Below are 72,089 nucleotides of genomic sequence, written 5' to 3'. Positions count from 1 at the left end.
TTCCTCATGATTTTAGGACATTGTTTAGATAAAAGAGAGTTTTGGGGAGGTGATTTGGGTGACCCAATAGGGTTCCCAAAGGACACTTGAAAGAAATCACCCTTTAAAAATGGTATCCTTAAGCTCTCCATTTAATTTTTAATTTGCTTTTTTGTGTGAGTGAGTGCAGTTTTCTAAAGTATGAAATAAGGATTTGAGCTCTTTTTATTAAAAAAATAAAAATAAAATTCAAGTATCTCACTCTGAATCACGATGAAATAGATTTTTAAATCTTATCCAGGTTCGAATGTGGCACCATAAAATTATATGGTCACAGATATCATTATCTAATTTCGAGTTGAAAATTGTTCATACAAATCAATCTGAATTCCTTAACCATATTTTATCTTTAATAATTATCACATGTTTTCTATGAAAAAATATATATATAAAGATCGCCTACCAAATCAACTACTAAAAATTAATTAAGTAATGTTTTATTTAAGTCTGCGTTTAAGTTTTCTTTTTCTTTTTTAACTATGTTGTTCCATTGCACAATCCCAAAATTTCCTCTATATTTTTTTTTTATACTCAAAAACTTTGAAATAGTAATTTTCTAAGAATTTCACTATAGGGAAATTATTAAAAAAAAAAAACTTGATATTGATTTGTGGGATAAATTGATCATAATTTTCAATATTTTGGAAAATGAAATTTGGATGATCATCATGTATTGTAAGGAAATTTGAGACATGAGGGGACTGAAAACTTTGAAAATAAAAATGAAGATGATGATTAAGTCAAGTTAAATCATTTATAAGAAGAAAAATATCACTTTTGACCCAAAAAAGATTAAAAAAAAAAAAGCATTTGGTTTTGAGATTTCTCATCAAAGAATGTAATTGATTTGGAAAAATTGCTTTTTGAACAAAGGAATTTGACTCTCCACCAACTTCCAAAAGCCAAAAAAAAAAAAAAAAAGTGATTTTTTTTTTTCACATAGAGTTAAGAGAATCATGGAAACATCTTTCCCTTAAAATCAGCATTAACTCTTGCAATTTTTTTGGACTAATCCCTCCCTAAAACTATGAAACTCTCATTTTGTATTATTAATTACAATTTTCAATGAAAGATTTCCTCTAATCCCAAGGATAATCACTTTTTAAAGTTTAATCTTATCTTACCTTTACCATTTACAACTATCTAAACTTTGGGACCCAAATGAAATCTAATATCAATTGTTTTCAAAAAGTGGTGTCAAATTGTTTTCTATTGGAAACAAAAATTTATTTTTGTATGAGATTCAATGAATGTAAATTTTAACATTAATTTGTACTTTCATTTTGTTTATGCAAAGAATTGCACAACGTTGTTAAACGGACCAAGTTCGAACTCGATCTCCGGCTTGACCTGAACTCAAGAGTGAACCTGTACAAGAGGACAAACTCTCTGACGCTCAAGTCAGTATAGGTGGGACTCAATATTAAGTTCGAGGTGAGATTCGATACTTGAGCATGAAATGAGGTCCTCTATTTATAGGTGGTGGATCCGACAGTACTCGCGATCGGCGGTTACCTTTGTCTTTTTTCATGTCGAACCTGTTGGGTTTGAGCAGATCGAACTCGTCCAAGTCGAACCGGGACTTTTTACACTTAGCCTCGTCAATGGGCGAACCCAATCTCCTCGGCAGGTTCGAGGTGGACCTGGGATACTTTATTCCTTGAATCACCAATGAGCGTCTACGTGTCCCAGGTATTTTTACCCTAAACACATTGAATTAAACTTAATTAAACTTGTGTAAGTGTTTAATTAACCTATTAAACTAATTAAGTTTATTTTGTAACCATTTATGACTAGTTATGAACATTATTTTCAGCTGAAGGAGACTATTTTTATGGATATTCTTGTTTTAGATTGTGTATTATATTATTTTAATCGAGTTCTTTTTTTTAATTATTTATTATTATTATTTTGAGTAAGAAAGAAAATAATTAACAGCAAATATCTAAACATTTGAAGAAAATTCACATTCGAAATTTTCCTCGAGTTTATGTAATTTTTTTACCTACTTGATTTTATAGCTAGATTAAGGTATTTTTCTTATTATTGAGTTTGGGTATTTTTATGTTATTTATATACAAGTTAGTGAGAAATTTTCTATGTTAGTTTTGAAAAAGATACTAAAATCACTGCATTAAATTTAACAAAATAATAAGTTTTAGATTAAAATTCATCCACATAGCTGGGCTAAGTATAGGAGTAAAAAAAAATCAATACAACATAAATATTTAAATCATATCATACTTTAAAAAAACCAAATTAATAATTATATATATGAAAAAATTAAAAAGACAATAATATCGTCAACCAGAGCATAGCTCAACGGGTTAAGGTACATATGTTCAATCATGAGATTGAGACTTCGAATTCCCACCCCACATATTCTAATCCAAATAAAAAATGTCGAAGATTAACATGTTGGAAGAACTCCAACTTACGAGTCCGTCATAAAAAATAAAGAACTTGAAGAGGAGGTATATATATATATATATATATATATATATATATATATTCCTCTTTTTTGTTTTTTCTCTATATTGAAGCATTAGTGTCACTAAACACTAAAATTTATAGATGAAATGATAAAGTGATATCATAATATAATTTATTAACTTAATTGGAAATGTTCTATATCTTAATTTGGTGAAATAGTGATGCTCACCTATAAAATTTACCTACTTTACAAGATCCGGCCTGTACTAACTTACTAAAATAATAGGTTGCTCTCATAGAAATACACTGATTAAGAAACGTTACTTCTAATAAGTAATAACTAAACGTCTCATAAAAAAAATATCGTCTACATATAAATCATCTTTTAACATTTAGTCACTATTTGAGCATGAAATTATTACTTAAACGGGTCATGAATTTCAATGGAGAAAAGACATGCAAAAGAAATGTGAGCACTTCGACGTTCAAGTCAATAGAGACCTGAGTTGATTAATCTCGAAGACACTTGAGATTCATTTGTACCTGTAAGTAAGTCTACTGTTAGTATTTATAGGCAGCAGCTCAGAGTCAGGTATTAACCGTCTGCGATATTCTCTCCCAAGATCATGACACTCCTGAAGGATGATATTGAGTATTAACTATCTTCAATATCTTCTCTCCATGTTGTAGCACACTCCAAAATATCACAGAGTGAGAAGTGGAGTGGTGGAGAGCAGACATCATGAACGCCTTCGAACTTTCAGCGATATCAGAATGACGATGTCATATTCAGACTTCCTTGAAGATCAAATCCAAATTTGCAACACGTGACAGTAATTTGGTTGAAAACTTTTAATGGAACATGAGAGATGAAATTGTAGCTTTTAAAAGATTGTGGATAAAATTAAGGAGTGACACAAACATTAAGGATAAAAAATTATATATTTACCCGAACCAATAATGTATAATTTTAAAATTATAACAATAGTTTCTACACCACTATTGGTATAATTAATTAATAAACATTTGAAGCTAGCTATAACATATCTTAACGGTTTAATAATAATACTAAACCTAAAGTCAAAAATAAATAAATAAAAGGGTCAAACTTTATATTATATAAAATAAATAAAAAAAATCTACCATTTAAGAAACCTAATTTCTAAATCTTGGAGATAGTTATTAAATTAATTTTCTAAATGAAACTTCCACTTTGATTTTAATTAAAGCCATACCTCAAAAAGGTATTCAAAAGTTGTAAGCATTCTTCATTAATTTGATGGGTAATGTTGACTTTTTCTAAATTGCATTCAATTTCATTATTGCAAACAAAATCCACTGTTTGGTTTACATAATAATTAAGACCATCCCTCAAAAAGATATCCCAAGTCTTTTTATTATAAAAGGACAGAAAAGTCTCTTTAAGAAGTTTCAAAAAGTTTTTTTTCTCTATTTTTTTTTTCAAATAACATGTAGTTTTCTAAAATTAAACAACTCATTTTAGAAAAGTATTTTACTCTATTTTTAATGATCTAATTATATCTTCATTAATAAGTGCTTTTACGTACATGAGATTTTGTTTTTTTTTCTTTTCCTTTTAGATTCTAAATTGCAGTAATAGAAACTAAATATTTCAAAGAAGATACTGAAAAAGAAATTAGGAAATTATTTTATGTGTGTGTTTTTTTTACTATACTATATATAAATGTTGAAGAATGTGGTAATATTTTAGTTTCTTGTAAATTCTTTATAATAATTTTAATTCTTTAATATTTGTCAATGTAATGATTTGTCTCTCAAGTTAATTTACTTTAATTATTGTGATTGTCATTTCGAAGAAAAAATGTCAATCGGTTAGGTTTCGTAAACTATAAAGTTAAAAAATAATTCGTCGAAATGGTTTGAATTTATTTTTTCAATTTCAATCAATTTTGGCTATAAAAGTTAGGTCAAACCAGTCCATTTACACCTCACATCTAAAATGGTAGATTATTATGAGCCTATTTGATTAGGACATGTTTAGTAATATTTTCGTATGTGGTTTTAGTTTTTCATTTTTAATAAAGAAAAATAGAATTATAGAACTCCCAGCACCCATGGATGCAGGAATGATAAAATAAAATTTTATTGGAAACGGGAACAAAATGAACAATAAACGTTTTCAAAATTTCTATATTATTTTGAAAATGTTTCTAAAAAAAATGAGAAATAAAAACATAAATAGTTGTAAAGACTAAAAAACATAAATAGTTGTAAAGGTTTAGATTTCTTAATAAAACTAAAAACGAAAAAGTACTTTAACGTTCTTGTTTCTTATATTTTCTGGTTTTTCGTTCCCTCTTTTTCAAAATAAAAAAAAATACTTGATAGTTGTTTCTTATAGTTATTGACCCCTAGATAATAAAAAAAATAATTTTTTAATTAAATATCAAAATTTCTTATGTTATATTTAATACTTGATAGTTATTGTGTATTTTATATGTAAAGAGCATAAAAATACCAACAATTACCAAAAATTAATGTTTCATACAAATTAGAAACCAGAAACAGCCTAATTAATGTTCTTTTTTCTATGTAGTGCAAGAGACTTTATTATATTCTTTAAATACAAGAATTAAATCAATTACCACAATAAATAAATGGTAATAAATTAAAAAACAAAGACTAAAATGTTTTAAAGCCAACTTAGAACGACTACAAATAAAATTTGACTTATATTTATATAATTTTTATTAAAAAAAATTATAAAGACCTAATAATGTTTGGTAATGGGTGTAGCTGTGCAGGTGCAACCAATTGTAAGATAGGATTTTTCCATATAATTAAATCAAAACGACACTATGCATATAAATAAATATAAATAATTAATCAACGTAAGGAATAGGGTTAAATTAATTATTGTATATATTATATAGATTTTATAAGATATGATTTGGCTTTGAGATCTTTTGGGAATATTTACCAATAATTTATACAAGATTGGAACAACTTATTACTTTTTAAAAAATAAAATTAAAATGGGTTTATTTTTTCCCTTTTATAATAAGGTTTTGAGATTTGTAATGGAATAATCATTCACAACTCTCTAAAGTGAGGTGTCAACATATATATATATATATATATATATTTATTCCATTTTCCAAAGCTTGGTATCTCAATTTCTCTCTCTTTGATTAATTAGATGCATTCAATTTGGCATAAAACTTCAAAGTCGTCCCAACCAATTTTGAAATTACTTTGAAGAATCTTATAATCCCCTCAACTAAAACCTCCGGAGGAGAAATTATTCAACGTGACTAGTACAGTATGATATGACTGTTATTTTCATAATCGTGGAATATGTGAAAGACAGAAAATTAATAATTACGACGGGAGTACTAGTTATATTATCATGGTAAATTCTAATAACTTTTTCATATTATAGGTGGTTTTTTTTCTTTCTAATTTTAATTATTTATTATTTATTTATTATCATACAGGCATACGTGGTTTGAAAAGAAAAGAAAAAATTTGGACTTCCTCAATTGATTTCTAAAATTAAATTCAAGATGAATTTATATTAATCTAAGTATAATTTAATAAATATAATATAAGATATCTATTACCATTACTTATATTAAATATAAGTAACACTTCAAAAATTAAAACAATTGCTTCAAAAACAAAATATTCTAACTAGTTATAATATTAGATGATAATTTTGCAAGTAAAAATCATAAAATAAGAAACCAGCTAGTTTTTGTTTCCAAAATTTTGTAATAGGTGTGAGAATTTTAAAAAAAAAATGAGGCAACAATAAGAACATTATGAAAACACACATATTTCCAAAAACTGAAAACAAGACAAGAAAAACAAAAGCATCACCACAGGTTGTTTAATATTTAAATCAGATATATTTTCTCAATATTATGAAGGTTTACAAATTATAGAGATAATAAGTTACTTTTTCTAGCTAGCAATTAACTAGTTCAGTTCATTTTTCATGTCAACCGAACATAATTCGATTGGTTAAGACATATATCTTCGACTAAAAAATTAAAGGTTTGAATCTTTCACGTCAGTTCATTAATGAACTAAAAAACGAAAAAAAAACTAATTATTTCTTAATTGATGAGTTGGTTCAACAAACTATTTACACTATTGCCATATCTAGAATTAGTTATGCCTTTTATAAGGTTTTTATTTAATTATGCATTAAAGTTGTAATGTCAATAGAAATGTCGAAAGTTTTAAGAGGGTTTAATAAATATAGATAAAATATCAATGTCAATAAATATATATATTTTTTAAATTATAGAAAATGTCATAATAAATAAGCATTTCACACTTTTTAAAATAATTTTAATTAGTGATATCATGTTAATATTTCTTTTTATATTTTATTGAGTTTTTTGTAATACTATGTAAATGTCGATTTACTTCTCATACCGATGTTGAACTCATTAACATACGAAAATGTCGGAAACGAATGTAAATGTGAATGTTTGGTCGAAAATTTAATACCCTAGTTGAGATTAACCTTAGAAATTAAATTTGCAATTCAACTACTTGTATTGTATTTAAAGATTTTTTTTAATTTTCCACTAGTTTCCTTTTTAGGTTTCTACACTTGTCAATAAATTTAATTAAATTAATTTTTTAAGAAAACAATGAAAATGTCAACCACTTATTTAATTATCCTTTGAATGTGTGTGAAAATAATTTTCCACCCTAAAAAAATAAAAAAATAAAAATATATAACAAGTGAATATTTAAAATTATGAATTGACTTTTTGCCCATTCTCTTCCCAATCGAATTTCATTAGGGGTTCGACTACTAAACAGATTTGGTTCACATGCAAAAATCTCATAAAATAAATTTTGTTTCTATACGACTTTATTTGAAGGGCCCGTTTAATAAAATGTTTTTGTTTTTTTTTCCTTTTTATTTATGGCAGGGGAACATTTTTAAAATCTCTTTTTTCTCTACTTTTAAAAATTATACTTAATATATATAGACATACACAAATTTTAAACTTTAAATTTGATCGATATTTTTAAAATCTATATAAAAACTATATAACAAAGCAAAGGAAAGACATGAGTAAAAGTAATATTTCTAAGTTTAATTTTTCAACAAGGCCGTAGTTTTCAATTTTTTTTCTTTTAAATTAGCTAAAATTTTTAAAAGAAGTTTAACTTTTAAAAAATGTAAATGAACTTTAAATGAGTTCAAAATTTCAAATCTTAGTCACTTATCTAAGATTTAAATTGTGATGAATTTCTCGACAACCAAATCGTGTGGATAACTTGGTCCAAAAACACTCATATATATCAAAAGAAATTCAGAAGATCTCAACCATATAAACAAATCAACTTAAAGTTATCACTCAAAATTCAGATTTATCAATCAATGATCAACTGATTTGACGAAGACGAACGACAACTATTGGTTTCGATCTCTAGCATCAATAGCTTCAGCGAACACCTGCACACAGAAAACTGTACGCCAGTTTAACACCAAGTCCAACACACTCTGATGCCTAAATTAGCAAAGAGTTTCAGAAAGTAACATGAGTATAGAGTTGTCTGAGCATACCTCACACTATCCCATCCCTCCTCTTTATTATAAAGGGAATCTCATTGAGTTGGTTCGGGTGGACCGACTCAACTAGGTTTGAGTCAACCCAGATCTGGTCTAGTTGGGTTGTCCATCTTTGATGGTTCGACTCAAACAGTTCAACACATGTCGCTTTCTAACTCCGATTCATGAAAATTTGAAGGAGTAATTTCACCCCGGCTCATCGTTTTTTCTTTTCTCCAAACAAAGGAGATTATATTACACAATTCAAAATGAAATTGATGATAAAAATGGAAACTTTTTTTGAAAAATAAAAAGGTGGGAGAGAGAGGGAGAGGACCATATATGAAAAAGAAAAAGAAAGCCCCAAGACAGGGAAAAATTGGGACCATATATGTTTGCTAAAAAGGCAATGCCAATCAGTACTATGCCCTTTCAAATTGTCTGTGCCAAACCCCATGTGCTTGCCTTTTACATTGCCTCTTCACTAAAGTTTTGAATTTTCAATATCTTCACTTACATTACATCATAACAAAGCCAACCTTTTTTTCTTCTTTTTCTTTTTTAGTTTTTCCTTTAAAATCATCTCTTTCAAAGAGAATCATATAGGGTTCTGAGAGACCCTATCTCTCACTTTTTGTCTCATAATTTTTCTTTTTCAATTAATTTGTTTCCCTATTTTTCAAATTTTGTGAAATTTATAATTTATTTCTTCGTCATTTTCTCATGACTTTCAAACCCTAATGATAATTAGAATAAGAATGAATCAAATCATATATAGTTTATGATGATTTATGGAAGTATCGTATATGTCTTGGTTGATAACCTTTACATTTTTATATTTTTAAGATTAAACTTGTTTAATTTGTTCATAGCCAACATGAGTTTAGCTCAGTAATTGACACATGTCTCTGATAAAGAGGTAATAAAAAAAAGTTTCAAACAGCAATTTTGGATAGATAATTATGCCTCTCATTTAATAAAATTCATCCTTTGTCTACCATTTTTTATTTGAACCAGCAATTTTGGATAGATAATTATGTTTTTTAAGATTAAACTTGTTTATGCATATCATTAGTACGAGGTCTTTTGGACGAAACTAAAAGTAAAGTAACGAAGGTTATGCCCAAAACGAACAATATCGTACTATTGTGAAGATACTTGAGATACTAGGAGTACCGTACATTGTCCCTTAATAAAATGATTTAAAATGGTAAATTAACCCAAATAAATCGAGGCATAGAAGATTAGTTGGGATGTATAGTTGGATATTGATGATGAATTGGGGGGAAAATGCAGGAAAATTGAAAGATTGGTGGGGACAATGAGTGATGATGAAAAAATGAAAGTTAGAACATGCAAAGGTTCCCAAGAGGTGGACAAAACCTGTTAGAATCTTAGCATTGCAGGGTTGTGATCTTGGGATCTTGTCCAAGATTTCCAAGTGCTTTCCTATACCAATGCCCCAACTATATACAAACACTCCCGATCATGTTTGATCATCGTTTTGTTTTTTCCAAATTAATTTGGTGTCGAATGATATTAGAAACGGTCACGATACTTGAATTTATTGTTTTTTAGGGAAAAAAAACCGTAGATTGAAATGAGTTTTTTTCATTGAGTTGTTATTTTGATCAATATTTTGGATACAGCTCAGTGCATAAAACTGCTATTAGCATTCCAAAGATCATGATTCGATCTTTCACTTAGCACTTGTTGAGCTCAAGAAAAACAAAATTTAATAACTTTTTTGTTAATTATAAAGTTGGTCCTTGAACTATCATAATTTTGTGTCTACTTAATCCCTGAACTTTAAATTTTCAATTACGTTCCTGAACTTTAACGATTGTGTCTCAACTTTTAAAGGGTTTCAATTATCTCTTACTCTTCAATTTTGTGTCTAATAAATAAGTACTGCTAACTCCATCTTAAACATGTGTATTACACACTAACTATATTCGTTCTAGATCATATAGCCTGACATGGCACTAGAAGTGTGCCCAAACTATTGCTAATTGCAAATTTATCCACTTGGCAGAGTGAAAATCAATTTTTCTTTAAAAGCCCTAAACACACTTCATTAGCTCTCATATGTTGCCTGTAATTAGTCAATTTTTAGCACACTTTAGTCTGTCATGTTCGTCACACAATCCCTAATTTAACTAACTAATCAAGTTAACAACAACAAAAATTCTATCAGAAGCAAAATTAAGACTTTAGACATGTAATTGAAACTTTATAAACTTGAGAGGTCAAATAAGTATAACCCTCTCATAGACCTATTCAAAGGCTAAAATAACAAAACTCTAAAAATTCAGACACCAAATTTACCATCTAATTAACCTAATGTTTTTTCGAGCTTTGTATTGGTCCCGTGTATATTAATTTTACCATTCATTTAAGTTTAAGATTTATCTTTTCTAGTGCATACAAAAGTGAATTAATTTGAAACTATTGCATCCTTTTAAAATAAAAATTCTTTTTTCTTTTTATGAAAATAAAAGGAATAGAGAAAGGGTTAAGGGGCATGGTGGTCCATGGAGGGGAGCAGCAGGAGATCAGCCATCACGTTCAGAAAAATGCAATAGAATCGCGGGAGTGGGGTCCTCAATGGAGAGGATTTTTTTTTTCTTTTTTAATTTAAAATGTATATTTAAAGAATAGATATAAATATTATTTTTTTTTCATCTGATTTTGAAATTTCATTTTCATCCTTGTAATTTCAACTTTGATTCATTTTAATTCTGGTACTTTAAAATTTATCATTTTTATTTTTATTTATAAAATTTTAACACATCGATATAAATTAATGATTGCATTTCAAAAAATTTAGTGAGTAGAATATTATGCTAAACTCTTAATCGAAGACAAACGAGATAGGAATAAAAAACAAGGGACTAAAATGATCATACAGAGACCAAAACTAACGAAAAATTGAACAGTGACGAAAATGAATCAAAACCTAAAAATCAAAATCGAAAATGCAAGGACGAGAATAAGGGGTGAGGATTAAGTGTGAGAGGGTGTAGAGTAAGAAATAAAAGGGAAGAGGGGGTGTGTGTCGGGGAATCTTTTGTATTAAATATAGAAACAAATGGCTACCATTGCATTTCTTTTCCCCATAATTCTATGTGCCCACTAACTTTGTTTCCCCTTTTTCTCTCTCTATCTCTAACCCAAATCTTTTCCTTTCTTTCTCGTGTTGAATCAACCCGAGCATCGTTCTGCTTCAAATCGGACATGAATATAGTTCAATTAATTAAGACATATATCTTAGATAAAAATGTGGTAGGTTTAAATTCTCACCTTTGTACGTTGTTATACTTAAAAGTAAATCTTCTATCTTACCATTGTAATACTATATTTTGGAGGGAGAAAGAAATTTGTATAGGATAAATTTTTTGTTTATTCATGGAATGTTTGAAAAAAAATTAAAAAGGAAAATATGGTTTTTTTCGCTATGTGATGATAATTTTGTTTAGTTTTTTTAAATAATATTTTTACATACCTTTTTTTGTTTTTTTTTTTACACAATTGTTATAAATCTTTTGAAATTTTTTATGAACTTTAGAAATAAAATAGGTATTCGGAGTTTTTTTCAATTGTCTAATATTTCAAAATTATTTTTGGAAAATTGATTACATAACCTAGAAATTGTGAATGGACAGACACATTTTTTAGACATAAAAGATATATGCATCAATGACATAAAATACATATATATTTTTTAAATAGAGTATAATTTTTGAAATTTTACATAAATAACATAATTCAAATTATAATGTAATATAAATACACTTTTTTTTTTAATATCACACTTGATAATTTTTAGGTCTAGTAAAGTTTCTCAATAAAAAAACAAAAAAAAAATTCAATTTGTAAAGATAATGTTAATGTAATAACATTTTCTCTTTTGTCTATAATATATTCTTAAAATCTGGTTTCTTTTTTTAAGCCTAGTTAGAATTTTAAAGTTTCAACAAACCTGCTTCTTTTTTTTTTTTTTTAAATGTTTAAGATTTGGATAGTGTTTGAAATTAAACATTTAAATAAAGAAATTATTAGTGAATAAACTTATTCTTCTTATTAAGAAAAAAAAAAATAAAACCGCTATCAAATAAGGCTCTAACTTTTTAAATTTTTTCAGGATTTTAAAAATATTTTTATGAAAAATCTAGATTACAAAATATCGAGAAAAAAAACTAGTAATAAATAATATTTTCAAAAACAGAAAACTAAACTGAATTTAATAAAAATATTTTGAAATTTCAACTCATTCAAAACTAAAATTTATGATCAAAGTTATTAATATTTCAAGCTTTCTTTTGGAGTATTAGTCTATTACACGTGCATTAGTTTTATTTTATTCATATTCATAATAAGTTTCACCTTTTTTTTAAATATAATAAGTTTCACATTAATTTATGCAAATGTGAACTAAAAATAAATTTTCAAATTACGTTATTAATTACTAAAAAGAATGAAAAATAATTATTAGAAGTAATAAAACCCAATAAAATTATTCTGGAGAATAAATGTTTTGATAATAGCTCAATTAATTTTGTATGATAAATTAAAATAATGAACTGCATAGTGAAATAAACTTATGAATTTTACTTGACAGATATAGTCTATTAGGAATAAACAAAGTTTAATTAAGTTTTTCCAAAAACTAACTAAATAATCTAATATAAAAAAACCTAATTAAATAATCAGATTAAAATATTTTATTCATTTTAAATATTTTAAATAAGCTTTAAACTTTTAGTACAAAACGTTTGTTTAAAAATTATCTTAATTCTATAGGTATCTAAAAATCTTAATGCTACCCCAAAAATTATTAAATTTTATTGAAACTCTAAAATAATATTTATATATATGAACTAAAATTAAAAAGGTCCATTTTTGTTATATCATTTTCATCCTTATACTTCCAATTATTCTATTTTTGGTCTCTAAACTTTATATAAAAGATCATTTTTAGTCTATGCCATAAATTCATTATATATTATTTAACAAAAACCTAATATAGACACATCTTTGTTTATTTATCTGAAAAATAAATGTTTACATGAACAAACATTTAAAATCAAACAATTAATGAAAAATAAACTACAAGTGTTAAAAAAACAAAATTAATGAATAAAAATAACATTTCAAATGTGGACTAAAATAGAATATACCAACATTTAAGAACTAAAATTGAATAAATATATCAGTTTAAAAATTAAAACTAAATTAAAATATATATATATATATATATATATATATATATTAAATGCCCGTAACCTATGCTAGTTTCCATTCAATAAATCAAAAGTAGCATGTTCTATTTAATTTATAAAAGCTTCTTCCATAAAATAATTAAAATTTTTGGTTTATTTCATTAATATTAATATTTTATAGATATGCATATTTTAGTTGATAGATATTTGATATGTCAATTAATGTTATTGAGGCTCATAAATTAGTTAGATCTTTAATTTTAGATTCTAGTGGTCCAAACAAAATTTGTGAAAGATATGACACACATATTTAGATCTCATTTAATAATAATTTTATTTTTTAGTTTCATATTTTTAATAATTAAATTTGTTTACCAGCCTTTTACATAACTTTCAGTTTGAATTTAATATTTATACTATCTTTTTGTTATATTTAAAAATATATATTTATTTTATGCTATTTAATATTTAGGTAAATGCCTTTTTTATTATATTTATATTGCAAGGTCTTTACCTATAATTTTCTATTTTTTATTAGATAAGAAAAAAAGTTAATTTTATTCATTGATGTAAAATTAATATCTCACAACTTTTCTAAAATACAACATAATTTTAACTTTTCTGAGTATACTTTTACATCACATTTAAGTTAGACTTAGATTGAATTTATCCTAAAATTTTAAATTCTATGCTATATTTGAAAATATATATTTATTTTATGTCATTTATATAACTATCCCTTAAGTAAAACACATTAAGAAAGTCTCACAGATGAATTTGAAAAAAATTTAGAATATATATTAAATTTATGGTTTGGATTAAAAATTTTCAATTTTTTTAAACTCATGTGAGTGTCGAGATTAGCTGGCATGCAACTTGGCTGATCTCACGAGTCAAATACCCAACCTTTTACCTTTTTACTAATTAGTCCACCTCTATTATAGGTCTAAATCTATTTATATTATATACTAATCTAGGTCTGAATCTAACTTTGTCCCAATCAAGTTCACTTTATTTTACCCGTAAAACTTTAATAAAAAAAATTGTTTTTCCATATTATAGTCTTTTGAAGTTTCAAAATATTTATATTTTAGTCTCTAAAGTTTGAAAAATATCATTTTTCTTCTCACCATTATTCTCTCTCTAATATTCATGCCAACATCAAATTGGGAGACACCCATTATTTGAAAATTAACGACAAAGTAATGACAAGAATCACTACTTCAAAAAACAAAACAAAGCAAAACAAGAACCAAAATAATTATCTTGTTAAAAATTCATGGACTAAGAGAGACATTTTTTAAGTTTAGAAAAATCTAGAATAAACCTAAAAATTCACAAGACTAAAGCAAACATATTAAATCAAAATGGAATTTAAACCTTTTTTTTTGGTGTTGGGCGGTGTGAAACGACCTTTCACATGATAGGAGAAGAAGAGAGATTGTAGAAGCTTTGAGGTGTAACACCTCATACCTTAAAATTGATAAATCATACGCAGAACCTTACCCAAACTCTGATATTAACAAGGTCGGGATGAGGTATCAAATGAAACTACTCTCAACCACTCACCCACTATCAGATATCTCGTGCCTAGTACCTCACGTTCATGCTTAGTGACCTTTGATTGAGTCACACTCATCAAGGCATATAAATACATGAACAAATTCTATTATGCACATACGCAAATTCAATTGCTCGTCCTAGGAACTTACGTCGGATTTCATTGACTTGAGTGTCGTAGTTCTTTTCTTTTTTTTTGTGCAAGTCTTCTTTGCACTTCTTGAATCCACATCCTTTAATTCATCAAGCAGTCGAGTTTTACACTTAAACTTATTGATGAAAGGTTAAACTTTGGTTCGAAGCATCAACATTACGAATACCTCAATTTTATTATTCATCCTTAGTGTTCTAGAAGACAACACATTGCTTTGAAAACATTTTCCAAACAACTTACAAATTAGTCAAAATGTTTCATTCTATATGAAAGACCATATTAGTCCCAAAAGATGAAGAAAAACAAAATCAAAATCAAAATAAAGTTTCAAATCAAAATAAAGATTTTAGATCACAAGATCACTCAAATTGAATCCACTCTAATTTCAATCCATTCAAATTACCTTTTTGACAAAGACATTCATGGAAAGCATATCTTTGAAAAAAGAGAATCAAATGAAATTGCCTACTCTTTTACCACCACCACCACCACTTCCCCACCTCCTCAAAGATCATGGTAATTTTTCTCTTTTTTTTCTTTTTTTTTTTTGGTAAACCACTTTATTATTTCTTTTACCCACTTTTTTTTCCAACCAAAAAAAAACCCTCATTTCTGACATCAATTGTATCTCTTTAGAGGATTTGGGTGGGCCCCACACTCTCCCCTTTCTCTTTCCTTCCTTTCCTTTTCAATTCATAACTTTATACTTTCATAAAAAAAAAAAAAAAAGGGAAATTTCCCATCTTTATCAATTTATATTCCCTTCAAATGTCAATGGCAATCTTTTTTTTTTTTTTTTAAATCAATCCCAACCCACCTTCCTGTAAAATCTTATACTCAAGAAAGAAAGAGGAAAAAAAAACTTTTTTTAGAAAAAAAAAATTAACTATTTTCTTTCACCATTTAATTGTCAATGTTTCGTTAACTCTCTTTTTTACAAGATTTAATTTTAAACAGAAAGAAATCTAAATTACAAATCCATTAGAAAAAGTACTTGTTATTAATTCGTAACAATGTTTCATTACTCTCTTTTTGACAAGATTTAATTTTAAACATGGAAAGAAACCTAAATTACAAACCCATTAAAAGAAGTACTTGTTATTAATTGGTAAAAATGTTTCATTAACTCTCTTTTTGACAAGATTTAATTTTAAGAAATCTAACTTACAAACACATTAAAAAAAGTAATTGTTGTGATTAACCCTCCAACTATTTTTAGATTATGAATAATATTAATTTTGATGTTTGTAATTTTGAGAATCTATTCTTTCTCATAATAATATTCCCTAACTAGCTATATCGGAGATTACTAATGTTTATATTCTAGTCGACCAAAATTATGTTTCTTTATTGTAAGTAATAGCACGAATTAAAAACGAATTCTTAAGCTGACTCAACGGTTAAAATAGAGCAACATTGTTAAGGGTTCGAATCTCTCCCCTACATTAATGATGCTATATTGTTTTGAAAACAAAAGAATCTTAGGCTTTGAAAAATTAAACTTTGGGAAGATTTTTCTTCAATATTATAAGGAAAAATGGGTTTTTTTTTTTTTTTTTTTTTTTTTTTTGCTTGCCTTGTAATTCAAAGTATATCATCTTGGAAAAATATTGCAAGATTTGGTGAGGAAATCTGGTCGGATCTTGCTTTGTGGGATGTGGATTTTGGTGGGTCTTTGTTTGCAGTACAAAGCTATTCATCTCTTCTCTTCTCCTCTCCCTCTCCCTTTTTCCCTTCAGCTCCTCCCAATTTCCATTTCCATTTCCATTTCCATTTCTCTCAAAATTCTTCACCTTCTTCTTCTTCCTCTCTGTTATGGGATCTTCTGTTGCTGCAATGGGTATGGTTTCTGAATCCAAATTCCATGTTCTCGCTGTCGATGATAGCCTCATCGATCGGAAATTGATCGAGCGGCTTCTCAAAACCTCCTCATATCAAGGTACAAACCAGAGCAGGCGAATCGAAATGGAAAAGAATCGTTTCGGTTTCTGGGATTTTGGTTGCATTTTGGTAATTGTTTGCTTGTTTTTTTATGGCAGTCACTACGGTTGATTCTGGGAGCAAGGCTTTGGAGTTTCTGGGGTTGCGAGGAGATGACCCGGGAAACAACTCGATTCCTTCTGTTTTCCCTAATAATCACCATCAGGTTCGTTTCATCTTTCGCTTTTGATCTGATTTTTCTGAACGGATTCTTCTGTTTAAAACCCATTTTTCTCTTCTGGGGGTTTTCTGGTTTTTCCTTTCGATTTGTGGGGGGTTCTTCTGCTGTTTGTTTTCTTTTTTCTCACTTTTGTTCTGTTCTGGATTTTTCCAGATGGTGGATGTGAACCTTGTAATCACAGATTACTGTATGCCTGAGATGACTGGCTATGATTTGTTGAAGAAGATCAAGGTATTTTGCCTCATCTTCCTGCTTTTGTTACCATTTCTGTTTGTGTGCACACCAAGTGTTTGTACAAATGCCTCTGAGGGGAAATTTGCTTTTCTGATGCCAAAATTAGAATGTTTCCCATCTGGGTCCTGAGGTTTCATTTGATTTTTGGTAACATTATCAAAGTAACTATAGATGAAAATTGGAACACAACTTATTTTCTAGTCAAATAAACAGAATCTGGGGGGTGTTTCTGAAGGAGTTCCTCTGGTTTTGCAGGGGTCTAAAGCTCTGAGAAACATACCTGTTGTGATTATGTCATCTGAGAATGTGCCTTCAAGAATCAATAGGTAAGAAAAAGAGAAATAAAATATGACGATGATGATGCAGGTGTTCTTGAGAGATCTGGTTTATGAGTTGTGAGTTTTGAATCTGATTCAAGGGTGGATTTTGATGATTGGAAAACAGATGTTTAGAAGAAGGAGCCGAAGAATTCTTCTTGAAACCGGTCCGATTATCCGATGTCAACAGGCTCAGACCCCACTTGTTGAAAACCAAACTCAAATGTGACAAACCAGAAAGAAGAGAAGAGGAGTCTGATTCAGAAAGCCAACCCCAAGCTCTAGAGCAACAACAGCCTCAACAACAACAACATCCCGAACAAGAACAATTACGATCGCTACTGCAGCAGGTCCCGACACCATCACAGGATCAAGTTCAACCGCAACCCGTATCGCTGCTGCCAACGCCACCACAGGAGCAAGAACAGTTGCAATTACTCCCGCCAACGCCACCGCAACAATCGAACAGCAACAAGAGGAAGGCAATGGAAGATGGACTCTCACCAGATAGAACAAGGCCTAGATACAATGGTATTACCACCATGGTGTAGTTAATAATGGGAAAACTTCTTTTTTATTTTTACTTCTAATTTTTACATTTTATTTTATTTTGATTTCTTCCCATCTTGATGGCTGGTTAATACAGGCTCTCAGTAGGAATGTAGAGATCAGAATGGTTTTCCTGTATACATATTTCATGGAAAATATTCCCTTCCCAATTTTGTCAAGCTAATCAAAATCATGACAACAAGAATGAATAGAGCTGTAGATTTTATGCATTGTCTTCTGTGACATTACCAAAATTCTTGTTTCTAAGCTCACTGGTTTCAATCTGCAAGAGCTTATGATCTTTTGATCTGGTCAACTTCTACTTTCTGGTTGGTTGAACTATAATTTCTTGTGTTGATGTTCTATGGTGCCTAAGCGTTACGCTCTTGCATCCGAGGATGACATTTTGTTGTTTGGAAACTCGTAGTTGTACATGGTTTAACTTGAAATCCTTCCTATCTTTCTCTTTCTCTTTCTCGAAGCAATTCGACCCCTCCCCTATCCTACCACTTATAAGAGCTCCAAGGTTTTCATGTTCGATTAATATACTATGATCATGTTGAGTTATGACCATCAAGGATTTGAGCTCATTCCCTCCCTAATGGTTAGACTATAATTTTTATTGATATGTCAAATTGTTGCATATATAAGAAAATTGACATGACACTGTATCAACAATAATTAAACAAATTTCTTTAGTCAATGTTACATGTAAGCCTTATGTAATGTTTGGATGATTACTTTTTTAAGATAAAAAGAACAAGGCAGTCCGTATTGACCTTTACAGAGATGATGATGTCTCAATTTTACGGTATTATTGATAATTTTTTATGTCAATGGATATTTATAGAAAAATCATTTATATTTTGTAAAAATATTTAAATTAATAAATAAGGATATTTACTTCTTGAAAATGTCAAAATTTTTATTATTAATATTAGGTTCATATTAATAATATTTTGTTAACCTTCTTTTGTACGTTGTCAATATCGTGCTACGATATAATAAAAATATTGATTCACTTTTTATGTTGAGCCTATCTAAAAAATTTAATACAAAACATGCAAATAGAATTAATTGGAGGATAGCGCATACAATTACATAATAAAATAAATTTTTTGTCCCATTATGATATCAAAATTTGGAAGTGTAAATTCGATTTTTTCTTTTCCTTAGTTCCTACAGTATGTAGGGTGGAGATTCGAAACATCCCACGGTTGAGGCGTTGGTTAGAGGATGATAATCCTAAAATTTATTAATTTAGTTGATATTAGTATATGAATTTCTTTTTTTAAGGAAAAAAATCTATTTTCTTAACGTTTCAAATTTAGGCTATAAATGTATATTCATTTTGTTAGCTCTTTTCTTTGGGATTGGATTTGTCTTTCTTTGTGATCGAAATGTAATGAATTTTCATAGAAAAGTCGTTCCTCTTATACCTATGGTATTAAATATCCATCGACATGTCGACATTTTTATTGACATTTCTATTTATCTATAGGATCGACATCGACACGAGTGGTAAATCGACATTTCTGTAGTATTAAAAAATCGACAAAATATAAAAGATATCAACAAAATATCACTCATATAAACAGAATATTAATATTAATCATTTTTACTTTATATATTTTTTACAAATTCTTTTTATAACTTTTCAGAAATATCTATTTATTGATATTTCCATCGATATTGTTTGGGAAAGGAAATTGGAGTGTCACCCGAAGTACAATGAATCGCCAAGAAATACTCTAACTCGAACCTTTCGAAGTGGAAGACTTAGTAACTATTTCCTTCATTAAGTGGTAATTCCTTAGTTAAACCATTTGGGTTTGACCTTCACTTCGATCAAGCCTGTCGGAACCTACACCTATAAATAGAGGACCTCATTTCAATCTCAAGTATTGAATTTCTCCTCGAACTTACTATTGAGTTCGAGCTGCTACTGACTTGAACATAAAAGATTTTGCTCTCTTGTGCATGTCTTTCAATCGTGCTCGAAGTCAGAGCTTGAACCACGTTCTACCTTGACAAGGTCAAACCGTGTGCAAACTCTTGCATAAACAGATATATTTCCATAAAATTGAGACCTCCACGTTTCATCGATGTCGACATTTAAAACCTTACTCATACTATATCTTCATTTTCTATTTTATTCTTTTTTTAGTAAACTTTATTTATTCTATTAGCGGGTTAGTTCTTGGAAACATGTTAAAGCGATGACTTTGGTACAACTAATCTTATAGAAAGTTGCTAGTTTTTTAATCTTGACAAGATAAGGGTCAAATATAGTCTTCAAATGGAAGAAGACAAAAAATAAAATAAAAAAATAAAAAATAAAATAAAATCAATATTGATATTGATATGTGATCTCTAAAAATGATATTAAAAGAACATTTTACTTCCCAAGTGTTCTTGAGTAATTAATAATTCTATTCCTGTAATTTTTACCAATCTTTCTTTGATGTGAAAAGCTATAAATGATAATAATAATTTGGCTAAATTACACCTCCACTTTACTTTTTTCTTTTAAAAAATTTAATTCTATCCTTGATATCTTATAAATGTGAAAAATTGCAGTAAAATCTAGAATGTCGTGATACGATAATGAGTATGATTATAATAATATATGGCTTAAAAGTTGAATAAAATTAGTCAACAAATAGAGTATTAATACACCTTTATATATCTTTTAATTTTTTTTTCAATAAATATTCATAGTCTATTGTATCTTTCTATGCATCATCATAAAGTACTCCACCTTCATATTAAACAAAGTTATTGATATATAAACTAATTAACTTTTACAAACACTTGATCCAACGACACTTGAATAAGTAATAAATAATATAATGATAAGAGACGATATTATCCTATACAAGAAGCTTATACCAACGGTAAAACAATAATTTAGATCGTGAACAATATAACAATTATATCCGCATACAGAATTATCTAAAAAAGTGTATTTACAATAATTGTGATAAAAATTGAAAAGATTTGACAAGTTGTATATGCTTCTCTAAATCTTGAATTATAACATTTTATCACTGGAAAGAGTGTGTAAATTTGTTTTAAAAAAAGTAATGTCATTTCATCTTTCTAACTTTGTTAGGACAATAGAATTTTTGTATTTGCCATATTTGTTATTCGAAAATTATATAACTAAATATGTATTTATACAAATACTTGCTTTTTATAAGAAAATGTCACAAATATGCAAATATATCTTTTTTGCACCAACTAAATATGTATTTATACAAATAAAGAATTTTTCCTCCTAATTTTCTACAATTTTTTCTCACTTTTTTAGTAGATTTTATTTTGTTGGTTATTTAACTTTTTTTTCTAAATTAAGTCACACATTAAATATGATTTTTGGTTTGTCTGACGTTGATTGTTTAAGTTTACTTTCAAAATATAAATTTAAAAATTTATATTTTATTCCTTGTTTTTAGCTCCTTATCAATTATGTTTTTATCGTTCCCTTTTTTTCTAATCTTCATTTCAATTAAGTTTACATTACTTCAATGTCGTATACTTGATTTGAATTCCATAATTTAATTAGACGTACAAAATAATTTAGGAAAATTAATAAATATTTTTATAAGTGAAATTTACAAAAAAATTACTTAATGGTGCATTAACATTGCAACTCCCCCACATGCTCATAAATACATGTCTATAGGCTATAGTTAAATTTCCTTATGCTAGATATAAATTCCATAATTTAATGAAGCGAACAAAATAATTTACGGAAATTAAGTAAAATTTACAAAAGAGTGAATTAATGGATGTTAACATTAATATTGTGGTGATCCAAAGCCTTTGAACTCCCAAATTGCTCGATCTATAGTTGAATTTATCAAGTTAGATGTAAATTTCAGAACTTAATGAAATGAATAAAATAATTTTTGCATAGCTCAGTGGTAATTGGAACAATGCAAGAATTCGAACACACGTTCTGATACCATATATGTAATTATGAATAAACCACCACCCAACCTAAAAATTTGAACGGATGGTCTGGATAAATTTAATTCATTTATGAGTATCTCAATAAAGTTTATTTCAATTTTCTGAAAGTTATGCTCATGGCTACACATATCAACAATGACTTAATATTATCTTTTCTATAAATATATTGAGTAGATAGAGAGATTCATTCTCGTGAGTTTAAATTAATAAAACTGAAAACAAGAGAAATATATTGATTAAAGAATTAAGCCCATGATAATTTATGAAAATTAATCCTAATTTAGACCATTTATCTCGACAGTATAGAGAAATTCATTTAAGAGTAGAGCTAAATTTTAAAGTATTTAAAACATATACACAATATAGAGATATTGACTTGGCCATAAAGAAAAGAAAAAACCTCTGCAAAAAAAGAAAATTAAATAAATAAATAGGTAGTGTGGTATATATGTAATTAGTTTAGAAATTTGTGTGCTTTAATTAAATACGAAATTGGACTTCATTGGGCCCAAATCCAATATATGTCATTTTTGTAAAATTTTAAACTTAATGCTATAGTACATATTTACTTTTTGCTATTTTTTCGTAATTCCTTCTTTTTATTTTGGTCTTTAAATTTTTATCTAACTTTTTTTTTTCCTTTTTAACATTTTAAATAAATCTTAATCTTAGTTATCCAACGTTGTTAAAGATTTCACAGTCATCTTTTAGATGTGATTAATGTAAAAACTCTAAGTGCATATATTGCTTAGAAGGAATATAGTAAATAGTGGTCAACATGAATTTAGTTCAGCGATAATTTGACATCTATCTATAATCAATAAATTATGAGTTCGAATCCCCGACCCCACTTATTATACTATATATATATGTGGTAAGTAGTGATACGAAAAAGTATGGTTACAAATAATTGATGAATATGTTATTTTACTAAAATTTGTATTTATGCAGTTCTGATTTTATTGTCAACTGGAACTAATTAAGGGACATTAGTAAAATGTTACGGGTTCAAATCCTCATCCCATATCTGTAATATTCTAATTTTTGTTATATCTCACCATGATTTTTCATGCCTTTTGTTATTTCATTATTAAAAAAAAAAAAACTACCATTTATGTTATTTGGGCCTTTCATGCTTCTAAGTCCATAGCCTGAAACGCTATAGCCCAACTTCTGTCAAGGAGATTTTCGTCCATAGTTTGGAGAATTTTGTTTTTAGTAGCTAGTAAATTTTTCTTAATAAATAATTTTTTAATGTCGTTGGAGGGATACTATTTTAAAATAATTATTTAATATTATTGAACCCGTATTATTTTTAAATAATTTTGACACAACCGATAATGAATAAGAATAGTATCTATATTAAGAATAATTTTACTTAATTTTGAATGATTTGATCACGGTCTCTTTAAACTTATTTTCAGAAAAATACTAATAATAATAATAATAATAAACCGTAGCCAGTTTTTCTAAACCAGTGGTAAATCATATTCAATTTTTTTTATCAAATAAATTATATTCAATTAATCGCTAGATCACACCACCTTATTTAAATTTAATTTAATGGACTCTCACATCATGCTTGAGCATTAAAGATAAATATAAATTAAAGCCTAGAGATAGAGTTAATTTTTTTAAATATTTATCTTATATCAAGTTTTTACTAGAGTTAACAAACATCTACGATCACTAAGTAAGTTCTATGAAAATAAGGGCGCAAGGGGGAGAGGATGTTGACTCTTTCTAGGCCAACTTAACTATGCTGCAGCAGCATTAGTGGAGTAAATGCAGTGGTCAAACAGACAAGATGTTTTTCCAAACACCTCAAATTTTCTGCCATTAAAGTCCATAGATAAACAATAACAGCATATAAGCACAATTTTCTCGACCAAGCCAGACGATGATTATCCCTAAGTCACCACACTCTAAACTCGAGTAGACTCTAGCTCGAGATGAAGTTTCTCGCTCCTTAATACATTTTTCCAAAAGTTATCGGGAGGTATTTCAACATGGTGATCAAGCACATCGAAAATAGAGTGATAAAACAACTTCAACTCAAAACATACTATCATTAATGCAAAACAACAAGGTTACAACCCAGAAAATAAGTTCACAACATCTCCCCCTTACACAAGTTGATTAGCTAGACAACGCCATAAGAAGATTCAGAAATGTAGGAATAAAAACAATACAAAGATGCTAAAATGAAGAGAAGGAGCTAGGAGTTCTCGGCCTCTTCTCAGCTACTGATGTCTGTCTTCTTCTTCTCTTAACTTTCTCTAACAGTTGGAGAGGTTTCTTGGAGTGAGGGTTGATTTCTTCATGAAATGAACAAGGGAATTGTCTTGGTATATTTGTGGTTCTCCTCTTGTTTGCATTTATACCCCCTTCTGATTTTAGGGCAACAAAACACACCCTGTAGGACCCAACTTTCACTCTCAGGTGAAACCTCCAATTACTGTGGTAAATGTCGTTGATAAGTCTTTTCACTGCTAGCTTGCTGCTTTTTGTCTCTTTCTGGAACCGATGTTGTAGCATCATCAAAGCTACAGCAAAATGCATCAAAATCAGACCATTTAAACGAGTGTTAACATTAAACTCTCAGCCATATGAGAACATTGATTTATCTTCTAAATTAGGTACACTCATTGAATATTTGAGGCTAGATAAGACTATCTTTAACTATTTCATGCAACTTTTAGGCACCATTAACTCTCTTTAGGAGAGTTATCAACTGTGACAAGTAATAATATGGAAGTGTTCCGAGTTTGTCTCTACATGGACTAGTTTTCTTTTCAAATAAATTTGCAAATAGCTTGAATGAGCAATCAGGTTTAGGATAAAAATAGTTGAAATTGTTGGGAACATAGTTTAAAAATACGAGGAAAACATAAGTTAAAAAAGCCAACCACTTTTGTGCACCTACTACTCTTAGTTTTAAAAAGATTAATTACAGCTACCAGATGTGCCAGGGCATTTTCTCACTTTATACAAACTGGTTAGACTTCTATTTCATACTACTTTTGATTAATTTAGAAGCTTAGGCTAGCGTTTATCCAAGTCTATGAAACACTAGAATCCTAAATAATTAAAACTTTAACTTTCGTTTAACGGGTAAGAGTGCCTATGTCTAGGTTCTTGTTTTAGTTTTTATTTCTAGGTAACTTCTCATTTTATCTTGACCAACTCTGTTTCATTCTAACCTTTTCAGAATTAAGTCAAACTAATGTGATCTAAACGAATGACCAACAAGTAAATCAACAAGATGAATTATATCAATCAAGATAAACAATAGGAGCGAAAACGTTATGATAGATGCAATTTGAGAAGATAAGAAACTAAGAAATTCGTAGGAAGGTTGAAAATTTAATTTAGCTACGCATGAAAATAGAGAAAACGAAATTACAGGAGAAAATAACAAAAAAATTCATTTTCATTAGAATCGAAAATAAGTACAAAATTAGAAATATAATAAATCAATTTGATTTAAAGAAAAGTATTGGACCACTAAAAAACTAACTAAGGGAAATAAATAGAACCTTAATGCTGGAAAAATAATTCAAGGTAGTAAAAATTAAAATGAAAGTTGAAAGCTGAAAAATGGAGGATGACATGAATGATCTCGAAACTCAATTTATGGCCTTGGTTGTTACAATTTCATGAGAGTTTTATGGGAAGTTTGGTTGCTCATTTGAATGATAAGTTATGACTTCCTCTTGCATAATATGTGGTAGGGTGATTTGAGCATTTGACTCCCATGAAAGAGGCTTGGTCAAAGTGTGTTAAAATGCAATGTTTCCACGTTCTGCGCCAGGCACATTTAGGTGTGTTTGCAGGAAATCTCTAAATAATGTGGCTGGCGGATTTGTGTGTCGGTAGAGCTGGGAACATACTTCACGAGATGGAATTCATTCCTCCCCGACATTAGGGGAGTAGATGAGTGTTCTCTTAAATTCTGACTCCGGGACTTGAACAAGGGGTCCCACCCTCTCATTGGCCAGGGAGGGACTTCCGGTTATTGGTCGGACCATAACCGGGTTGTTCATTAGAGGAGCAGTGGTATTTAAGGAGTAAGATGTAACTCAGAGGTAAAATGGTAATTTGACCCAACTTGAGTTACGAGCACTCGTGAAGGATTGACTTGTCATTAATAGTCATATATCCGTGGACACGAAAACAAGAAGAGTGCAATTGTGGGTCTTTAGTGGAGTGATTTGTAGTTAACAAATGTTGATTAACTCAGTCAATGAGTTTGACCGATTAATCACGTATCGTTGGAGCTTCTGGTCTGTAGGTCCATTTGGTCCCCTTGCTAGCTCATAACGGATAAAACGAGAATCTAGGTTTTGGAAGAATTTGAAGCTCAAGGGAATTTATGTATATTGATACATTATAATATATATTTAATTCTAAATTAAAACTATATATTACGAGAGAAATTGTTTGAATGTGATTCAAATAAAATTAATATGAATATGATTCATGTTAAAACTATAGGTTAAAAATAATGTGCATAGATGTATATTACAACTATAGGTTATGCGAGAGAAATGTTTTAGAATATGATTCTAATTTTATAATAAATAATTAAGTGTTAACTATTTATTTGATTTATATATATATTTATTAATTAATTATTAATTGGATTAATAATTAATTATATTTATTAATTAATATGATTAATTAATAAATTATATATATATATTAATTATTATTATTAATTAACAATATTAATATATAAATTAATAATTAACTCCTTACAAAATTGCAGGGGAGTGACGTGGGGTAAAATTGCAAAGAGAAGGTAGAACAAAAAGGATGCCCGATTGATTTCTCTCAATCAAGCTCTCACTCTCTCAAAGACTCTCCCTCTCATCCAAATAGTGCTCCCACAAGCACGATCCCGAGACCCAAGAGGATAGCAAGGAAGATTCTCTGGTGGTGTTCGTAGGAAATCAAATTGAAGAAGTGTTCTTCAAAGGTAAGGAAAAACAAGTTTTTCCCCCGTGTTTTCAATTTTGTAAGTTTCGGTTTTGTTTATCAAAAATCAAGAACGATGATTCACTTCCGCTCCGGGATTCACATCCCTCCAGGTAGAAAGTCTAAAAAATAATGTGGTTCGCGCATTAGTCCAACATTCTTTATTTTTCCTACCAAACACACATAATTGCTTCATTTTACCTGCATTTACCTAAATCTAAGTGCCCAAGTCTTTAAACACATAGTATATACATTTTCACATAATTATATGCATGATGTATGCTTTTAACTCCACATTATCTTAACTAAGCATGATTAATAACACTTTTTTGTCTTTAAATCAAGGCTTATGAAGCCAATTATGGGTCCTTTATTTCAAGGAAACCAATTTTTTGAGACAATCGACATAGGGAGGAAACTTTTGTGCTTTATTCCAAGGAAACCAATGTTTCGTAACAATCGACATATCATGGCAGCTTATGGTTCTTTAAGTGAAGGAAACCAATGTTTTGGGATAATCTACATAACTAGACAACTATTGGTCCTTCATTTCAAGGAAACTAATGTTTTGGGACAAACGACATATCGAGAAAACTATGGGTCCTTTATTTCAAGGAAAACAATATTTCAGTTTGAGGAAACTATAGGTCATTTATTTCAAGGAGAACAATATTTAGAGACAACCGACATATATCTAGGAAATTATTGGTCATTTATTTCAAGAAAACTAATGTTACGAGATAACCGACATATTGAGGTAACTATTGGTTCTTTATTTCAAGGAAACCATTGTTTTGAGACAACCAACACATCGTTGCAACTAGTGGCCTTTTATTTCATGGAAACCAATGTTTCGGGACAACTGACATATCAAGCAACTATTGGTCATTTATTTCAAGCAAACCAGTATTTCAGAACAATTGATATATCAAGGCAACTATTGGTCCTTTATTTCAACAAAATCAATGTTTCGGTTCAACCGACATATCAAGGCAACTATTTGTCTTTTATTTCAAGAAAACCAATGTTTCAGAAAAATCGACATATCTAGGGCAACTATTTGGTCATTTATTTCAAGAAAACCAATGTTTCGAGAAATGGACATATCGAGGAAACTAATTGTCCTTTACTTCAACGAAACCAATATTTTGGGACAACCGACATATTGAGAAAACTATTGATGCTTTATTTAAAGGAAACCAACATTAAGGTACAATTGACATATCGAGACAACTATTGGTTCTCTATTTCAAGAAAACCAATATTTCGAGACAAACGACATATCAAGACAACTATTCGTCTTTCATTTCTTGGAAATCAATGTTTTGGGACAACCGACATATTGAGGCAACTATTGGTTCATTCTTCCAAGGAAACCAATATTTCGGAGCAACTGACATATCGTGTCAACTATTGGTGCTTTTTGTTCAAACCAATGTTTCCGGACAATTGACACATATCGAGGCAACTATTGATCATTTATTTCAAGGAAACCAAAATTTCGAGACAACTGACATAACAAGGAACCAATTGGTCCTTAAATAAAGGAAACCATTGTTTCAATGAAACCGACATATCCAGGCAGCTATTGATCATTTATTTCAAGGTAACCAATGTTTCCTTGAGAACCGACATAACGAGGAACCTATTTGGTCATCTATTTCAAGGAAACCAATGTGTTTAAACAATTGATATATCGAGACAACTATTAGTCCTTTATTTAAGAAAACCACTGTTTCGAGATAACCCACATATCGAGGCAGTTATTAGTCATTTATTTAAGGAAATCAATGTTTCAAGACAACCGATATATCGAGACAATTTTTGGTCCTTTATTTCAAGAAAACCAATGTTTTGGAACAACCGACATATCAATGCAACTATTGGTCATTTATTTCAAGGAAACAAATGTTTCGAGGCAATCGGTATATCAAAGCAACTATTGGTCTTCATTTCATGGAGACACATGTTTCAAGACATATGGCATATCAAGGTAACTATTGGTCATTTATTTTAAGGAAACTAATGTTTTTGGACAACTGACACATCGAGGCAACTATTGGTTCTTTGTGTCAAAGAAACCAATATTTCGGGACAAACGACATATTAAGGCAACTACTGGTCATTTATTTCAAGGAAACCAATTTTCGAGTTAACCGACATATCGAGGCAGCTACTGATTTTTTATTTCACGGAAATAAATCTTTCGAGATAATCGACATATTAAGGCAACTATTGGTCTTTTATTTAAAGGAAACAAATGTTTTGAGACAACCGACATATCAAGACGTCTATTGGCTTTTTATTTCACAGAAACCAATGTTTCGAAACAACCGACATACCGAGACAACTATCTGTCCTTTATTTCAAGTAAACTAATGTTTCTGGACAACTTATATCTAGGCAACTACTGGTTCTTTATATAAGAAACCCAATGTTTCAGGACAAGGCTTACCTAAAATCTAACATTTGAAAGGCAACTATTGGTCCATTATTTCAAGGAAACCAATGTATCAGAACGATTGATATATCAAGCAACTATTGATCCTTTATCTCACATAAACAAATCTTTCGAGACAACCGACATATTAAGGCAACTATTCGTTCTTTATGTCAAGAAAACCAATATTTCGGGACAAACGACATATAAAAAAAACAATTGGTCATTTATTTAGGAAACCAATGTTTTAGGTTAACTGATATATCGAGGCAACTATTGGTCACTTATTTCAAGGAAACCGATGTTTTTGGACAACCACCATATTGAAGCAACTATTCATTCTTTATGTCAAGAAAACCAATATTACGAGACAAACGACATATCAAGGCAAAAATTGGTCATTTGTTTGAAGGAAACCAATGTTTCAAGTTAACCAACATATTGAAGCAACTATTGAGCAATTATTCCAAAGATACCAATGTTTTGAGACAACTGACATATCGAGGTAACTACTGGTCCTTTATTTCAAGGAAGCCAATGTTTCAGGATGATCAACATATCGAGGCAACTATGGATTTTTTATTTCACAAAAATCAATGTTTTAGAACAACTGACATATCGAGGCAACTATGAATTTTTTATTTCACAAAAATCAATGTTTTAGAACAACTGATATATCGAGGCAACTATTGGTCCTTTATTTCAAGAAAAACAATATTTCGAGACAACTGATATATCAAGGCAACGATTGGTCATTTATTTCAAGGAAACCAATGTTTCTCGACAACCGACATATCGAGGTAACTATTTGTCTTTTATGTCAAGAAAACCAATATTTTGGACAAACAACATATCAAGGCAACTATTGGTCATTTATTTCAAGGAAACTAATATTTCGAGTTAACAAACATATCGAGAGAACTATTGGTCTATTATTTGAAGGAAACCAATGTATTCGGACGATCGAAATATCGAGGCAACTATTGATTCTATATTTCACATAAACCAATATTTCAGGACAACCGACATATCGAGGCAACTATCCGTTCTTTATGGAAAGAAATCTAATATTTCGAGACAAACAACATATCAAGGCAACTATTTATCGTTTATTTCAAGGAAACTAATGTTTTTGGTTAACTGACATATCTAGACAACTACTGGTCCTTTATTTTGAGGAAACCAATGTTTCGGTACGACCGACATATCGAGACAACCATTAGCCCTTTATTTGAAGGAAACCTATGTTTCTGGACAACCGACATATCGGGGCAATCTTCGTTCTTTATGTCAATAAAACCAATATTTCGAGACCAACAACATATCAAGGCAACTATTTGTCATTTATTTCAAGGAAACCAATGATTCAAGTTAACCGACATATCGAAGCAACTATTGGGCTATTATTCCCAGGGAACCAATGTTTCGGGACAACAGACATATCAAGGCAACTATTGGTCCTTTATTTCAAGGAAGCCAATATTTCGGGATAATCGACATATCGAGGCAACTATTTTTTTTTTTAATTACCCAGGAGTCGACGGTCCTTTGACCTTTTTGTCCCTATACCTAGGGGTATGCGCACTATCCTCATACTTGTACATTGCAAGGGAATATCGAGGCAACCATTAGTTTTTTATTTAAAAAAAACCCAATATTTCAGGACAACCGAAGTAACTGGACAACTATTAATCATTTATTTCAAGGAAATTAATATTTCGAGACAACCGACATATTAAGACAGTCATTGGTCATTTATTTAAAAAGAAACCAATATTTCAATAAATCCAACACCTTGAAAATACAAAAATATATAACAGCAATAAAAGTAAAAAATAAAAAAGATTTAGGTATATAACTAAATCTCTTTTCTCAAAATCACTCATTCTACCATCATTACCAAACACACCACGAGTAATACCTTAAAAATCAATCTAGAGTGATTTTAAACTTTCCTAAAATCAATTTGTTAATTTGAGAAACATAGTCATGGAAATGGAAGTGATTTTGACAATGAAAAAATACATGCCAAAATCACTCCTAAACACACCTCTACACAGTGAATAAACAACATTCACACATGTGTAAGCTTTTTGTTAAATTAAAAACAAAAAGAATAACAAGGATAAATAATTCTTTACTTAACATTTGGATTAAAAAGGATCAAAACTTTAGATATATGAAAGTTTAGAGAAATTTTTTTTTATGAATAAAATTTAAATCATTATTTTCAAAACATTGAATTACAAGTTAATTCTGAATTAAATTTAAGAATCTATTAGATACCATATTTAAAATTTAAATACTTATAAAAATTGTGAAGCTTAGTTCATAGGTAATTGACACATGTCTCTTACCAAGAGATCGTGAGTTAAAATTCACCACCCTTACTTGTTATACTAAAAAAAGAAAAAATACTTATATAAATACTTTTTAAAGTTTTTAGACACAACCATCACCACTATCGGGATTATGATTTTTATTTATAGTGACAATTATATGTCTTGTGATCAATGATATTTGAGTATTTTTTTGCTTAGATGAGACTTTTTTATTTTCTTTTATTTTTTAAGTACAATATATGAGGACAAGGATTCGAACTTACGATCTTTTGGTCGGAGATAAATGTCTTAATTAATTGAGTTATGCTCCACACTTCTATAAATTTCTTCAATACATCAATGTTCTTATCAAAAGACATTTGTAACTAGTTCCGTGGCGGATTTTGATTTATTTTTAGGGATTTTAGGTATTTATTGGGCAACCAAGAGTTAATTTTGGGATTTGTTGTTTCGACCCCATTGATAACTACTTTATAATAATAATAATAATTTTTTTTTTTTAAATTATGCTTACTTTCTCCGTATTTCTTGTGTATATTTGTTACATTTCTTAAAAATGTATTTGGCAAACATGAACGCTCAAAGATAATTGAAACATACTCTCACCATAAGATCATAAGTTCAAATCCCTCCACCCACTTGTTGTACTAAAAAAATATGTATTTAAATTATTTTTTAAATTTAAAAAATGAAAACAACTTTTTTAAAATGGCCATTTTTAATTTTCATTAAACGTTTTATAAACCTAACTTTTAGAATCAGAAAACTAAAAATAAAATAATTATAAAACTAGACAATAACCAAACTAAATTTTTTAAAATCTGAAAACTAATCAATACAGTCACCAGAGTTTGTTTATAGGGTTAAATTTGTAATTTAGCTCAATTTTGAAAGTCCAAATTTTGAAGTCTTATGAAATCATCCCGATCCGATCCCAACTTTAGTGGTCCCCACAAACTCTCTCGACTGGCCACGTGGCACCACTTATCACTTTCTTCTCTCCTTTTCAATTTTCTTCCCTCTTTTCCTTTTCCGAATAAATTTCCAAAAATGCAAAATTAACAAAACCAAATAAATCACTAAATATATAAAGGTTCCTATTTCTAGATTTTTAGTCTTAAATATTCTAAAATTCTCCATTTTAACTTCAATGTATTAGAATTTCTCAATTAAATTATTTCTAGCGTTTATGTATTAAATAAACAGTTGTTTTGTTAATATATTTGAACACATGTACGTCATTTAAACATGTCATTCAAAATAAATAGACTATTTTATTAAATAAACCGTTGGACTTAATGTAAGTAGTATATAAGGGAGCATATTTCACGTGCCTAAATTTATTAACTCAATGCTAACAAAATTCAACAACTTTCTAAAGAATGACCAAACTGTGAATTCTTTTTTTATACGTCAAAAGTAAAATGGATAAGTTTAAAAGATTGAAGACCCAATTGAAAATTATGCAAAAGAAACTTAAAGGACCCATTCGTATTTATTTTATTTATTTATTTTTACAATATATTGCAAGAAAAAAAATATTTAACCTTTGAAACTAAGACACAAAATAATAAAAAAATACATGTTAGAAAATAACAAAAAAATTACTCTGAATCAGATGCAACGTAGCGGATAGGGACACAAATAATGTATGTTTAGCTTAACTAAATACAGTTATCTGAAAATTACAAAATTACCACTGCTATAAATACCAGAGCCGGAAAATGTCGCTCCTAGTTGTTAATCGCACAGTACTGAAGTGCTCTGCTTTCTCTGTTCCCTCTCCACCATGTAAAGCGAAATTCCTGCTTTTTTCCCTTCTCTTTCTCTCTCTATCTGATAAATATTCCCATTTTGTTCGCTCTGAAGATCTCCACTTCTCTTGGAATCGGCCTGCTAACTGGTAAGATCGACGAACTTCGCCTCTCTTTACTCTTTTTCAGCTTGTTTGTTTGTGTGTGTGTGTTTTGTTTCTGGTTCGATGTTTTTGATTCTCTGAATTTTGATGCTCTGAAGATATGCTTCCGAGTCAGTTTTAGGGTTTTTTTTCCTTCTCAAGCTTCTCGTGGCTATGGGAATTGAATGAATCGGATGTGCTATGTGTTGTCTGACTTGACTACTATGTATGCGAATTTTAACTGATTTTCTGTTGTTTTGTTTCGTGCTATGAAGGTGGTGTTCTACGTGTGGAACTGTTTAATTGTTAGATGGAGTAGTGTTGAAGGATAATAGGTACTTTGAAGTTTAAATTAGGTCACGATTTTCAATGTTTATCCGGTTGAGTACTTGTGACTTAAGACCTAGTTGCCGTCGTTTTCTCGCTACTTGTTTTGTTGTGTTTTTAATTTTTAATTTTGCTACCTATTTGGATTTTTTTTTAATTCTAATAAATTATTGGTTTCGTTTTCACTTTGGGATACCGTTTAACATTTGAGTGTTATGCAGCTGTGATACGCTTTTCACTTCTTTGACCCGAGTATTTTGTCCACTGATGGGTCAGATTTTTGGTTACTGGAGGATGATTTTTGTAGCTATATGATGATTTATTACGATTTAAAAGTGACTTCTAAATTATAGGGGTGAGGGTGACTTCATTTCTCCATCAATATGGTCATTACCTCAAACTGTGTGCCAGTTGCCAGAATCTGGTGCCCAATTTTTTATTGTGATTTTTCTATCATGTGCTCTTTTCAATTTGATATAAAGATTAGATATTAGTGTTGTGTATAAATGTTGATTGAATATTTTAAGTGGCTTCATGTTGTTCCGTACTAAAGAGGCTCAAAATTGGAAGTTTTAGTGGTTTTTTCTTTCCTCTCATTAGGAAACAAGACTTCCATAAAGAGGGATGACTCTCTGAAGTTGCCTACATAAATAAGACTTTCTTGACTGCCTTTTGATGTATATAATGATCTAGATCACTAAGATACTTTTTCTCGTTTGTTTTGGTGTTAAAATCTTAGTCTTCATGGCTGTTTAGTGAATGCTGGGGTGGAATATTTGAGGCAAATAAGCTCTGCAAGTTGATTTCATAATTTAATTCTTATGCTCTGGACTCAGAAATATGTCAAGCGGAACTGTGAGAAGGGTCTCACGGCAAGATATTCAACTGGTAAGCGGGTTTTTAAACTTACAGCATATTCATGACTAAGACTCACCCAACGGTCCAAAATTGCTCATTATTCTGCATTTGTTTTTTTCCTGCAACCCAACAGATCCCCAGAGAACTGGATATTAGTTGTAGGAATAGCTGACAAAGCAGGTTTAGACCTTCATAAATAGTTGAGCCATTACCCCGAGGAACTTACTTGTGAGGTCAGATGACATAAGTTTACAGGCAAATGGAACAAATTCCTTAACTTATTTTTCTCGAGTGAGTTATGGATGATGTCATATGAGCTATTTGTGTTTATGTTCATGCCAATGGGTGCTACATATAGTTGAGCATGTTGTCAATGTCATCACGTAATGGATATCCAAAATGCTCTGACATTTGTTGGAAAACTAGAGGATTAGATCTTTATTTTATCTAAGAAAAAATTGGTTCATGGACATAACGAAGAGATATTAGAGAAGTGGAATAACTTAGAATGAAAAATGTCATGCTGGTTTTCGAAGCATACAATTACAGACATTTTGATTTTGAAATTTTCTCGTCATATAAGATATTGAATTATTTGGTTTTAATGTATCAAACCATTAGCAATACATAATTTTATTATTATTATTTTTTTTTCTTTTCACGTATGTGTTACATAATTTGACCTTTTCTCAATACTCTATATCATGTTTAAAATACAAATGTCTTAGTCCAAAAAATTTTGAGGTTTGCACTAATCAACCAAAATGGAATCTAGGGGAGTTAAGGTTTGCAATGTTTCTCACTCTCTCTAAATATGAAAAGTTCAGAAAGTCCTTCAAGGTGACCTGAATCTGGTTTCCTTGTACCAAAATCTTGATCCACTAGAATGATGATGCCCCATAGATATGCTCTAAAATTAGCCAGAATAAGTGACCTGAAAAAGCTGATCCTATTTCCTTTTGAACTTTGATTCCAAAATATGAGAGTGAGTGGAAGGAGCCGATGGTGGGAGGCCGATCAATCAATTGGGGGAGATTCATACACCTGAATGATGCCCCACAGATAGCTCCAGTATTAGCCAAAACAAGTGACAAACCAAAGCTAATCCTCGTTCTCATTTTGACTTTAATACCCAAGGGTGATGGGGAGGGAGGGGAAGGGGGTGATGGTTAGAGGCCAATGTCGACAGATTGATGAAATAAATTTAATTTAAAAATAATAATATTAATTATTAGTAAAAAAAGTCACATCCGTATTTTCAAATTAATATTTAATTGTCATGTCATACTCTTTTTAATTTTTTAGTTGTTTAAGTCACTAGCGGCAACTAACAGTTAAGAGTTTTGGGACTAAGAAAATAGTATTTATTGAACCGTAGGGCTAAATTGTCAATTCTAGATCTATATGGACCGAATAGAAACAAATCCCAAACTACAGGACCAACAACATATTTTTGCCTTTTTTCAATATTTATAAGCTATCATATCGATGAATTTTGTTCGAGCTTTCCTATGGACTATCTGGGGAGAACGGAACCAAAGAACCGTCGACAATAAACCACAACCTTATGAGAGGTTTTTTGATGCTATTGTTTACAAAGTTGTCACTTGGTGTAAGAACACTCCTTTTTCATCATGATAGTTACACTCCCCTATTAGTTAATTGGAAGTCCTACATGTAACCCTTCTTAAGGGCCTTTTGTAATTTCATACATCAATGAAATTGTTTCTTTCACAAAAAAAAAATATTTTTAATACATCATAATAGTATGGCCATGTCCTAGAATCTCTATAGTCTATGGAAGATGCTATCCCCCCTCTCTTCCATTTTCACTATTGGGGCATTAACTTCCATCACTCTAATGAAAGATGCACCTTCCAATTTGCATTAATTTCAGGTGACTAATCTCATCCAGTTATTTGTACTTGTATTTTAGGTTCGAAGTCTTATAGAGCGATGCATTCAGCTTGATATGAGCAGAAAAGAAGTCGCAGAAACACTTTTGAATCATGAAAATATTGACCCTAGTTTCACGGAGCAAGGTAATCATGTATTAAATGTTTATTTTCTAACGTTATTGCTTACATATTTGCTGGTTTGTTCTGTAGGTGATGGATTTATGATCTATATCATGGGTTTGGTTACCATTTTTTTATTTAATTAGTAAAATAATGTGCTTCTTTGTTTTTCCTCCCACTCACAAAGCTCTTGTTAGCCAAAACTCATATTAATCTGACTGTGACTAGGACCTGCGAGATAAAAATTAAAACCGTGTGTTCATGTGTTTTCATTTGTATGACCGTAAGCAGTTGTGATCAAGTTATTGTGATCAGTTGTCATCCATATTTAATAATGGAAAGAACACAATCATGGTGTAAATGATATCGGTTAATTGACAGTGTTGTTAGAAGTAGAACAACACCTAAGTGGAAGATAGTAGTAGTATTATGTGCTATGGCATTAGCTAGTTTAGTCAGATGAGTAATGAGTCAACCATAAAAAAAATGTATAGTAGATTTATAGCATTTAAATTATGTGGATGTAGAGGAAAACGATTGATGATGCATTTAAAAGTTGATAATATGGCAGCTATTGGCTTAAAAAATAATCATGTATGAAGACGATTAATTAGGAAATTGAGAGATAAGAATCTCAACGATTGCAGCATACTTTTTTCTTCTTTTTGTTCCTTTGACAAAGAAACAGAAACTTCTTATTGATATTTGAAAAAAGTTACAAACTAAAGACTCCCTTTTAAGACTATACTATAAAGCAGCCAAAGCAGATAAACATCTAAAACATAACCCACAATCGGAAATAAGATTACTAGAAAGCTCCCCAATAAAAGTTAATTTCATAAAACGAGTGATTGCAGAACTCTCTGGCAAGAGCATAGAACTTATCATATCAGATCAAACTTTCTTATTCTTGAAAAGCCATTGATTTCTTTCAAACCAAATGCCTCGAACCAGAGTAAACAGTAAATTAAATTCAAGGATCACCCTTGACATTTGCTTTAAACTTTTATCAGTCATGTTTAGACTTTTAAAAAACGCTAGCCAAACTAACACGTTCACCTTTCCACTACTATTTGTCTTCCTGAAAGCTGTCACAAAAGGGTTTTGTTAGGAAGAGGCCAAGACATCCCAAACTATCCAAATTCTAGCGCCTCTTATCTTTCTTTCTAGAGATTTGTATTTTTTTTTTAACAATTCCTAAATACTACTATAATCATTTCTTCATTCCTCAGATTTCTCATAAACTGTTCTCCTGTTGTTTTCAAAATATTTTCAGTTAGATTATAAGTTCATTCTTAGCCTGTTGGAAGGTCAAAAGTTTGCTTTTTGATGATGAAAAACAGCTTTGCTGGGGCTATTCTCTTATCAGCAGTCTTCTTGTAAATTTTTTTATCTCTTCATATTTATTGGTTGTGCTCCAAGTCTCCAAGGCATGTTTGAAGATGCCCGTTGGTTAATAAAGACAGTTATTATTCTTGAAGATGGTAGAGGCTTGTGTTGCAATGTACCATCTTCAAATTGTTCTAGCAACTTTTCTTCTCTTTCTACTAAATGCTCTTTGAAGTAGCTTTTACTGCATCAACCCACAGCAACCTTGCTTTGCTTTCCAACTTCGCTCCACTTGGCATTTGTTCAATATTGTTCTTAGAGCCGGTATCCAACAGCCTAGAAAATTTAAAGGTTACAAATGCTCCCAACACTTGCCAACATAATGAAATGAAAGAACACCACCAATGAAAGCATGGTTTTCCATCCAAAAAAAACTATACTGAAGGTTTGAACTATGAAAGGTCATACTTAGAATTTATGATCTAGTTGTTAAGTGGTATAAAAAAACCTTAATAAAGAAAACCCTTGATGTCTCTAAAGTCTAAGTCTTGAGGTGGACGTAGACCTAGAAACAACCACCTGAGGTTTTGAGTACCTTGTCTAACTTCCATACCAGAATTGAGATAGAATTGCAGGTTGTAAACACTTTCACTACCTTTTTTTATGTTTACTTCACCGATGGTAATCAAAACCTTTTGTATTGCTTCTGTTCCAGTTTGGCAGAAGCTCGAAGAGGAGAATCAGGAATTCTTCAATGCATATTATCTGAGACTGATGGTGAAGAGCCAGATTATTGAGTTCAACCGGTTGCTTGAACAGCAGGCAAGAATGATGCACCAGATACATCCATGTGCTGTGACTGCACTATCTAGTTCTAACGGGTCCCACGTCCAACCTGGTATGGCTGCTTTTCTCCTAGTTGGGAGCTTCATCTTCGTATGTTATTTGTTGCATTGCACTTCAATATTGGATTAGAGTAATGATTTATTGACCGAGGATAATTTTATAATTACATGCCAGCTACAATGCATCTGATCTCTTAATAATAAGAAGAGGTCCCTTCTCTTATAAAAATAAAAATAAAAAGAAGATGAAGAAAAAGAGAGGTTAGAGATTTCTCCCTATTGTTATCCCCTTCAGTCTGCTGCCTTTGTCCAAGGAAAGAAGAGTCTATTGACCACCTTTTCTCCACTGTCCTTTTGCAACCAATTTTTGGGCGTTTATGTTGAATGAGTTTGGTTTCTCTGTGTGCCTCCCTGGATTGGTGGATGATTGGCTTCTCGAAGTAATTTAGGGGTGGTTTTGAAAGGAAAAGCTAAGATACTTTGGAGTTGTGCTGCTATTCTATTTTTTTGGAGTATTTTGAAGGAAAGGAATCAATGAGTTTTCTACAACACAACACTTCCTTTTGACATTTTTTGTGAAAACGTATAAGATTATTATGGCCTCTTGGTGCCTTAATCATATGAGATTCTTTTGTAACTACAGGTTAACCCAGATTTCTCAAGATTGGAAAATTGTAATGCGTTAGTTCTTTAGGGAGGTCTTCTTGGCCTCTGCCCTTAAGTTGTTCTCCCCTCTTTTAGGGGGTATTGTGGTTGAAGAAGTTGCATTTCTAATTGAGCACCTTACTTGAATGGGCTATAGGATGTACAACTGTTTCCTTCAGTTCTAAAAAATTTATTAGAACTGTGTCCTTAAGTTTTAAAAAATTTGTTAGTATCGCAATGAAATCAAAGTACTTTATTTTACAGTACATCAAAGCTGCTATGCTCCGGAGCATACAGGACCTGCTTTGAAACAAGATGACATAGACCACCCTGTTGGTGTCAGCTTAGGCAATGCATATTCTAATGGTACCCAACCTGTACACTCAACTATGCACACTGCAGTGGACATGTCTTCTCATGGCATGAATGATGCTGCACCTCAGAGCTCAAATGTAGGTCTGTTTCAAGGAATAAATGGAGGGATGATAAAGCTAGAAACTGGATATTCAAACAGTTCCCCCTACATGTTTGGAACAGAGGGAAATGTCCTTGATGCACGTCAATCAATTGGGAACGCATCAGTTGCATCTTTTGCTAGTGTTGATTCCAACACACCGTCCTTCAATGAATCACTTCTTGATCCGGATCCCTCTTCATTTGGATTCATTAGTCCAATTACCAGGAATTTTAGTCTCTCAGATCTGACAGCAGAGTTTTCCCAGGGTTCAGGTATTATCTTTCACTCCCTATCTTAATTTATAATGTATCGTATTCTCTTAAGTTTCAGTTATAAGAGGTGTTCAAGAAGGTAATTATTTTATCAATGAGACATATTGTAAATTGAAGTAGTGTTGTCCAACATATTCAGGATCATAGTAAAGAAAAGAAATCAAACTTTTTCCCTTTTGTTAAGCTTCTCCTTTATAATGTCAAAAAAGAGGAGGGAAAGAGAGTAGACCATATAGATGTATCATCAGTTATAATAACATGACGACTTTGAATTGCCAGATATACTGGATAGCTATGCCAGATGTCCCTTTTTACCACCAGAGGCTGATAACATTCTTGATAATTGTGAGAATGGAGACCGTCTTGGTAATGAATTTTCTGTATATGTCGATCCTTGCTTGTAATATTCAACAAGTGGTTCCTGACTTAAAATTTCTGCGCATTTAAAGATAGCAAAAGGTTGGACACTGTATCAGAGAGCTTGAGTTATGAAGACTTCAGACACAATTAGCTGGTAAGTTATTTGTACTTAATTGATCATTTTATAAATGTATGCTTCTCTGTTACCGTTCTTCCTAGAAGAATGAAGACAACTATACACATACAGATGTATGTGGTACACCATTTTTATTTCAAGTTGGTCCACTTAAATTTTGGGGGGTCTCTATCCATTCTCCAGTGTGAAGAAATCACGACAGTACTTTGTTTGGTATCCGATTACTTTTTACGAGAATGGGGTTCCTTGAGGGGACACGCTCATTGAGATGGATTGCTTGTGGGTTCATTGGAGATTTAAATTTCATTTAAAATCTTTATATTCAACCAAATAAGGATATATTAAGATCTGCTAAATCTCCAAGCTGTCCTTTTCTTTCTTTCTTTTTTTTTTTAATTTCTTTTTTATTAGGGGAAAAAATGATATCTTTGGGAGGTGGAGGAAAAGGGAACCTCCCCCTCCAAAAGGACTAAAAATGAAAAGCCTTCTGATCAAGGTTGATCATAAGAAGGATGTGATTAACAAGTCTTTGATTCACTTCAGAGCTCTTGAGAGCTTACAGAAGCCAGTCGACTTAGGTAAATATAAAGATACGACAAGAGAGTTTAGCATCAAGGACCCAACACACCTGTAAGGCAAAAGAACATCGAAGGAGAATTCATGACTGCTATACCAAGTAGTATTTACATTTACTTACAACACACGACTTTTCAGCTGTATGATTCTAGGAAGTAGAATGTGAATGAGAATGCACGTCACATATGAAATGGTTCTTAAACGTATTTACACTTCAGTTATTCTAGTGTTACCACTATTATCTATTTGCAGGGGGAATAATAACCCACAGTTACACATTTGAACTTCAGGCTATATTATTATTAGTATTGGAACTTTACGAGTTATCCGCCTTTAAACTATTTTCATGTCAATTTAGTCATGAAGTCATTGTTAACTTATAGTTAATCTTGATTCTTAGCATTCGATATTAGTGTAGGCAGCTGCATATGGGGGCAAAAACTTGTCCATGTCTGCTTTTTCGTAGTAATTTATTAACACAATCTTCTCTACTTTTTAATGCAGTGAAGAAGAAATGTACATTATGTAATGTATTTTACAGACATGTGGAGCATGCAAGCTGCTTATTGATGAACTTTTAAAGCAGTTGTACATGATTAAAGGCACATGGGTTTGCTGGCAACCTTAAAATTGATGCATCAAATATCATGATTTTGTTGCTATACTTGTGCAGATGATTGTACATAATCATTGTAGAGCTGGAGAAGGCTTTCCAATTTATACCGAAACTTACTGATTCATATGCGCCAGTTCCACTGATATCATTATGCAGCGACAAAGGAGTTTTCCTTTAGAACACAGCACAGCTCCAGATTACTAGAGCACAGGTTAACATCAAGAATGGAAATAATATATCACAGTGATTCTGAAAACAATCTATTAACCTTTTAATGTTTGATGTTTTGATTGATGATTGCGGTATTGGAAGAAGTGATTGTAATGATCCGATGATTATGCTGAGTGTAGAGATTGTTAGAATCAATACAGGATGTTGGTTGGGTTGAAGTTGAGCATTGAATTCATGGAGATGGCCATACTGTCTTTAATTGAAGAAGTCTCCTGAGGTGGGTTTTTTATATGTTACAAGTGTCGATATCTGATTGGAGAGGTCATTTTTTTTTTTATTGATGAATTCAATGATATTGATATGTGTATGCCTTGTGGAATTGGGTAGGAAATTTATGCGTCATATTTGGTCTCCCTATCCCAATTCCAAGTGTTTGAAACTTTCATTTACCATTCATTTTGGGAATGAAAATCTCAACAGATTCTTGAGAATCTAACATGGAAATATGGCATATAGGTGGTACATATTCAAATCAACAATTTTGATCATCTCACAAGCAGACAAATTGGAATATTCACATATTTGGACTTGTAATGTTATGTTAGGATTGAGAAATTTTATGCTCAAATCTCTAGTGTTCTCTTATTTATTCCTGTGTCTACTATTTAGCATAATACCATCACCCATCGTTATTAAGAAATTGAAAGAAATAGAGAAAACAAGAAAAAGCGAGGAAAAAATAGACATAAAAATAAAAATCACTTTTGAAATGGAGGCTCAACGGGAACAAGAGGGATCTCGATCTAGAGAAGAGACTTCTCCTTCCATTTTTTCGAATGAAAAGGAAGATCCAGATGAAATGGAAGAGGAGATAGAGTGAATAGAAAGGAATCTTTAAAATCTTTGAACTTTTACGGTTGTCTAGTAAATCTAAAATATTTAGTATCTATTTAATGGAGACATTCTTGAACTTTAAAAGTGCTTAATAAGCTCTTGAACTTTGATTTTGTCTTATAGATCCATGACCTATTAAATATCTTTTAAAAATTTATAGATTTATTAGATATAAAGAAAATTCAAAAACCTAAGACAGTTTTCAAAATTCAAAAACCTAATTTAAATCTAATGACTCCAAAAATTTATGAGTTTATAACCTTTCTTTGATTATAGAAGTATATAAAATAGCAATTTATATGCAAAAAATTTTCTTTAATTGGGTGAATTTTCAAACTTCAAAATCCACCAGAAGATTGGTAGTTGATATTGATATTTTGTACCATCAGCCCAAATGCAAAAAGTTCCAATACAAAATGCAATGTTCGCAGATGCCATTCTCACTTCACAACCCAAATTCAAAACTGATCTTGGTACATAAATATGCTTGATCCCTGATACAAGAATGTGAGGCCGAGGCCGAGGCCGAGACTCAAGAGTTTTGCTGTAGAAGCTTTCACCTATATCATCATCAGGCTCCAGATTGCTTGAGTTCGGACGTGCTAACTCCTACTCTGGTCCAGTTCTAAGCGCATTGTCTAAATCAGTTATAAGATCATTCACATCCTCGATACCGACCGAAATGCGAATCAGATCTTCAGTTAGACCTCTAGCTTCTCGCACCGCAGCGGGTATGCTTGCATGAGACATAAAGCAAGGCATACTTATAAGGGACTTCACACTACCTGCAAGGAAAGACAACAATTTACCAAATGCCAAAAGCCAATAGTTCTTGAATTAAGAAATAAAATAGCACAATACAAACCTTAAAACTAGAGAGATTAAGCTAAGGAACCTTCAACTCAAACATATAAACACATGTAATTTGCATAAGAAAAAAACACACAACAATCCAAGTAACCCTATCTTAAAAATAGTGATATAATCAAACTCTTGACCATTAAAAGCAGGGTCCAAGCGACTGAAATTCTATAAATCTGCTAAAAAGAAACGAAACGGAAATTTATGTGAATATTCTTCCACAACCTGCCATCTAGTATGGGATTGAGAAACCTATAAGGTTGTTAGCATGCCACACAGTATATATGTCACACTTATTAGATAGACCATGCAAATACTACTAGAGTTAAAATCTGAGACGAGCAAGATTACTATTTCCGAGCTCGAACTAGTGTCGATGATACATCCTTAGGATCACATAAATATCTGAAGTTACTTCAATAATAAAAACCCGACCATTTATCGTTTTCCTTGCGATTATATTGTCTTTTCTGTTGTCTTGCCTAAAGCAACTTCTCATATAATTATCTCTACTTGCTAGTAGACACGATAAAGAGTGTTATCAACTCCATAGGGAAGAGTTTGATTACCAAAACTGACAGTAATGCTGAAATACTTGGTTGTTTCAACAATATGCTTGGAGAGTGCCAGTGATCCAGTCAGAAAGCTCAATACGGACCCCGCTCCTTTGGCCTAAAAACATCGAAGATAACCTTAAGTTACGTGGTTAACTTTATTTTTTTCTTTTTATCCATGTATTTCCAAGCCAACTTCACTAATTCTGAAATTTCCTTCCGCTATTTTTTCTTTCCTTTGTACGATTAAAGGCTAAAGCTACTAAAATTTTTATTTTATGAGATTACACTTTTGTTGAATATTGTACCTGAGAATAATGCAAGGAACGGCCAGGATGAGTAGGAAGATCTGCATAGTACACTTTCCTCACCCGTGGATGTGAATAGAGAAATTCAGCAATCTTCTGTGCATTTGCCTATTAATCACAACAGTATTGAGAAAGGAATCGTCTCATATACATGTATACATTTAGAAATAAATAATGGAGTAAACAGTGTTATTACAGTTTAAATTAAATACATTATCAGAGCCAGAAGTCAAAGTTGGAAGGAAATGAAGGCCACAACTTTGAGAAGATAAAACAAGAAATGAATAGAAGAAAAATCAGAAAATTACCTAGGATACAAGCCCTGGAGGAGTGATAGAAAAAGGAAAAATCAAAACAAGAAAACGATGAGCTCAACAAGTAGCAATACGATCCAATTGAATAAGAACAAACATTAAAAACCAAGTAACACCAACGAAAGGCCCAAAAACACTATCAGAAATTAAGTTGAAATGATTCTTCTCGAATCCACATATTGTTTATAATCGTCACCACTTCTCAATGTACCGTTCAAACATCACCACGGAGAACGGAATCAATTCCTTTTCATTAGAAACATGGAGATAACTGATTCTGTTTTCATAGCAAATGAGGTCATGGATGATATTTAAAGCTAGGAAGGGTGTGTTGTGGGTGTCTATAAGGTGGACCTTGAAAATGCTTATTAGTCAGTTGACTGTGAGTCTGTGATTTCATCATCGTTGTGTGAAAAGGAAAGGGTTTCACCAAAGTGGTTCACATGGACTGATAGCTGCATTTCTTATGCCAGTTTTTTACCACTTCACTTGTCATAACTAAGAATGAAACATCAAATGAACCATACAAATAGTGCCTTTTCCTCAAATTTTAGATTTCTGAAATCCTACCAACACTAAACCATTGGAAAACTGTAATTTCAGAATAAACCACTTGATAGCAGATTTGTCAGAAACACACAAGTTGTTCAATCGTTGCCATTTGGCCTCAATGAGCACAAAAATTTGAGCCAAAGCATACCACAAATTAGTACCCAAAAAATGAACAAGGATGGAAGATATAAAGTTAACATAAAACTAATACTACCAATCGTGTTAGAAAAGCAACATGAATCTGAGAAATGAATTTTATGTTTTATTTTCTGCTTTTTCTCTTTCTTTCCCTCTCTCCAGAGTTTATATCCTTGAACATTTTTTTCCTTTTCATTATTTCAATGAGAAGTTCTTTTCTTGTTAAAAAAATAGAATGGAGAGAAAGAGTATAAAATGCAGGTCAGAATTGGAACCTGCTGTTTTTCAACTCTCAAGGCCAGTGTCTTGATTCCTCTTAAACAAACCCAACAGTCAAATGGAGCTAGTCCAGATCCTTCTGCATTTTGGAGGAAATACAACTCTTTTCCCAAGCTGGAACAATGAGAACAAGATAAAGCTAATTGAGATATCATAACTAATGGTTTCGGCAACATGTGGTAAAAGCAAAAAGGTATGCATCTATCCAGTCAAACCCAAGCATGATTTTTTTTCCTTTCTGAACAGTACCACTGCTTCATATTCACTTAGTAACATACGCAGCAAAGACTGCCTCCCTAATACAACAATCTACAAATGTCTTAGACATTGATTTAGAAGAGGAGAATACTTTTTTTTTTCCAAAGAGAAACAATTTCATTGAGATAGTGTGCAGCTCGATTAATCTCAAACATAGTAGCCTGACTTTCTAAGAAATACAATTCTTTTCCCAAGCTGGAACAATGAGAGCAAATGGGAGAAAACCCTATTTACGGGAGTTACAAAAAACATCTCTGGTTGGATACCAAGTTTGTAAAACTATTATCATGGAAAGATGGAGAACATTTACACCAAAATACGACCAAATAAACAATGGATTCAAAAAACGATCAAAGGGGAGCCCTTTTCCTTGAAAATTAGATGATTTCTTTTCATCCAAATATACCAATAGCCCACTTGAACGAAGTGCATCCATAGAAACTTTTTCTCCTTTGTGAAAGGGTGGCCCGTGAGAAGGAAAGTCAGTGAACCATCCTAAAGAAGAGAGGATTATGTTCCAAAATTTCATAGAGAAGTTACATGTTATAAATAAGTGGCCCAGTGACTCTCCCTTTTCTTTACAGAGAACACACCTATGTGGACAGATTTGCATATATGGCATTCTCCTTTGCAATTCGTCATGCGTATTAGTACCATTCAAACTAACCTCCATAGAAAGAACTTAATATTTTTAGGGTATTGATCATAAGTATTAGTACCATTCAAACTAACCTCCATAGAAAGAACTATCTTTTTAGGGTATTAATCGCTCCATATAGACTTGCAAAGAGGAGAACAACTTAACCTGGACGGCTTCAAATCTTCACACACACAACGTCAAACGAACAAAAATAATAAAATAAGTATTGTTGCTGCTACCAAAAATACCCAAATCCATACACCCACTGTCCTAGAAAGTCAAAAACTACTAAAAGACGTTAGAAACTCTTTTCCAGCCATATGTTCTCTTCTATACTGCGTGAATTCATCCTACTTACTAGGAAGTCAGTAATCGTGCCTTAACATACTCTAGCTGTAAAGATAGTTATAAATTTGCAGAAACATCACTTGAAGAGCTTTCTTTTTAAACTCTGAACTAGAAGCAGTATTATTATTTTATTTTAATTTTGGATAAGAATCAATTTCATGAATGTATGAAATTACAAAATGAGGGAAAGAAGAGAGCGGAGTTACAGGAAACTTCTCTTATTAACCAATAGTGAAACAAAACTATAAGAATGGAAGAGAGGTAACTGTTTACACCATGAAATAGCAAGGAAGATAATATTATAAAAAATCCTGTCAAAAGAAAACTTTTTTCAGGAAAAAACAACCTTTGGTTTCTTTCTTTCCAAATTGTCCAAAAGAAAGCTCTAATGATGTGCAATCAAGGGAGCTTCTTTGGGCTTTTGTAATTTCACACATCAATGAAATTGTTTCTTACACCAAAAAAAAAAAAAAATCCTTGTATTGGTGGCCCACAAGCATAACTGACAAAAGGTTCTTTATATTGAGGGGCAAACCACTGTCCATTTAAAATATGATAGAATCTCCATCTAGAATCTCGATACAAAGGTCCATGTGTGGAAAATAAGATTTCGTGATTCCACATCTTTCTTGCAAAGGATACACCACTAGAGAAATGGATAAATGAGGTAATCGATGCTGCAGAAATCTTGAGTGTGTATGCCCTGTGAGTAAGTTCTCAAAGAAAGAATTTGATTCTTTTGGATACATATCTCCCATATGGATTTAAAATGTTGAAAATTAGTCACCATAGAGCACATATCAAGCAGGAGGGATTTGGTAGAACATAACGCAGTATTCTAAATGGGAAGAGCATTATTAGAATAGGTGAAAAAGGTGAGATTAATTTTACATTTTTTTCCTTTTTTTTAATAATCGGGAGTCGGAGCTTTGCTCCTCTATACCCAGGGGCACCAACGCCCGCCCCAAGGATCAGACTTGGGAGACATCAAATATTTTTGGTATTGAACTCACCTGAAGGTTTGAACTTTCTAGACCAATATGACCAAGAGACCCCAAGTCCTTGCCAACTGGACTGCCCCTTAGAGGCATTACCATTTCTTGCCATAGAATTACACTAAAATCACCTGGAACTAAAATCAATTGTGAAATCCCAAACTGTACCTGGAATTAGTCCTGTATTTTCCAAAGTGCATTTGTATTCTTCCTCATAAATATGTCAATAACAACCTCTGACGAAGTTTACATAATTACTAATATATATAATTGAATATGCATATAACAAGCACAAAGTTACACAGCCTTTTTTTCTTTCTTTTTTTTAGCCTAAGATTTCAACTTGATTAAATGGAAATTACAAAAAATAAAAAAATAAAAAAATTTTTCTGTATCTCAGCAGTCAGAAAACATAGTGCAATTTCCTGAAAAAAAAAAAAAAAAACATAGTGCAAGAGTAAAAACCTTTCTCCCCTAACAGCAAGCACACCCGCCATGACATCACTGTGTCCAGCAATGAATTTGGTAGCTGAGTGCATAACAATGTCTGCAATCAAAGACCTAAGTGAGTATAAATATTCAAAGCAGTGTTGAAATTTCTTAACATTGAAATAAGAAAATATTCTCGATACCTGCTCCAAGGTCCAGTGGTTGTGACAACACAGGGGACATTATGCTGTTATCTACCAATACTAGAGCACCATGTTTATGCGCCATTGTTACAATTTTCTGAAGAAAGACAAATGATATACATAACAGATGGAAACTGGAAAGCATTTTATTTGTCCATAGAATAAAAAATTTTGAATGATTCCCTGGAAGTAATAATAACTTATAGAACTTGGGATCTCTTATGTAAATAAGTCAGTTATACAACAATCATTTAACAACTTCTTCAGATTCTCTGATCCTTGCTTTGAGATTAGTATGTATTAAATAGTAAGATTTTTTTCCCTTTTTCATGGGGAATAATAATATAGACTTTCACGAAGTAAAGTGAAAATAATTACATAAAAATGGGCCAAAAAGGGATCAAATACAGCATAGGAGAGATCTGATTGGTAAAACGTTGGAAAGTAGTGCAGTTACAAAAGGGTTTAGAGAGAGAACTCAAATTGGAGTTTGAAAAGATAACCATATTAAGAGTATGAAACAAATCCCTTTCGAGTATCTTTGAAAAATTTCAACGAAAGTTTGGTTTCTCCACAAAATAACAATAATAAGAACTAAATAAAATCTTTTAAGACTCTTCCATTTCTTTCTTTCCAGAATTCCAAGTTCCAACAGTCCTGCTATGATAGCATTGTCACAAAGAACCTTGGCTACTTTTGAGGTTACGACTTATTAAGGTTTGCTCCAAAAACTAACCAGTAGAGGAATACACTCGTTGTTAAATTTGTTGAAGATTATCCAAAGACTTTGTCGATGCCATGAAGAGTTTTACAACCCAGAAGTGTAGGATTGCAGTGAAGCTCTTCACAGTTGACCCTGATGCGGAAACAAGGAAAGAGAATTTTCTTTCAGAGTGAAAACCATTCTAATCTGTACGTGATGTCTTTAGAACAACAAAAACAACAAATTGTTGTCTGGCTTGTTGATTTTCTGGAAGATATGCTAGTCATCTCTCTGAACTAAAGTTCTTTAGGAAATCCCACAAAATGGTTCTGTTTGTTTATGGTAGAAGAAAAAATTTCATTGAGGTATGAAATTACAAAAGAGACCCAAAAGAGGGACTACAAAAAGCTTTTCCAACTATATAGTAAAGATGAAAGACTATAACTGTGGAAAAGGGGGAGCATTTACACCACGATATGACCAAGAAAGCAATAGATTCAAAAAACCGATCGAAAGATAACTCTTTTCTTTTGAAGATACGATGGTTCCTCTCCTTCCAAGTTATCCATAGAAAGGCTCGAACAAAATTCTTCCAAAGGAGCTTTTTCTCCTCTTTTAAGGGATGACCCTGGCCAAAAGTTTTGCTTCCATAAATAGAGGGGGGTCGTTAGGGAGAGCAGTGATCCATCCAAATGTTGATAGGAGGTCATTCCAAAAGCGGGTAGCATATTAACAGGAGACAAATAAATGTTGTTGTGATTCAGAGACAAAATGGTTCTATTTGAATTTCCAAAAGTCACCAACAAAATAATAGTTTTGTCGAAGTCTCAAAAGTCTTGAATAATGGTCAGACGTCCAATGTGTTCATTCCGGCTAGAGAAAAGCTGATAAGAATCATCGTGTTCCACACGTCTCCACTGGAAATTGCTTTCAAATTCTTTTTAAACGGGAAAAAGGAACTCACATTTCTCTCCTACATAAGGTTTTGGGCAGAAAGACAAGTCTTTGCAGAAGTGCTGGGTGAACAACCGTAAAATGGGAGGCTCCTTGGACAAAATTATTGGCCGCAGAGGAGGACGTCAAAAGATGTTTACACCAGATGGGGGACATACTCTTCAAAGATCAACTTTTGGAATGAAATAGGAAATTTCTCTTTAAAGTTTGACTTCTGGAATGAAGTAGGAAATTTGTCTTTAAAGTTTGACTTCTGGAATCAAGAGAAAAATAGAAAATATCTCCTTAAAGTTTAACTCTGGAATGGAGAAAAAAATAGGAACTCTCTGTTAAAGTTTGACTAATGGAATGAAGAGAAAAATAGGAAGTTTCTTTTAAGATTTGATTTCTGGAATGAAGAGAAAAATGGCAGAATGAGTGCTGTCCCTTAATATGATAGGTGGGCTAAATTTCAGAATATCCCTATCCATATATAGATTATAGAGCTTAGAGACCTTTCAAGTCCTTGGAGATGATTGCGGGTGTGTTTGTTCCAGCACCTCTTCAGGTTTGGTGGAATGCATGGAGGCATATATTAATAAAGTCAATATTTTAAAAGGTATACGTTGAGGTCATGCTATAAGAGTGAAAATAAGGGGATGATTTACACCAAGACATAGCAGTAAATAGGATGTTATCAAAAAGAGTGTTGAAAGATAGCTCCTTATCTAGGAAGAGTCTGTGATTCCTTTCATTACAAAATTCCATAGAAAGGCACGAATGAGATACTTCCACATAATCGCCTTTGTTTTCTTGAAGGGATGTTTCAGAAGAACAAGTGAGAGGAGATCGAGGATATCAAGAGGCAGGGTGATTGACCAATCAAAGGCTTGTAGGATCTTGTTCCAAAAATGTAAGGCCAAGGTGCATGTGTGGAAAAGATGGGAGGGAGATTCCTCATCTGTTTTCAAAAGAATGCCCCAGGAAGGGGAGAGAGAGATGAACGGCAGCCTCATTTGCAGTCTGTTGGCGGTATTGATACCTTTATGGGCGAGTTCCCATATGAAGAATTTTGTTCTTTTTGGGTAGGTATTTGATTCATCTTGATGAAAGTTTGGTTTGTTGGTGGGGGTCTGAATTTAGGAAGATAATTGGGGAAGATGTTTGACAGTTAGAGTGAACAAAACCCCTTGAGTCAAGCTTTATGTGAGGTATCTCCTCACTATTTCTATTACTGCAAGAACAAAGGAGCCCTAAGGCTTTACAAAACGCTAACCCACCTATTCGAGAGGGTGGGGAAACTCTCCCTCGCTTGCTTAACAAGACAAACACAATTCAACCAAAAGATAAAATCCTCCGTACAACCTTCCCCCTAACTTATACCCTAACCGTACTCTCTAACAGCCGCTACTAAAATTCTCTCTCCTGGCCGTTATGGCCTATACTCCCAACATTCCCCTTTTACCCTTTCTATGATATGTCTTGGTTATGAGGGGCCTAACATCACCCCCCCCCCCCCCCCCATCAGCAACCACCTTGTCCCCAAGGTGGAAATCCGGGAATTGCTTGCGTAAGTCTCTGACCGGTTCCCAAGTAGCTTCTTCTTCCGAAAGCCCTTTCCAGCTGATTAGGGCCTCTTGTTCACCAGTGGCTGGGTTGGTCTGTAGTGCCAATGCTCCCTCAGGTTCCGTCAGCCATTCCCAGTCATCCGTTAATGTCGGTGGGATCGGGTGGGCTGTTGTGGTGTTGCCAATTGCTTTCTTCAGCTGTGAAACATGGAATACCGGGTGAATTCGCGCCCCATCGGGTAATTGCAACCTGTACGCCACCTTGCCTATACGTTGGAGGATCGCAAACGGACCAAAGTACTTCGGCTTCAGCTTTTCATTCTTCCTTCTTGCGACTGTTTTCTGTCTGTAGGGCCGCGCCTTGAGGTAGACCCGGTCACCAACAGTGAACTCGACTTCTCTTCGATGTTTATCCGCCTGTTTTTTCATACGGTCTTGAGCCATTCGTAGATGATCTTTGAGCTTGTCGAGGGCAGCATCCCTGTCGATTAATTGCTTATCCAACGTAGCGTTGGTGGTCTGTTGACTGCCGTACATTACTAGTGGTGGAGGTGGTCGCCCATAGACAGCCTGAAAAGGGGTGGTTCCTAATGAACTGTGGTACGTGGTGTTGTACCAGTATTCCGACCAAGCCAACCACTGTCCCCAACTCTTCGGGTTCACACCACAAAAACAACGCAAGTAGGTTTCCAGGCACTTATTTACTATCTCGGTTTGCCCGTCGGTTTGTGGATGATAGGTTGTACTGCGTTTCAATGTGGTTCCTTGTAGCCGGAATAATTCTGACCAGAAGTGACTGATGAATACCTTGTCCCGGTCGGATATGATTGAACGAGGGAACCCATGAAGGCGTACGATCTCTTTCACAAACACCTCTGCCACTCCCTTCGCCGAATAGGGATGTGTCAAGGCAACGAAGTGGGCATATTTACTCAACCTATCGACCACCACGAATATAACATCCTTTCCCATTGACTTCGTAGGCCTTCAATGAAATCCATGGTTACATCTTCCCAAATGCGGTTCGGCAGTGGTAACGGTTGGAGCAAACCAGCGGGGCCTAGCGATTCTGTTTTGCTTCGTTGGCATACTTCGCATTCTATCACATAGCGCTTCACATCCTCCTTCATACCGGGCCAATACAACTCCCCTATCAATCTTTTGTAGGTTCGTAAGAAACCCGAGTGTCCCCCTAAGACCGAATTGTGATACATATGTAAAATCGCCGGTATGAGAGATGAACCTTTTGAGAGCACCACCCGATTCTTATAGTAGAGGGTACCTTGCTGGACTAGGAATCGCGGGACACTATCAGGATCTTCCTTCAATTGTTCCAGAATCTTGGCAAAGTGCGGATCGGCAGTAACTTCTTGGCGGATGGTCGTGATGTCTACCACTGCTGGCGCTGATAAAACCGCCAATTGTGCAGGTGGGGGTCTCCTAGACAAGGCATCGGCTGCCTTATTCTCCATTCCCGGTTTGTATTGTATCTCAAAGTCATAGCCCAATAGTTTCGAAATCCACTTCTGGTACTCAGGTTGGACTATGCGTTGCTCCAACAAGTATTTTAGTGCTTGTTGATCAGTCCGCACTATGAATCGCTGCCCCAATAGGTAAGGCCTCCATCTTTGAATTGCCAACACCACTGCCATCAGTTCTCTTTCATAGATTGACTTTGCCTGATTCTGAAGTGATAAAGTATGACTAAAGTAAGCGATTGGTCTCTGATTCTGGGTTAATACGGCTCCCAATCTCGTTCCCGATGCATCGGTTTCTATGATGAAGGGCACACTAAAGTCCGGAAGGGCCAATACCGGTAGGGTAACCATCGCTGCTTTTAGTCTCTCGAAGGCTGTCGTTGCTTGATCATCCCACTGAAACCCGTCTTTCTTAAGCAACTGAGTTAGTGGGGCGGCGATGGCACCGTATTTTTCCACGAATTTTCTGTAGTACCCCGTCAATCCTAGAAACCCCCTGAGTTCTTTCACATTGATGGGTACGGGCCATGTAGCATCGCCGTGATTTTAGCTGGGTCCACCTCTACTCCCTCCGCAGACACCCAATACCCCAGATACTCAATCCTTTCTACCGCGAACTGGCACTTCTTTAAGTTGGCGTGTAACGAGTTCTCCCTCAAAGTGTTAAATACCATGGCCAAATGAAGCAGGTGAATCTCCATATCGGAACTGTAAATCAGGATGTCATCAAAGAAAACCAGTACGCACCTGCGCAGATAGGGTCTAAACACATCATTCATCAATGCTTGAAATGTCGAGGGAGCGTTGGTTAGCCCGAATGGCATCACCAGGAATTCATAGTGCCCTGCATGAGTTCTGAAGGCTGTTTTATGCGTGTCTTCAGTCGCCATCCGGATCTGGTGGTAGCCTGAACGTAAATCAATCTTCGAGTAGACTTTCGATCCATGTAACTCATCCAGTAACTCCTCCACCACTGGAATCGGGAACTTATCAGGGATGGTGGCATTGTTCAACGCTCTGTAATCGACGCAAAAACGCCAACTCCCGTCCTTCTTTTTCACTAAGATTATAGGGCTGGAAAACGGGCTGACGCTGGGTTTAATAATTCCCGCCGTTAGCATCTCGTTTATCATTTCCTCAATTTCATCCTTTTGGGCATGTGGGTAGCGGTACGGGCGCACATTTACAGGTGGGTGACCTTCTCGCAATGGGATACGGTGGTCTGTCGTCCTAACTGGAGGTAGCTCCTCAGGTTTCTGGAAGACATCGTGGTACTCGTGCACGAGTTCCTCTATCTTAGGGGACATTTGATCTTGGTCCAGGACCATCTCATCTGGTTGAGCATTCAACACCCTCATCTCTACTAGGTAACCTTGATCCTGTGGTTCCCATAACTTAGCTAGGCGTTTCATTGACACCTCCAGTCGTGCTAAGGTAGGATCGCCCTTAATAGTAATCTGCTTCTCGCCGCGTTGGAACCTGAGGGTCAGCGCCGTCCAGTCCGCTTCCATTTTCCCCATCGTCTGGAGCCACTGCATTCCTAATACCACATCCAGCGAGCCTAGGTCCAACGGCAGGAAATCATCTTTAACTGTGAGTTCCGGTAGTGAGAGAACAATGCCCTTGCACACCCCATGGCCCTTGACTGCTGTTCCGGACCCCATGATGACTCTGTAATTTATTGTTTCTGTCTTCGGTAATTTTAGTTCATCTGCGAGGGGAAGAGATATAAAATTGTGGATGGCTCCACAATCAATAAGAACAGTTACCTCTTTATCTAGCAGTAACCCCTTGACCTTGATTGTCCCTGGGGTCGAGATGCCCACAATGGTGTTTAATTGGCACTCCACCATTTTTCCATTCGGCTCCTCTGTCATTTCCGTCTCCGTCTCTTAACTGAATCGTCTTCCATTTCTAGGAGCTCGTCGTCGTGTACCACAAATACTCGAAGTTCTCTATTCTTGCACTTGTGTCCGACGGTGTATTTTTCCTCGCAGCGAAAGCACAGTCCTCGCTCCCTCCGTTTCAGATACTCAGCCTCCGTCAATTTCTTATACGGGGTTTCCTTCTTGGCGGTATGGGTCGTACTTGCTCCCTGCACAGAGTTAGGGTTTTTTGTCGTAAGGGTGACCGTGCGTGTGGGTATTACCTCATGGGATTTTTGGGCCAACTTGCTGGCAATCGGGCCGGTATGGGCTTTCTCTTTAATCGTCTGGCCGTCCGCTTCCATCATCGCCGTGTTGATGTCATCTATCAGTTGGGCTTTGCGGATAATTTGATCCAAGCCTTTTGGTTCCATCGCTCGTATCTCAGCCCTAACGATTGAGTCCAACCCATTCAAGAATGCACTCTCTAACACCTCGTCAGTTAGTTGCGGTAGTGCCGCCGTGAGAGCTTCGAATTGTTGCCGGTACTCTGCAAAACTCCCTTCCTGTTTCAGCGATAGGAGCTTCGGGCATTGTCTTCCCTCTTGCGCCGGGTGGAAACGTTCTCGCAGTCGACCTTTGAGATCATTCTAATCCCTGTATTTCTCCCGATTGTCCGTGTATCTGTACCAGGCCAACACTATTCCATCGAAGCTGATGATGGCAACGATCATTTTCTCCTCATCGGTCAGTTTCTGTATCTCGAAATATCGTTCCGCTCTGAAGATCCAGGCCTCCAGCTCTTCTCCCCCGAAAATAGGCATCTCCACTTTCTTGAAGCGGTTCCGATCATTTCCCTAAGCCTCATTGTTGTTCATCGGAACATCTTCCGCAGCTTCCTTCCCTTTCCGTATCGATGTCTTCCCGGTGAGTAAGGAGTTTGATTGCGACGGGGATCCTCCAATAATTTGGGCCATGAACGTTTTCAGCGTTACATGGAGGCTCTCTGTCTGTTTCTGTTGTTCATCGAACCTTTGATGTAGTGATGCGATTTCCAACTTCACACTTACAATCTCTTGCTCTACTGCCTCGCACCGTGTCTCTAACTCCTTGACCGTCATGCTTCCTCACCGTTCCCAGCACCAAAACTTGCTCTGATACCAATTTGTGAGGTATCTCCTCACTATTTCTATTACTGCAAGAACAAAGGAGCCCTAAGGCTTTACAAAACGCTAACCCACCTATTCGAGAGGGTGGGGAAACTCTCCCTCGCTTGCTTAACAAGATAAACACAATTCAACCAAAAGATAAAATCCTCCCTACAACCTTCCCCCTACCTCATACCCTAACCGTACTCTCTAACAGCCACTACTAACATTCTCTCTCCTGGCCGTTATGGCCTATACTCCCAACACTATTCCTATGATATGTCTTGGTTATGAGGGGCCTAACAATTTACCTAGCATGCACAATCCATCTCAAATACCAAGTGGAAACTTTTTTTCTTTTCTTTTCTCTCTCTCCCTATTTTTTTTTTTTTTGAGAAACAGGTTTAATTAATGTAATGGAATATACACTTCCAATTAGCACAAATCTCACTAAGAGAGTACTTACAAAAGGAAGAGACCAAGTGAGAACTAATCAGTGAATGACTTCAAACATAGGGCTTGAGCCTGAGAATTCCTTGAAGAAGCTGATCTCAGAAGGCAAAGTTCCTTAAAGGGTGGTCAAATTTCAGCTATGGTTCACCGTTTATGGTTTAAAGGAGTTTGAACACTCAGATAAGATCAAAAAGAGCTTTAGATATCTCCTCCATGATTGTTTGAATTGCAGACTGAGAGAAATCCAAGAACCACTATTTCATTCACAGTGAGCCTGCTGCTAAAAGTTGGAATTTCCTTTGTCTGAAGTTCAGTTTAAGTGTTGCCTAAAAGACATTGTTTGTTGGCTCCCTGAAATTCTTTTTTGAGGTTGTAACGTTCGGATCTTTCAAATAAACGTTTCTGCAGCTCCTATGTAGGCCATTTGGGTAGAAGAAAACAACAAAATTTTCAAAGATGAGCACGAAGATTTTTGGAATTTTTGTAATCTTTTACAGTACACACCGCCTCTACCTCTAGTTGAATGGCTAACCAGGCTAACCAGGGATTGTTATAAATGACACACATAAACCTACTAAATTAATTGTCATATCATAGTAAACTGGAATAATATTCAAAATGAGAACTTTGCCTTTTCTGGCAGCTGTATATATGTTAAAACATGTCAGTTACTGCTACTGATTTCCGAGTAATTTGATGTCCACATAACTATTTAAAATATCAAGTGGCTGATAAAAATCTTTAGAAAGTCTATCATCCTTGTAGCCCCAGCAGTCCCCATGCCGTTTAATTGAATCCAAGTCCAAGGGGAATCCATCGAAAGAATACCTTTTCAAGCAATGAATTATTTCGGCTTACAAAATTCAATATCATCAGTACCTAACTAACACAGTGAAAAATCAATTACTACTGAATGAAATTCTCATAATTCTCTAGAAATAGACCTTACACGAATATCGGTTATTTGTAATCTGGGGTTGGTTGGACTCTCCAGCCACACAAGCTTCGTCAGAGGGCCAATAGCAGATGAGACCTCATCTAAGTCATTTGTGTTCACACGTCTGCAAATTATTTTCTTTGCAATCTTAATCTTGGAGGCAGAACCAGGATGAAGACGATGATAATATTTAACTTACTTGATCACAATTCCTCGCTTGGGAATCACTTGCGAAAGCAACCGATCGGAGCCACCATAAAGGTCATCTCCAGCGACAATTTCCTCACCTGTTTAAAAGAGATTGCAAATAAACAGTTAAATATCCTAAGAAAGCTTCTCCATCTTTTCTTTTTCTTTTTGGTTGAGGGGAACTATTGGAGGAGAGCCAGGCAAAATGGGACAGAGGGAGAATTAAGCAAAGTACAAAGTGCCGGAGAATTTCAGTGGAGCACAATAGCTGGTCTGACTATCAGAGAGGTCCAACGTAGAAAAAGATATTCACACTATGATGAAACTTAAAAATCTAAGATATATCATAAGAACCAACACTAATAATCATACAAAATCAAAAGTGGAAGTGGAAAATGATCCTGCAAATGGATTACAAAAACTCACCAGTTCTAACAAGCTGAGCAACTGCAGCTAAAGCAGCCATCCCACTGGTGAAGCAAAATGCTCGGTCTGCTTTTTCAAGCTTCGCTAAAAGGCTACATGAACAAGAATTTCATTTTTTTAGGGGAGCTGCATCAGTGCCAGGAAAGCACCCTTTTTCTCCATTTTAAGAAGAATATAAGACAAAATGCACCTTTCCAAGGCATCTCGTGTAGGATTTCCACTTCTGGTATAATCATATGGGCCATTTTCTATTGCTGAAGGCTGCATATCAAAGTGAAAAATGGAGATCAAACAAGAAGCCACAGCATTCACAATGTCCATAAAGATACAAGGAACAAGATAGAGATAGAGAATGCAAAAGAATAGATCAAACCACGAGGAATACAACAATAACTATAATGTTGGATGTCTGGTAGTCATAGTAACAAAACATGTACTTTGAATCTTGGAAATTCAGTGAGTTAAATGTTTCCAGCAAATTCTTATCTTCGTTTCAATCTCATGTAAAACCTCGTCTACATAAAGCAATAAACAAATTATCACCAACCACTACTTATATTCAACCATATATTCAAACAAATTCAGTGAGCTTTCTTGTAATTGCCTATGTGGCCTTTTGTATATTTCATACCATCAATGAATATTTGTTTCATATCAAAAAAAATATTCAACCAAGTGGCCACGACCTACTTGACTATATACAATATTGCAATATCAAACTAGTTCTACGAATCTAAGATTAAACCAGTGACTCGGCAACTGGACACTTATAGATATTATAAAGGTTTAAATCCTACTTTAGTCTGTAAACTTCCATACTTGTTTCATTTTGGTCCTCACACTTTCAAAACGTTCTAATTTAGTCCCTCAACTTTCAGATATTGTGTTTCAATACATAGGTTTTGTATAAAAGATTAATTTGTCTTTATCATTAATTTTTCATTAATTATTTAACAAGAGTCCTAATCTATTTGGAAACTTGACATCTAACGAACCACACGTAATATTGGTCCATGTAGACATCACTGATCAAGTAAATGAACAGAAGAAATGCACATGTCAAATTTTTGTAAATAATTTATTAAAAACTAATATTAATGATTGGTATAACTTTCCATGCAAAGTTCTTTTTTTTATTGATAAATAAAACATGTATTTTATTGATAAATTAAATTTACAAGGGGAAAACCCCGAGGCCAATGGTTACAAAAAAAGCCTTCCAATTGGCCACAATAATGGAAAGAATTTGAAGCTTTTTTATGCAAAGTTCAAGTACTAGAACGAAAAATTTAAAAGTTGAAGGACCAAAATGAAACTGACATGAAATTCAAGGTCCAGATCTAAACCTATTATAAAACACGCCTAACACTTACTTGCTTGAAGGTGGCCGTTTGGTAAAGCGGCGTGCTAACAGCATGATAAGGATCAAACTTGGTTTCAAAATTCATTATCATAGTTGAAATGCTTGGCTCTTCTTCCTCCAATTCTGCAGCAAGAAACCAAACTTCAAATGCCAAGAAAAATCCTTTCAATAAAATTATCCATAGAGAAAAAGTTAAGAATTTACCAACACCATCAATGACAGCCGACGTGCTCACATCCGTCTCTCTATCCATTGAGCACTTCCTCTTCCAAACCAACAACTGATTACACCTCGAAAATGGCGGATTCTGGAATCGAAAACTCACCAAATTGTTCTTGGAAGAGACCCCCTGTCAAACACCAATCAAAAAACACAATAACTGGATGACCCATCTCCCAAAATCGGATTCAAATTCCAAATGTCACAAAAAATAAGAACCCCACAAGCAGCAAGTTGAAGGGAGATCAAAACCTCGCCCCTCATTTTTCACATTCCTCAATCGTTTCCCAGAAACCCAATAGACAATTTCAATGAGAGGGAAAGAAAATAAAAGAAAAGGCAGAGTTGTAGTTACTTTACAGTGTCCGGCGGTATCAGAAGTTGTTAGATTGTTGACGACGGAACTTATGGAGATGGAAGAAGCGGAAGCCATGGCCAGAGGTTTAATGGGGTTTTTGCTGTGGCTGCTATTGAAGCTTGACGCAGCCGGTATGAGCTTAGGAATGAACCTTTTGTGGGTTAATGCGCCACAACAAGGCGAATACTGAGCAAACCGTCTAGTGTGTGGATTTTTTTAGGTTTAAGTTCAAGTCTTAATTTCATCCCTATCATTTGATTTTGGTTTCAATTTTATTCAAATACTTTTTGAAATATTCAATATGGTTGGTGATTTAAGTCTAAGTTTTAGTTTCTATTTTTGGTTTCAATTTTATATTTGTGAAAGTTTCAATTTCATCGATATGGTTTGGATTCAATTTTACAAATTATCCATATTGTTATCAAATGTTATCCTATCAAATATATTCAATATGTATTTTCATTTAAGTGGTTATGAATTGACGATTTAAAAAAGAAAACAAATAAATTGAGGTAAATAGATCTTGATATGACATGTGTTTCTTAGTTTATTTTTAAATGATGAATTTTGCAAGTTTTAATTTTGTATAATTAATTTGATTAAATTAATTCTTTTTTAGGACCGAAATTACCACTTATATTGAAATAGTATATTATTAAAATATATAATATTCAGTAAAATTTTAAAATCATGAAGTAATTCACATATATCTACTCACTCATAATAACAATAACAATGTTATGTTTTCTTTTGATCATTATAATTTGAAAATTTGAAATCATTTCTTATTAGAAGTGAAACACAGAGCATAACTTAGCCAAAATGGGTAGGAAAATAGTTTTTAAATCGATATATATTTACCCCATTTTAAAATCACAGTCGTTTTGATGTCCGACGCCGCTAGAGTTGGCGCTTGAATCATAAGTGAAGAGTGGCGAAGTGAAAATTTGTAAAATTGTTAACCATGGCGTCCCGATTGCAGGAGATCGAAGCTGATGAATCTGTACTCTTGCGCGTAACACATGCCAATCTCAAGTCCTTCACTTCTGATGTTCGTTTTTCCCTTCAGGTATTTCCATTTTCCCAAAGATCGAACGTTATTTTAGTGTTCGTCGCATCAATTGCCGATTGCCCATTATGGGTTTTGTTTAAAAATTGGTTTTGGGTATCTTAAATTGTAGATGAGCATAGAATCTGTCAAGGAAAAGCTGTGGAAAAAATGCGGTACTTCTGTAAACTCCATGTGCCTTGAACTCTATGATGACTCCGGTGCTAAAATTTCTGATTTGACGGATAATTCCTTGCCCTTGGGATTTTATTCCCCCCTAGATGGGTACTTCTTCTCCCATTTTCTTTCAATGGGTTCTTTACTAATTTTTACACTGCATTTGCTTTGTTTTCCACTCTGCAAATGGTAATTTATATCCCACTGTTGATGAGAAATTTTAATATGTGGATTGTTTCTTTGAAAAGGTACCGGCTACATATTATTGATCTTGACCCCTCATCAGTTACTTCTGGTGGTTGGCTTGAAGATACCTCACTAGTGGAGAAGTACCAGATTTCTGAAGAAGCTTACGATAAACGTGATGGTTAGTTTCTTGCATAGCTTCCCCTGCTATTAGAAAGCTTGTATGTAATTGCCTCGATTGCTTGTCAAATAGGAAGCTCTCTCTGCACTGAAGGACCCCTCCGCCACCAATGGGGTATTGTGAGTCAGAGCCAAGAATTATAGTATAAACAGGCTTAGATTTTGGTCTTAACAATATGAGGTTGATAGCTATTTTCCAAAATTTTATTGAATCTGCATTTTCTTACGACATGAAGCAGCTGCTATTTAGAAAGCTTGTGGAATGTTAAATGTGTGTGCTTAATTTTTCAAAGAATGTGGGAGAACTTCTTTGAGCCACTAAGCAGCGATTTTGTGGGAAGTGTGGCTCAAATGAGATAGGAGATTTTTCTCTGGGTAAGAGAGGATTACGGATTAGCTGTAGGAAGTAATTGTTTTTCATCCTTCTTAGTGTCTTAGATCTAAATACTTTTGTAAATATTTTCTTTCCTCTATACAAACCAATTGAGATCTTCAGATTGTTTTTCTGCAATAGCTACCTCTTGTATATTTCAACGAAATAGTCCATCATGAAAAGGTATTGTGCATAATTTACCTGAACTAGTTCATCAGGAAAAGGTATTGTGCATAATTTACCTGAAATAGTTCATCATGAAAAGGTATTGTGCATAATTTACCTACTTTTGGATTTTTTTTCAGATACATTCCGAAAATTCAAGGAAAAATTGGCATCCCAGAACCCATCAGCTTTTGAAAGTAAAGTGAGCCTTCTGTATCCTACTTTTGTATTTAACAATTTCCATAGAAACCTTGTTCATCACTAGTGAATTGTAAATTTGATGTAGAGGCTACCAGTACTTTAGTTAAGTGGAGCTGTGTAAGTGCCATCTCTTAGGATCCTTGAAACCTGGTTTTCATCATGCATTATTGTGAAAATCAGATGCATTTCCATCTCCATACTTGTCATTTTTTGTCTCTATTTACTGACCAGCCATAAATTTACAGATATCTGATACCTACATGGAAGAACTCTGTGCAAATATCAAGGTTAGTTACCTGCTTTAGATGTGTATAACGTATGTATTCTTTAAAACCTACGAGAATCCTTATTTTGAACAGTTAGAACTTTCATGCTTAAAGTTTTTTGGACGAGACTTCATGTTAACCTATGATTTCCTGGAGACAGTTCGGAAAGATTTTAGAATAGTGAAATATTTGTTTCTTGGTCTTCGCACAGTAATTTTTCAGTCATACATATCTATGTTCTGCTCTGATAACTTTTGTTCTGTCAATTCATCTCTAAGTTTCCTTGAACAAATCCATGGTTTAAGCAGTCCTTTAAATTTTGGCCTGATAGTTCTAATAAATGCCCCTCTTCTCTTCTTTGTTCGTCCTGAATCGGAACATTTTACTCAATGTCGACTTCAGATAGTTAGCATAAATCTTGCGTCCAGAAATTCTTTCATGGGGGAAGTACTCAGCTGCTCCTTCAGAGTTCAGACCTCCCTTTTAGTCGCAGTTTGTGCTAAACTTTGACCTTTTTCATGATTTAGGTAGGTGATAGATGTGAAGTTGAACCAGGGGAGAAGAGGGGTGTTGTAAAATTTGTTGGCCGGGCTGAATCGCTTGCTCCTGGATTTTGGGTTGGAGTTCAATATGATGAACCATTGGGGAAAAACGATGGCATGTAAGAAAGCCTTTCACTCTCTTCTGCCTGTGATTAATTTGTTTTTCCTTATATTTTTTTTTTGTTATTCCTTTTGAGTAACTCTAGTACTTCGATAATCACAAATGCACACAAAAAAGTTTCTCTTTGAGAGGGACAAAATATACTACGGACTTTGAAACATATATTTTATGATGACAACCTGCCTCAATTTGGGTAAGTTGTTTCATGTGGCTGTTATGTTACAGAAAAATTTTCACTCTGATCATCCTTAAATTCTTTAGGTTTCAACCTTGTCTACTACTTCTTGGGTCATTGTTTGATAAAGTTGTCATCTAAGAAGCACAGACCCGGGACACATCCACGGTGACACACCAATTTCTAAAAATGTAGGACATGAACATGTCCGGGTCATGTTACTTTTTAAAAAAATCTTTTAGATAATATATGTGTATATATTGATGTAGTAATACTTTTAAATGAATTAACCATACAAGTTGAATATAACAAAACAAAATGTGCTTCATTAATACATAAATGACGTAGTAGAGGGAGGGCAGTCAAAAGTGGAGGCGAAGGCAAAGAGCAATTGGAGGGAGGGAGCATTTTTACGAGAATAGTTCTCCTTTGTTTTTTTCCTTTCTTTTTTTCCTTCTCTAAATTATTTCTTTTTTAGAGGATTTTTAGTGCTTGATGGGTTGGCTGGCTGACCTTTTGTTTTTCATTTGGTTTCTTTTAAGCGGGCTTATATTTTTCTTTAAATTTCATGTAAATTTCATATGGTTTGTCCTTGGTGTGTCCACCACATGTCCAAAATATTTTTAAAAAAGAAAGAAAAAGACACATAGTTTCGTGTGTCGGACATGTGTCCATGCTTCCTAAGTTATCCTCATTCATTCGGGTTGACAGATCAGAATTGCGTTAGAATCCAGCTTTTTGTCGATTCGATAAAGTGGTTCTTCCCAGTTTATTGTTTATGCTGCACTCTTCAGAGTTTTTTATCACATGTTGTGTATACTGAACTAGTGAAACTCGGCAGGGTAAAAGGGATCCGCTATTTTGATTGTCCTCCTCTTCATGGTGCGATGGTTAGGCCAGACAAAGTGAAGGTTTGTTTTGCAGCTATTTTCCAACTTTGAAACTGGAAATAATATGTTACATGGCATTTTTGCTTAGTCTTTGGACTTTTGAGATCCCGAACTTTCAATTTTGTGTTTAATAAGTCCCTAGAATTTTGAAAAATTCAGGGACCTATTAGACCCAAAATTGAATTTTGTGCCCAATAGGACTGACCTTTCAATTTTGTGTTTAATTGATCCGTAAATTTTTTAAATGCCTTATAAGTTAGGGACTTATTAGACACAAAATTGAAAATTCAAGAATCTATTCAATACTTTTAAAGTCAAGGGACTTATTAGGTACAAAATTGAGAATTTGGAGGCCATAAACGACCGTAAAAATTCAAGGTTCAAAGACTAAACTTGTAATTTAATCCATATTTTTTTTACTGAACTTTGCTCATGCTTACCAACAAAGAGATTCATGACCTCTTGTCCTTAGTATCCTATGGTCAATTGCTACCTATCGGCCCTCAAAAATGTCTGAAATAACATGAATTTCTGTAGCTTACCGTGGCATTTTTCACATCCATATTTTTCTGCCCTCTTGTCCTTAGTATCCTATGAATTAATTAATTAAGTGTTATACAAGTGCACTGTCGTCTTCTGTCATGTTAGCGCTTATTAAAACTCGATCATGTTCCAGGTTGGCGACTATCCCGAACGGGACCCCTTTGATGATGAAGAAGACGAGATATAAGAAGTTCAAGAACAAATCGCTGTCTATGCCTACGGTTTGTAACATTCTGGAGCTAACCAGCCTTTTTTCTGAAGCCTTAATGAAATATTGATTTATTTTAGAAGTAATTTAAAGACATCTGAGCTTCAGATGCTGGCTGGTTACAAGCTTTCTTGAAAGAAGTTATTTTTCGGGGAATTCATTGAAAGAAAATGACGGTAAGATCTCCAGGTCTTCAGTGATCGTCGTGTCAAAAACCGTTGCGGTTTTTCTATCGGGTGTTACTAATTGTACTGCAGTTGAAACTTTTAAAAAGGAAAAATTAGATAGCATTGAACTAAGATTTTGTATTTTATTTCTGCTTGCAAGTTTGTTCAGTTGTTTTGTATTGTAATGCAGGTCCCTCTTTTGATATACCTATAGAAGGTTTTGTTTCGTGCGAGTATGTTTTCTTTTCCTTATCGTAGATCGTTTGACGATATGTGATTAGAAAGAATTTGCTCGAGAAGTTCAACTAATACTGGTGTGGTATTTGCCGAAGGTAACGCTATCGGTGATAATAAAAGCGTAGAAAGAATTCAACAAAGTTTCAGTATCAACCAAAAAAAAATGTGAGAAACAAAATTTCTAGAAGTATTTCAGTATTCTTTTTAACAAATTTAACCATCACACATTGACTTGTATTGACAAATTATGTGAGCTGAAAATGGGTTTAGAAAAGTAGTGGTGTGATGTGAGTGAATTAGCATAAAACCAAAGGAAAATGCAAAATGGTTTGTTGCTTTGTTATATTATAAGCCAAGAAAAATAAATAAATAAATAACAAAGAATCTTAATAATGTCCAACATTACTCATCACTGAAAGATTTCTTGAAACGAGTTATGATTTTGTGAATAGTGTGGGTTGTTCACTATTTGTAGATTCGTTAAGAATGTGAAGTAGATATATCATTCTTTACGAGTCTAGTGAAGATTAAGGTGAAAAATTTGACAGAAGGTTCAACTTCAACTTGTGGCAAGTGCAAGTTAAGGATGTTCCCGTAGATGTTGTAAGAAGTCTAGCATAAATGATGAAGATTGAAAAAAAATAGATTTGAGGGCTACAAATGCGATAAAAACAAGTGTGGTTAAGAATATCCTTACAAACATGGAATTTCGACAGCCAAAAAACTTTTGGAGAAGCTCGAAGCATTGTATCAGGCAAAGGGCATCTCAAATCGACTATACGTGAAGGAGCAGTTTCACACGATAATTGGTCGATTTCGTTCCGTGAAATTGGTTTTTCAAAATTTATTATGCCCCTCTACTTCATATGATATGTTGATTGTAACTTACCCAATTCAAAATAGGGTACGTAAACGGTGAACAAATAAGATGAACCTATAATGTAAGAAATAAGAAGGTATATTTTTGTGAACAATTAATACAAAAAAAATATATATATAATGCACTCTACCTACCCAATATGTAGAAACTCAACCAGTTCTATCACCCATCACGTTGCCCACCGTTGTTCCCTCGCTTGATTCCATCAATTTGTAGTATCGCCTAACAAGATCTTTCTCCCTCGTTGGATTTCTAAATCTCGCAAAGCTTCATTCTACAAGCATTCCTATTTGAATGAATTTTTTTAAAAAGGTATATGGATTCCGGATCATAAAGAAAGGGAATTTATTCTGCGACCGATGTGACCGAAGATTGAATTGGTACCAACGAACCAGGAACTGATGGAATTGATGATTTGAACAGGGTGCGGAAGAAGAAAGAAAAAGGTAGTTGCAGAGGCTTTTTCTAAAGATAAAGGCTGGAAAGATAAAGGTAGTACTGTCTACCTTTCTCCCCTCTCTCTCTCTCCCTTCATCAACTCCCGCACCGATTGTTTCCCTCTCTGATAGTCTCCTTCCCTGATCTTCTTCAGTGTGATGTCTCCTTAAATTTGGTTAATTTTGTCTTCCCGTATATATCAAACAATAGTGGTTAGAACTACCGGTAACTTATATGTTTTTTAATCACACAGCATTCTTCTTTTAATGTTTAAAGTTTAATCACAGTAATAATTTGATTGAAAAAATAAATATACGTAAAGGATGAAAGTTAAGTTTTTGAAAGATTAGAGACAAAAATGTCACCATGCGTGTCAATTTCAATCCTGAATTTTTTTAAATAATAATAACCATATTATTTTGCCACTAACATTTAATTATCAAATTATAATTCAAATAAAATTTTAATTCAAATATAATAGAAATCTTGAAAATTTAAATGTCCTTAAAAGTTCAAGAGCCAAAATAGTTTAAGAATGGAAATGAGATTTTTTTTTTTGTATTTAATAACTAGAGAGAAAAAAGTGCAAACTTGAGTAGATATTGATATGTTTTTGCTTCTTTCGAACTTATCTTAAAAAAATATTTTTGGTCAAACCATCTAATCCTTAAATTTTAATTTGTAGCGATTTAGTCACTATGCTTTCAAATGGATAACAATTTAGTCTATGAATTTTATTATATAATAATTTAGTTTTTATCGTAAAAAACCTCATCAAAATCAAATGTCAATCTTTATCACGTGACAATTTAGAATTTGTAGTTTATACACACATTTGATTCTTAACAGGTGTATTTACATCCCAGTAAATCTTAAAAATATTTGTCACGATAGAGACTACATCGTAAAAAGATTGAAAATTCAAAAGTTAGCTAAATATATGATTACATTATAGCTAGAATTCGAGAACCAAATTGTTACAAATTTGAAAATTCATGGGGGAAAAAAAGACAGTGGATGTGACAGGAACAACTCATCCACAATTGCAGAACTGAAAGCTAACTTTAAGGCAAAATCTCAACCATTCTGGCTGGTCCTGCCATATAATATATGCTTTTCCTTTCAAATTCTGTTTTTATTGGACTGCACTTGCTGCCAACTATCTCCATTTTTAAATTATATTTCATCCCTCTTTCTCTTTCCCTCTCTTCTTTCTCTCTCACGTGGCCAAGAGCGGACGTCGGGACCTGTTTTTGACTTTGTCGTAATTCAAAAAGTATATATAAAATAGGTTCAATGGATATTTTAGTCTCTAAAATTGGTTGATAATAAACTTACATGTCAATGTGCTTAGTGAAGTGATAGAAATTAAGAGATAAAAAGAGTCAAAGAGGGGAAAACTCAAAATTTCTACCAATGTTTTAGAAATATGGAGGAGGATTCAGAAAATGTTCTCTCTTAGATGATGTGTTTCTCCTCTAAAATTCTACCAATTCATTAAGTATTATGTTATATAAATTTATCAACAACGACGACTAAATTGGAAAATATTAAAACATAAGAATACAGAAAATTTACCTATTATTTCATACTTTGTCAGTAATTCAAAAAGTTTATACACAAAATAGGTTTAATAAACGTTTTAGTAAAGGTTTTAAATGTCAACGTTTATAGAAATGTCAAATCTTAAGTTGTTGTTGATGGATATTTAAATAAACAAATAAACATTTTTCTATTTCAAAATAAGTTAAAAATAATTAATAGGTATATATCAGTGACATTTTGTTGATATTTTTCATTATTTTTTGATACTTTTTAAATATGATAGAAATGTTGATGTCGGACACATGGATATTTTGAAACATCCACCGATATTTAATACTATAGTTTTAGTCTATAATGTTTGGAGGTTTTTTCAACCTAGTTCCTATTGTTTAAAAAGTTTCAATTTAGTCCATCACTATTACTACATATTAAAAATGGTTGATAATCAATTTACATGACACAATACTTAATGAGTTAGTAGAAATTTAAAGAGAAAAATAGAGGTTTAAGAGAGGAAAGCTTGAAATTTTGACCAACTTTTTAAGAAATTCAGACTAGGATTTTGAAACTTTCCTCTCTTAGATTACATTTTTCTCCGCTAAAACTTCCGCCAATTCACTATATACCTATCATGCTATATAAATTTATCATAGGTCCCAATTAATACTTACCAACACAGTGAAAATTAAATTGAAAAAATATCAAAATATAAGAAACTAAATTGAAACGGTTTAAACAATGACTAAATTGAAAACATTTTTAAAATGTTCGGGATTAAAACATATATTTACCCTATAAAATACTTAAGAATTTAGAGTTCCTCCCTAATTTGCCTCTAGATTGTAAAATTTTACTCGAATAAGAAAATTTCTGACTCCGCCACTGCTCACGAGCTTTCTTGCTTGTGGCTAGTTGTGTAAAACATTAGGTCTCTTTCGATCTTCCTCAATTTGTTTTTGCTTCAATTTCATCATCACTGTCTTCTCTTTCTGTTTTGGTTTCATATGGGGAGTTTTGGATTCCCACTTTCTTGTAAGCCAAGTGATCTTCTGAATTTTCTACACTCTTTTGTTTGGATTCATATGGAAAATTACAGAGAGAGATTTTGAAACTTGAAATTGTAAACTAAAAAAATAAAAAAAAAGTGCCTACCATCGAGTTCATTTTGGTCTTACTTTCAAAGATGAGGGCAGGAAAGCATCCCCTTGTAGGGATAAGGGGATTCTTATTAATGGAAAATAGCCCTAGCATCATTCAATCCCGGTGAAATAGTAGCTACACCCCCAGAAGAAAAGGTTAAGATAGCAAGTCCCTCTCCTCGACCGAAGAGTCTCCAAACTGACTTTCAGAAAAGATACAATTGGACAATTCTACCGGTTGGGTTTGTAATTTTTTTATTATCAAAAATATTATCTTCTATAAATGCGACGAAATATCTCTTAGAGTAAAATTGTAGGAACTAAATCTACCTTACACTTCCATATGATAGACTAACACTCCAAATTTACCACTAAGTCCTTCATATCGTTTGATGCATGTTTAAAATTTCTAATAACTGTTCCATGAAAGTTTAAAATATAATTTTCAAATTTTCTTCATACATTCAACGGTGTAAAACAACTCGTCGCCATTTTTCTAATTTGCGGCCGAATTACCAAAATTATAAAATTCAAATTTACACCTCTATTTATTCAAACTTTTTCTCCCTTGTTTCCATCTTGATGTAATCATTTCTTCTTTTATATTTTGTCTTTCTTTTTAAATCATTGCTATTTTTTTGTTATATATTAAATTATCATTTATTAAATTATTTTTTTAAACTAAATATATATCATTTTCTTTGAAAATTACACATTTTTTTTAAATTTAATGAGGTATTTTAAAAGTTTGTCCTTTAATTTATCCGGGTATAAATTTTTTTCTCGAACTTAAATATAAAAACGATGATCTGACATCTAAAAAATATCATCTTCTAATGAAAAAGAAAACGACATCTTTTGAAGGTTAAATATTCACTTCACTTTACTAATATATCTAAAAACAAATCCAATTAATTAAAAAGATTTTTAGTATTAATATATTAATTCAACACTTAAAAATCAATATAAGAAAAGTTCAATTGAAAATTACTTTTATTTATATGTTTATGAGTTTCTTTTGCTTTTTGAGTGCTTAGTTCTATCTTTCAAACTTTTCTATGAGACTTTGGAATGTTCAAAACTTTTTACCTCCAAAAGGAATTTGATTTCAAAACTCAGAAGGTTCACTTTCACTGTTTTAAATCTTTTGGGTAACTTTAGAAAACTACTCAAAAGCTTTTTTTTTTTTGCACAAGCAAAGTGGAGAAACATAAAAGAACATTATGAACACAAATACTAAAAATACTAACAACATTTATATAATCTACACCAAGATATATTTTTCGATTGTTAATTTGATTGACTAAAATACATTTTTGTGTCAGAAATTTAGGTAATTTTAAAAAAAAGGTACTAAAATATATTATATTTTGAAGTATAAAAACAAAACAAATATGATAATTTGGACATTTAAACATTTAAGACTATAAAAATTAGGTTAAATTATAAATTTGGTATTTGAACTTTCAAGATTGTGTATTTTAAAAGGACAATACTTCTCTTTTGACTAGGTAGTAAAAATTCATGTTGCCCACCACTAAGTTTTTTTTACAGGAGTGTGAAAGGAACCCAAACTTTTTTTTTATTCCAAAAATAACAAAAATCTAAAATAGATTCCTCAATTTTAGAGGTTTGACTATTTAGTCTAGTGTAAAAAGATTCTAATATGTAGCTAGATCTTAATTTTATGTTTAATAGACGCTCTTTTAGTCTAAT

General features: G+C 32.7%; 4 protein-coding genes across 14 annotated transcripts; 3 read left to right on the top strand and 1 right to left on the bottom strand.

The window, feature by feature from the left end:
- Positions 1–16,586: 16,586 nt before the first annotated feature.
- Positions 16,587–18,462, top strand: LOC111021285 (two-component response regulator ARR8). Its single transcript, XM_022298180.2, has 5 exons — positions 16,587–16,910; positions 17,011–17,117; positions 17,286–17,363; positions 17,622–17,692; positions 17,811–18,462. The coding sequence occupies exons 1-5, from the start codon at positions 16,787–16,789 to the stop codon at positions 18,232–18,234; spliced, it is 804 nt and encodes a 267-aa protein (XP_022153872.1). The 5' UTR covers positions 16,587–16,786; the 3' UTR covers positions 18,235–18,462.
- A 15,239-nt stretch (positions 18,463–33,701) lies between these two features.
- LOC111021330 (uncharacterized) lies at positions 33,702–42,858 on the top strand. Of its 9 annotated transcripts, XM_088124487.1 has the most exons (10): positions 33,703–33,875; positions 34,145–34,204; positions 34,936–35,084; positions 35,188–35,287; positions 36,991–37,096; positions 39,117–39,299; positions 40,156–40,620; positions 40,900–40,986; positions 41,070–41,134; positions 42,197–42,858. In XM_088124487.1, the coding sequence occupies exons 5-9, from the start codon at positions 37,027–37,029 to the stop codon at positions 41,129–41,131; spliced, it is 867 nt and encodes a 288-aa protein (XP_087980613.1). In that variant the 5' UTR covers positions 33,703–33,875; positions 34,145–34,204; positions 34,936–35,084; positions 35,188–35,287; positions 36,991–37,026; the 3' UTR covers positions 41,132–41,134; positions 42,197–42,858. The 9 variants fall into 9 exon arrangements, with proteins under 9 accessions (XP_022153935.1, XP_022153934.1, XP_087980613.1 ...); XM_022298243.2 differs by lacking the exon at positions 35,188–35,287 and having other exon boundaries at positions 33,702–33,875; positions 35,033–35,084; XM_022298247.2 differs by lacking the exon at positions 34,145–34,204 and having other exon boundaries at positions 35,033–35,084.
- Positions 42,859–43,710: 852 nt separating this feature from the next.
- Positions 43,711–61,106, bottom strand: CBL (cystathionine beta-lyase). Of its 3 annotated transcripts, none has more exons than XM_022298194.2 (13): positions 60,890–61,103; positions 60,520–60,664; positions 60,326–60,438; positions 59,143–59,213; positions 58,953–59,044; positions 58,537–58,624; positions 58,350–58,461; positions 49,253–49,349; positions 49,086–49,167; positions 46,376–46,493; positions 45,097–45,204; positions 44,804–44,906; positions 43,711–44,158 (listed from the first exon to the last, which is right to left on the bottom strand). In XM_022298194.2, exons 1-13 carry the CDS (start codon positions 60,965–60,967, stop codon positions 43,983–43,985), a joined length of 1,383 nt encoding a protein of 460 aa, XP_022153886.1. In that variant the 5' UTR covers positions 60,968–61,103; the 3' UTR covers positions 43,711–43,982. The 3 variants fall into 3 exon arrangements, 2 of the variants coding, with proteins under 2 accessions (XP_022153886.1, XP_022153887.1); XM_022298195.2 differs by having other exon boundaries at positions 60,895–61,055; XR_015789001.1 differs by lacking the exon at positions 43,711–44,158 and adding an exon at positions 45,405–45,418 and having other exon boundaries at positions 60,890–61,106.
- Positions 61,107–61,708: 602 nt separating this feature from the next.
- Positions 61,709–66,370, top strand: EMB2804 (tubulin folding cofactor B). Its single transcript, XM_022298182.2, has 8 exons — positions 61,709–61,961; positions 62,074–62,225; positions 62,366–62,484; positions 63,162–63,223; positions 63,468–63,509; positions 64,016–64,149; positions 65,168–65,237; positions 65,893–66,370. Exons 1-8 carry the CDS (start codon positions 61,857–61,859, stop codon positions 65,944–65,946), a joined length of 738 nt encoding a protein of 245 aa, XP_022153874.1. The 5' UTR covers positions 61,709–61,856; the 3' UTR covers positions 65,947–66,370.
- The last annotated feature ends 5,719 nt before the right edge of the window (positions 66,371–72,089 follow it).

Source organism: Momordica charantia (genome assembly GCF_013281855.1).
Source record: "Momordica charantia cultivar OHB3-1 chromosome 1 unlocalized genomic scaffold, Mcharantia_2.0 BLBB01000001.1, whole genome shotgun sequence".
NCBI lineage: Eukaryota > Viridiplantae > Streptophyta > Magnoliopsida > Cucurbitales > Cucurbitaceae > Momordica > Momordica charantia.
This window is presented reverse-complemented; position numbering and strand designations above follow the sequence as displayed.

Excerpts from the sequence above, each read along its gene's own strand:
- LOC111021285 (XM_022298180.2), top strand. The coding sequence starts at position 16,787 with ATGGGATCTTCTGTTGCTGCAATGGGTATGGTTTCTGAATCCAAATTC. Across the intron at positions 17,364-17,621 it reads ATTTGTTGAAGAAGATCAAG|GGGTCTAAAGCTCTGAGAAA; the intron begins GTATTTTGCCTC and ends CTGGTTTTGCAG. Across the intron at positions 17,693-17,810 it reads GTGCCTTCAAGAATCAATAG|ATGTTTAGAAGAAGGAGCCG; the intron begins GTAAGAAAAAGA and ends ATTGGAAAACAG.
- LOC111021330 (XM_022298242.2), top strand. The coding sequence starts at position 35,037 with ATGTCAAGCGGAACTGTGAGAAGGGTCTCACGGCAAGATATTCAACTG. Across the intron at positions 35,085-36,990 it reads CACGGCAAGATATTCAACTG|GTTCGAAGTCTTATAGAGCG; the intron begins GTAAGCGGGTTT and ends CTTGTATTTTAG. Across the intron at positions 40,621-40,899 it reads AGAGTTTTCCCAGGGTTCAG|ATATACTGGATAGCTATGCC; the intron begins GTATTATCTTTC and ends TTGAATTGCCAG.
- CBL (XM_022298194.2), bottom strand. The coding sequence starts at position 60,967 with ATGGCTTCCGCTTCTTCCATCTCCATAAGTTCCGTCGTCAACAATCTA. Across the intron at positions 60,665-60,889 it reads ATACCGCCGGACACTGTAAA|GGGGTCTCTTCCAAGAACAA; the intron begins GTAACTACAACT and ends GGTGTTTGACAG. Across the intron at positions 59,214-60,325 it reads AAACGGCCACCTTCAAGCAA|CCTTCAGCAATAGAAAATGG; the intron begins GTAAGTGTTAGG and ends TTTGATATGCAG.
- EMB2804 (XM_022298182.2), top strand. The coding sequence starts at position 61,857 with ATGGCGTCCCGATTGCAGGAGATCGAAGCTGATGAATCTGTACTCTTG. Across the intron at positions 61,962-62,073 it reads ATGTTCGTTTTTCCCTTCAG|ATGAGCATAGAATCTGTCAA; the intron begins GTATTTCCATTT and ends CTTAAATTGTAG. Across the intron at positions 62,485-63,161 it reads AGCTTACGATAAACGTGATG|ATACATTCCGAAAATTCAAG; the intron begins GTTAGTTTCTTG and ends ATTTTTTTTCAG.